Here is a 70,070-nt window from a genome sequence, read left to right on the forward strand (position 1 = left end):
TTGATCAAAAACTCATGTGGACAACAGGTGAGGGGTATACTATAGTAAAATGAAGAAAAGTTATTATAAGATGTGAAACATTTAAAAAAAATTAACATTTTAGATCCATAACGGTAATGAGAACAAAAGTAAACGGTAATGAGATGCTCTTAGCTAATTTCACAAATAACTTAAAATGCTAATATGCTAACAACCTATAACTTTGCCAGCTGTCAAAGCCTTATATTGTGATAATATTCATGAAATAATTTATTTTTATATTTTTAAAAGTAATGAGTATTAAACCATAACGGTAATGATAATACACAGTGTAACTGAGGACAGTTTTAGCAATATTAACACAGATTTCTCAAAGGGAGAGAATAGTGACCAACTGACCTTATCTCCATTTTGAAGCTTGTCTCTGAAGTGATGCATCATGGGATAGCTGATCAATTTAAAGGCACAGTGTAATTTTTTTAGGGGGGTAAAATCATGAAACGGTAATGAGAAAAAATTGTTCGGACACAGTTATTTTGTTTAAAATCAAGTACATTTTTTTTTGTTCAACACAAAAAATATTTATATTATGTATAAATGTTGATACTTTAAATGACTTTAATCTATTTTATTGATTCGATATGCTTAGTACTTTTAATATGGTTTAACTTAAAATTAGAAAGAAGGGGTACGGACACATAACGGTAATGAGAATTTCCATATATTTTTTATTTAATTTATATAAAAATAATTTTCTATGATGATGAAAACAATTGATCCATACAGTACTACCTATTTGCTTTACACACAATATCAGAGTTTTTGTGAATTAAGTACTGATTTTAAAAAATTGTCATGGACATGTTCCCTGCAGCTTCATGAGAATCACCCATAACACCGACCAAGCAGCTTATAAAGCCAGACCTTGTAACAAGTGGGAACACGTAATTAGGTCGACACATGTCAATTGGGATTGGCCTATACTGGAGTGTGAGGAAGAGCAAGAGGAAATGCTGTAGACCAACCAGTCTTGGGGATGACTTTAAGGCAATGATGTCACTTCCTCCTTTGATAGAGTTCGAATTATTAGCCGCCTGGTGGCAGAGGGGCTGTGGGAGAATTTTTCCTGTCAAAATTGGTTGGAAGGCTGCCAGAACAGGTTTTCGCTCCCACCATTAGTAAAATGTTCACACACATGTTTGTCAAGTGTTGAACATATGTAAATACATATTTGGAGGAATTACGATGTGTTGACGTATCTGGTTGATACGTCAAAAGGGAGAATTGAAGAGTAACTGTTTATTTTACCTTAAGTGTATCGACAAATATCTTTCAATTATGATTACTTATCTTAGTATCTGTATTTACATAATCATTGTGTGAAACCTTGTATTCTATATGCATAACCAATACTCACATTGTATTTGATCATTTGTATTACTCACAGTGTATTTTACACGCATTTATATAGAAGATTAACCAATACTCACAATATATATTATTTACACATATAGATAAACATTGTTTAATCAGGCATGTGACTAACACATTTATTATGACAAATTAACCCACATGATACATAAGACGTATATTAACACATAAGACCTATTATATGGCGGACTAACCACGCGCTGCTAACACAGTAACATATGACATATAGAGCCCATTGTGGGACGCATACAGCTTATGCTTGAAGCATTTTGCTCAACTGCATGTTTCTGACTAACGGCCATCAATCATCCGCTAGTACACTCTGTACGAACTGAATTGATACAAAGGAGGCTTCGGGACGAACAGTGTGGCCTTTCTCTCTGTGCGCGCAAAGTCCTTCACCTACCAAAGCGGGAGGACGCGCGCACATAGGGAGGGCGGCACTGTCTAATTTACTGAAACAATATCACACTGTCTGACTGGACCCAGTCAATTCTTGAAACAATACCACACTGTCCGGCTGGATACAGTCAAGGCCAAACACTGATGGTCCGGTCAGACACGTGAAATGGATTACTAACACGTGAAATTACGCATGCTAACATGAGATGATTTTAGCAACGCCTCATCAGCAGGTTTCACGTCATTTGGGGTATAAACATGGAGTCAGATCAGAGGGGGGTCAGAACTTATGCGGGGACGGCTGTTAGACGGTCTTTCATGTGTGGGTTCTCCTGAATATTCAGCACTTTGTAATAAATGCTTGGTTTGCTTTCAACTTCACTCCACTGTCTGACTCTCTCTATCAAACGAACACGCAGGGGAGTTGTACCCCGGTCGAGAGGTGGGTGTTGACCCACCTTTAATTTTCTTTTCTACAACACCAGTGACACACTCCGAGGAGCCTGGAGGAACTTCTATGGTGCAGAAAGGAGCTCCTGAAGATCTGGCCTCTCAAATGCAGAAACAATGCTTAGAGGATTCCTCTTTGCGACGGTCATCACGTACCCGAATGGCCCCATCTTATCTGAGAGACTTTGTTAGATAGAAGTGAGATCGCAACTACAGAGCAAGAATGCCCTCTGATGTCACTGGAAGGATGGTAGTCCACCCACCTTCCTAGCTTGTTGAAGTTTAAAATGGAAGCTATAGAAAAAAAATTGATAATGTTTTTGCTATTGGTAATGTTGTTACAGGTTAATCATTTTAAATATTTGACAGGTGGGGGAGATGTGGTATATGTAGAAAGGTTATGTAATTGTTGCTTCAACCACTAGGTGGCACTGTATATTTCAAGTTACCCTGAAGTACAACTAGGCAGGGGACAGCAGAGAAAATCCTATTGAAGACAGGATGTCTGTCATTTCTGATCTGTAAGAGAATTCTGTAAATAAACAGTCAGTACCTTCATCTGAGTTTTCATTCACTGTTATAAGAAGACGTTATAACAATAAGATACTCAGATTTTTAATTAGTTAAGTTAGCATGGTCTATCTGGATATATAAGATATTGATATATAATATATTCAGATTTTTAATTAGTTAGGTTAGCATGGTCTATCTGGATATATAAGATATTCAGATTTTTAATTAGTTAGGTTGGCATGGTCTATCTGGATATATAAGATATTGATATATTAGATATTTAATTAGTTAGTTTAGCATGGTCTATCTGGATATATAAGATATTGATATATTAGATATTTAATTAGTTAGTTTAGCATGGTCTATCTGGATATATAAGATATTCAGATTTTTAATTAGTTAGGTCAGCATGGTCTATCTGGATATATAAGATATTGATATATAAGAAATTAGATATTTAATCGGTTAGTTTAGCATGGTCTATCTGGATATATAATATATTCAGATATTAGATATTTAATCAGTTAGGTCAGCATGGTCTATCTGGATATATAAGATATTCAGATATTAGATATTTAATCAGTTAGGTCAGCATGGTCTATCTGGATATATAAGATATTGATATATAAGATATAAGATATTTAATTAGTTAGGTTAGCATGGTCTATCTGGATACATAAGATATTGATATATAAGATATTAGATATTTAATTAGTTAGGTCAGTATGGTCTATCTGGATACATAAGATATTGATATATAAGATATTAGATATTTAATTAGTTAGGTTAGCATGGTCTATCTGGATATATAATATATTCAGATATTAGATATTTAATTAGTTAGGTCAGCATGGTCTATCTGGATATATAAGATATTGATATATTAGATATTTAATTAGTTAGTTTAGCATGGTCTATCTGGATATATAAGATATTGATATATAAGATATTAGATATTTAATTAGTTAGGTCAGCATGGTCTATCTGGATATATAATATATTCAGATATTAGATATTTAATTAGTTAGGTTAGCATGGTCTATCTGTATACATAAGACATTAAGATATTCAGATTTTTAATTAGTTAGGTTAGCATGGTCTATCTGGATATATAAGATATTGATATATGATATTTAATTAGTTCGTTTTGCATGGTCTATCTGGATATATAAGATATTGATATATAAGACATTAGATATTTAATTAGTTTGGTCAGCATGGTCTGTCTGGATATATAATATATTCAGATATTAGATATTTAATTAGTTAGGTCAGCATGGTCTATCTGGATATATAATATATTCAGATATTAGATATTTAATTAGTTAGGTCAGCATGGTCTATCTGGATATATAATATATTCAGATATTAGATATTTAATTAGTTAGGTTAGCATGGTCTATCTGTATATATAAGATATTCAGACATAATAATGCCAGTAGCTATATTCGCGTTGTCTTAGCATCGATTTAGTTCCCTAAATATGTTTATTAAGAGGGGGTTAATTCACTAAAATGCTTCAATGCACATGTTAGTTTGATCGTGATGTCCAGATAATACACAGTCAGGTTTTTTTAAGCGTACTAACCTGTAAAAGTGGATCACAGATGGTGTATCCTACTCCAGCTTCACTGTGCTGATAGTATTTGCTGCTAACTTCCAGGAACTATTTACAGGCTCCACAGTTAACTCGACAGTGTCAGCAGCAGGGAGAAAGAGGAGAAAACATATATTTCTCCTTTGACGTCGCGGAAAACAAGACAACGTGTAAACCGTGTGGGGCGACTCCATCTCCAGTAAAACACCACTAATCTTTCAGCTTCTGCAGACAAGAGTCCCAAAGATCTCCATGGGGAGATCAGCATTTTAATGCTAAAGTTATTTCATGAGCTGATGGTGTTTAACTCGGCTGTGTACTAAAAGACTGTTTTGTAAAGTTAATGTTACTGATACAGAACTCTCTCATTAATACGAGAACATCTGTGGGAAACATATAACTTAGCTAGTGTTGAAGCAGGAAGAACCCAAAAGTCTGTGTAAAGTTTTTTACAGCACTTTCTCATAAGTTTCTCACTTAAACTCATGAAGTCTCTCAGTACATCCTGAGAGCATCTCTACAGGACAGTGTAAAGGGTAGAATGTGTGTTTTTGAGCTCATTTATAGACTGTAGCTACAGTAGGTGTGCTGGGTTAGTGCTGAAGATAACTAGATCCTTTAAAAGCTGTGTTTTTGCGTCTACAGCTCTGTTCAAACTATAATTTAACCATTCGAATGATTTCTAGAACAAAGTTTTAAATGTAAATTATTTAAAGTCACATACCTACAATAATAATATACATTAAATCATGTATAAATATAAATATATTTCACATTCAAACATTAACAATATTACACAACTGGTTAATAAATGTTTAATTCTTTATAAGTGTATGGTTAATAATTCAAGGGAATTGGAAAATGGAAAAGCATTTACATTTACACCCTTTACATTTTAGTCGACTAAAATTACAGTCAATTTAGTCGACTAAAATGTAAATGCTTTTCCATCAATTCCCTTGAATTATTAACCATAAACCTATAAATAATTAAACATATGTTCTTATGATATTTAGTAGACTAAAACTAAAAACATATCAGAGGACTAAATTATGACTAAAACTAAATGCTATTTTCGTCACAAGACTATGACTAAAACTAAATCAAAATTTGTTGTCAAAATTTACACTGGGTGTAGCTATTCCTATACATAAAGCAATAATACCATTCAGTGCTTCTGATATTATAATAATATTATATTATATTATATTAACCGATGGAGCTGTGAGCATCACATCAGCGTCGTAAATAGAGCTCAACCCCCCTCCGTTTCCTAACTCTTTCTCTTAAAAAAGGCTCGCCACATACTGTAAGCAATTGTACAAAAAAAGACCTAGGCCATAGACTGCTAAACAGTCACCTACTAGTCTAACAACAACGCGGTCCAAATATTTCCACCAGGTCTCTTGATTTTCACTCGCCCCCACCGGCCTTGAGCTACTAGGGTCCACCCGCTCACGCTCAGGAATCACCATATTCCAGCTATAATTACAATCTCCGCCCGCGAACAAGCGCGTGAATGATTTTCAGCCTGTTATATTTATAGACGTTGGCGAGTATGACGTCACAGAGTTATTCTGCCCATCCTATGAAAGATTGACATATGCTCCGCCCTTTACTGTGGCTCCGGGCTGCTGCGTTACCCGTCTATGACGTCATAGATTTGTACTGATCTATGGCGTCACTGAAGCAGTACATTTTCAATTGGTGTTAATCCAGCATTTCCTGCTATCAGTCCAAATCAATACTTGCTATCAGTTTAATAACATCTTTAGATGACATGCATATAATTACCATATATGTACAATAAAACACAGACACAATAGACATATGCAAGACGGAAGACAATAGTGCAATATTGATGGTGATTGAGATGGAATGACAGTATAAATAGAACCCGTATTACAGTAGTGCAAATATGGTATATAGCTTAAGGCTGGTAAAGTGAATGAGTGCCTAAAGTTCTTAAAGTTCACAGTTCTTGGGGAATTAAAGTGTGTATGACAGTGCAAGTATAGCAGTAGTGCAGGTATTGGTGTATAGTGCAGGTCCGTTTGGAGAAGTTCCAGTACTGTGTGTATTAGTCTAGTCTGTTAGCATAACAAGACATTACCCAAAAGCTGAAAAACAAATACTAGTAAATTACCAGTAGGCGGGGCTACAACTACAGACACTCCTTCAATATATTACAACCCTGAAAAATGAAAGTGAATCTGCCTCTTTTACTTCTGATTATTTTTTCAAAATTCTGTTTTATTTTTTCAAAATTCTGTTTGTTTCCTCATTTTTGGGGGAATTTTTTGTTATTTTTGTTGTAACCTGCAAAATTTGGTTTAGCCTTGTCACTATAATTACGTTATCAAATTATCACAATTATTTAAGGACATAACCTCAACATTTTTTGATGACTTCAGTACTGCCCGTTGTGTTAACTTGTGTGATAAGGGCCATTAATGTGAATAAAACTGGCATGTTAACTTTGTGTAAAAACAGTGTTTATATTTGATTTTTTTATGTATTTAGAATAGGTATGCATTTGTACATTCTAGTTTCAGTGTCTGTATTGGGTCTTTTTTGCAGGATACAAACTTAAAAATAATACATTAAACAACCTAAATACTTATTAAACACAAGCATATAAAAAAGGAAAATATAATTAATTAATATCACCATACAATCTCTTCATCCATGAAGTACAGCTTTTCTTTGCATTATTATCTTTAATTTGAGTTGCATAAACTGCACATCTAGCATATTTTTTTTTATCCTCAGGAGTTTTGAAATTGAAAATCTGATCTGTTTGAATATCCTACTCTAGACCGGTAACTGAATTCAGATGGTCTTAGTTGGTCATTGATGGTCAAGTTGGTCCCATACTGAAGACTAGCTGGTTAACAGACTCTTTTTTGAGTAAATATTTTTATTGGGTTTGCATTGACTTTGAACATTGGGGAGCACAGTAAATACAGTATATTAAGTAGCATTGTTTCACAGAATATAACACACATACAGTTCACAAAGTAAATAAGTTAATTGTAAAGAGAGAAAAAAATAATTAGTTAGACAAAGTTCATATCTTTATATAGGTGACATAATTAAGGGGGGGGGGGGGAAAAAAAATCTAAATTCCTCGAACACACAACATAAAGAGCTTAGCACACAGCATATGGTCTTGTATCATTTATTAGTGTAATTTTGGTTAAGGAGCATGTTCCAATCTTACAGGGGGAAACATTTTTTGCTGCAAGTGAAAGATTTTCCATAAAAGTGAAAAAAGGCTGCATTATCTTTTACATTTTGAAAGAGAACCATTCAGAGTGCATCGAATTCAGTGTGCTATACCAAAGGACATCCCTAATCCATTCAGAATACGAAAGTTTCCACTTTAATAAAATTAACAGTCTTGCCAACAGAGTCACAAAGGCTACAAAATCAGAGTGATGTTTTGAAATTAACAAGGCAAATGGAAGGACAACAAATACTGCTGTAACGGGGTTAGGATCCAACTGCATCTCAAGAACCTTAGATAAGGTTGAGAAGATTTCAGTCCAGAACTTGAACAATGATGGGCATAACCAGAACATGTGTATTAGAAAGGCAGGGTCCTGAAGGCAGCGATCACATACTGGGTCTGTATCTGGATAAATTTTGGATAAAGTTTGGCTTTAGTCCAATACACTTGGTAAAATAGTTTACATTGAACCATTCCATGTTTGGCACACAGGGAGGATGAATTAATTCTGTATAATATTTGTTGTAACTTGTCCTCAGTTAAGAGGTCCTGAGATACAGCTGAGGTTCTTGAGATGCAGTTGGATCCTAACCCCGTTACAGCAGTGTTTGGTGTCCTTCCATCTGCCTTGTTAATTTCAAAACATCACTCTGATTTTCTAGATCCTTCTCCCATTGCTCTTTAAGATTCATTAAGCATGTAGCTTGAACCGAACTAATTAAGTTATGAAGTTGAGAAAAAATTTTCTTGGCATATCTATATATATATATTTATATCCCTCATATATCCATTCATCTATCTATATATCTATCTATCTATCAATATATATGTCTATCTATCTATCTATCTATCTATCTATCTATCTATCTATCTATCTATCTATCTATCTATCTATATATATATATCAATATATATGTCTATCTATCTATTTATCTATCTATCTATATATCTCTCTATCATATATCTATTTATCTATCTATATATATTTCTATCAATATGTATATATATATATATATATATATATATATATATATCATATATCTATTTATCTATATATCTATTTATCTATATTTCTATATCTTTATATCTATCATATCTATATATCTATTTATTTATCTATATATCTATCTATATATATCTATCTATCCATATATCTGTATCTATGTATATATCTATATACATCTATCTATCTATCTATCTATCTATCTATCTATCTATCTATCTATCTATCTATCTATCTATCTATCTATCTATATTTTTGTGCTAGCACTGATCAGCTAAGTTAATTTGGTTGTTTATGGTCAGATCAGTAAAATTCATCAAACATCTAATCTTTACCCATATACTAATCACCCTTTATGCAGCAAGCTCTTCACAGGGGTCATCATGTAGGCACCTCCCTTCATCAGTGTTTTGCTGAAATAGGCCTACGACACCTCCAGAAGGCTCAGCAGTGAATTCTGGCGTCCCAGACTCACTCCCCTCCAAGCTCACTACACCCAACTATACCACTATCCCAACATCATGTGCATCAGGCAGTTTATGTCTACACACTGGGCCCTTCCCCAACTAACCTCATCCCTCTGAATGCACAACTACTGACTAGACCTGTCAACTATATCATGACCTCAATGCATTGCCTCTAAACCAAAATTCAATCAACACAGATGTGACCCACTTTGCCCCAAACCCCTAACAACTAAGTCCACTAGTCTAACATATGCCTGCCACCTCTCTACGTTTGTAAGTATGTATGTATGTATGTATGTATTTATCTCTCTACCTATATATGTATCTATCTGTGTATGTATGTATATATGTATGCTGAATGAATGAATGTATGTAGTGTATGTATGCTCCCAGATGTTGTATGGGCAGCCTTTTCACCCCTTCCTAGATGTCCTCCTGAAGCGACGCAGGAAGCGCTGGAGCCATCCTCTCTGCAGGAAAAGGATTGCAAGAAAACAGAATAAAATAAGACATGGTGTAATACAGGACCTTCTGCACACTGTAGATGCCTGCTCTACACTTGAAATCAGGATTTATTCCAAACTCTTACCTTTGCAGCAGGCACTGGCTCAGAATCAGGCTTTGGGTTGTTGATGTACAGCCAGTGAAGTGTGTCCGCCTCGTCGACCAGCGCCACGACCCGGTCACGTGACCTGAAACAACTAAACATGCTGCTAAAGATGTTAGTTAGGCGTTTACCAAATCTGCCGCGGGTCAGTGAGGGGAGTGCAGTGTCGTCCTGCTGGGATGTCTCTAGGTAGGTGGTGGTGGTGGTGGTGGGCAGGTGTGCAATCGGTGCTTCCTGGCACCGTTCAAGAGAAACCATACAAATATTCAATTCTAAACAAACAGTGGCAAAAAGACTAATCTGAATTCTGATACTGACATTGCAGAAGCCTTAATGTTTATTTGTATTTAATTTACAAGTCAGCCACAACCTAAAAGAAAAAAAAAATCTATAGTGCTATAATGTTGCAATGTGGACTAATCATCTATTCAAATTTAGGCTGCTCAACAATAACAGTCTGATAGAGACTCACACAAAACGGCAGGAGAGGGATGCCTTGCAGGCATCTCAACTTTACCATATTATATGTATGACTGTAATTAATACTATATACGGTACTGTAATGTTTTAGTACTTTAGGTGGTATGTGGTTTTGGATGCAGCTGTGTGGCAGTGATGCTTCACTGTAATTTAATCTTTCAGTGTGTTTTTCTCTACTCCTTAATCCACCCAGGAGATTGGCACTTCACCCAGCGACAGAACGCTGCAGTCATCTGAGCTGTCCATCGCAGAATGCACCTGCAATTGACACAAATGATAATTGTATTCCAACCATTTTTTTTTAAATGTACTCCATGACTATACTTTACTTAGTTAGTTTACTATATATTTAACAATATGTGTTATAAAATTGTCACTGTGTTCTTATATGAAAAAACAAAAACAAATTACAAGACAAAGTAAAAACTTTTTATGTCAAGTCAGTTTGAAGTATTTCTACCTGCCTGTCTATCATCAAATGTAACAACTGTAAATTCACTTTAGTTTATTTGCAATGTGAAATGTAATTTTTATGCACTGCTGGGTACCTGCTAACACTGATGTTTTGAACAGCCCAGTAGATATTTCATGAGCTTATTTGATTATGTCTGAGCACATAAACCGACCTGTATAAACCCAAGTAGGGGCAATTACACAGTCTGCTACCGTTATTAAATAAAATAAATGCTAAATAATGTGTTACATAATTGTTACTGAGATAAACAGCTATGACCCTGCAGCTGAACTATCACAACTCATCAGTATCAGTAAATCTGTCGTTCTGATATTAATTAATTAAGCTGAATTCTATAAGCGAGTCTGAAAAGGTTAAAGTGAGGTTATACTGGGTCTGATAGAGGTGTAGCAGTTTAATAGATACTTACAGAAAGAGGCGGAGTGTGAGGACGGTGAACCTCAGTAAAGCTGGCCCCTCATATCATTAGAAATTAAATAAAAATATTTCCATTGGTTAGTGCTGCGTTTGTGCTGGTTTGTGCAGCAAAAATTAAAGTTTGTGCTGTTATCATTATTGAGATATTAAACATTTAATGTATTACCTGTTATGTAACACAGCCCCTCATCTAAGGCTGAATTTCACCAAAGTGGTCTCATTGGTTAGTGCTACGTTTGTGCAGCAAAATGTTGCGTTTGTGCTGTTATCATTATTGAGTTTTTTACTCAATAAAAAAATAACTTAATGAGTGTGAAGCTGGCCCCTCATATAATCAGAAACAGAGTAAAAATATTTCCATTGGTTAGTGCTTTGTTTGTGCAAGGCATAAATACAGTGACAAGTAATAATTGGTAAAGTTCAACTAATACTCTACAATACTTTAAATGGTAGCTTAAATATATCTGACATCTGTATTAGTAGAATAATTGGCAATACAATACATACAAGGTAACTTTTACTATTAGTAGACTGTCTATTTATCAGCACACAAAGCAACGCGCAGTAGTGTAGCAAATGTGTTTAGAATGTAACAGTTACCACCTATTCTAACTTAAGAGAGACTTTCTCTTCAAGTAAAGCATTAATAATGCTACACTGGGTGAACATTGTGTATTGTATTACACCTTTAACTGTTTTATTAAAACTAAACTAAACACTGAGCTAATGCATATTCTCACACAATAACTACAAGGCAAACACCAGCGCTCCATAAACAGAGCCAAACACAAACATATTAATAAGCACTTACAGTTTCATGTCGCACGATAAAACTAATAACAACATCCGTCCAAAAGCCTCGTAGCATCCAAAGTTAGCTCTGAAAGAGACCACTTTGGTTTGGGCTTTATTGGGGGGCTGGGTGACGCCACCCATTAAATATTTTTTACCTAATAACTCATTAACTAAAATTGCACAAACATTTTTTTCTAATAGCACAAACCAGCACTAAAAAAACAAGATCACTTTATTGATATCTGGCCTTAGATGAGGGGCTGTGTTACATCAAAGTAATAAATTAAATAGTTTGATTTCTTAGTAATGATAACAGTAAATATAATGTAAAATATTTCAATAATGATAACAGCACAAACACTAATTTTTGCTGCACAAACGTAGCACTAACCAACAGTGTTGGGCACGTTACTTTGAAAAAGTAATTAGTTATAGTTACTAGTTACTTCTCCAAAAAAGTAACTGAGTTAGTAACTGAGTTACTCCACTATGAAAGTAACTAGTTACCAGTAGAAGTAACTATTGCATTACTTTTGCATACCTGTCAAGTTTTGAATTTAAAAATAAGGGACATTTTCCTCCGCCCGCTTTGAGCCATCCCACCAGCCCAACTGAGGTTCAGTATCTCTTACATTTAAGACAGGTTGACAGGAAATCTAAAATAACTACCTGTGAAACACTTACAAACTACAATTAGATGATCAGAATCTAATAGGCTTACCTTTGTTGACATTGACATGTTGTGGACATTCCTACATATGTAATTCTTATAATACAGCCTAAATGAAAACACTTTTCTGAAGGACATGGACCAGATATATTCCATCAATGAATCCATTCCTCAATAAAGTACGCAAAACAGTACACTAACAATGGATTTCATGTAGCAATGTAATAATGTAAACAATTCACTTGTTTCTGTCTAATACACTGCTGGATTTACATATTGATTGAGTTATGGTCCACAGTGGGCTAAGGGATTTTAACAGGTAAACTCAGTAAAGGATTGTTTGTTAGCTGATTAGTTGGATCCGGTGAAAAACACAATTTAGAGGCAGTGAGCAAAGTTCAAAAACTGCTTTAAACTACTAACATAAAGTACTGTACTGAATTCTGGCTATCCTCTACGTCCAGCTTCTATCAAACTAGTTAGCTAACTGAATTTTCGTCTAATTTGTTGACGTCTGGTCACCCTAATGTTACATACATATATTATTTATAATATATATCATTTTAATGTATCTATTTATGTTTTACTTAGGGACTGATGAGGAAACTGAAACCCTCATAAGGCTGAGGTCAGACAGGGCTGCCAGCTTCACTGGCCGGAGATGCGACCAAAAATGCCTGGGAGTAAGCAGGATTTTATTGGAATATCTGAATTTTTAGCTGTGTGTGATAGTAATGTTCTGAAACATGTGCTGAAAGTGAGCGTTGTGATTGGCTCAGTTCATTGGTAGTCAACATCCTATCTAAAAGGCATCAGCTGTACCAATTCCCCAATTACAGCTCCTTCCCTCCTCCTCCTCTCCTCTCCTCGATTCCTCCACCTTCTTCCGGGGTAGGAGAGGAGGAGTAGGAAAGGAGGAGTAGGACAGGAGGAGTAGCAAACGTTTCAGGACGCAGCCAAAGTGTGTGTGTGTGAACAGAAGTGACTACCCAGGGCCCGAGTAGGGAGAGGGGCCCATGAAATTCCTGATTTATTGTTTTAATTTTTTTGGTGATGTTTTTATTATTGAATTGGGCCCTCCAATTAAATATTTACTAATTAATATTTTACATATATATATTGATAACATCAACTGAGGGAATGAACTTTAGTCACAGTCCTCTCAACATATTGGACATTGTGGGGGCCCCCTCCTGGAGGCGCAAAATGGTTTAGTCCGCCCGACACAGCGACCGACAGTGAGCCCAGATTTAATGACCTGGGGGCTAAAGACATCATGCTGCCCAAAAAGCAGAAATCAGGTTATCAAAAGAAGAATGAAAGGAAGGAAAAAGAAAAAAGGCAGAATGAAGAGACGCAGCTGTCGACGGCTTTCTTTCCCAAAGGTGAACAGAGTTTACTTGTTATGCAAAGTCCAATTAAAGTTAACGTAGTCCACTCCAGACAGCTGCTGCTGATGTCTGTAGGCTCACGTGAAGCCGTTAGCTTAGCTAGTTGCCAAGTGGCGCTGCCGCAGCAGCAGTGTTCAAGTATTCAAGGGCAAGCTGCCCCCTCCGACCTCCCCCCTTACGTTGTATGTTGGTTCGCGAGGGAGAGAGAGAGAGATGCTGACTTGTAGAATTGCTGCCTAAATGCGAGTTGTTTACCTTAAGTGTAAACTAAGCTAGGCTTTTGGTTCAGTGCGTGTACTACTAGCACAGCAGAGTGAAGGCTGAAAGATAAACAGTGCTGAGACTTATATCCACCTACCAATATTTCGGCTGCATATATCAACATGTAAATAACCTACCAATATCACTATAGGGGCAAGTGGACAGTAGTAATTTATTAAGCAATAGAGCAATTTATTATTTTTGTCTGGTAAAAAGCCTGTGCAGTGCTGTGCTTAAAAGCCATCAATGCTCAATAAATGCATAATGTTTGTGATGTGATCTCAATATCAATCAAAAATATTGTGATTATAATTTTTGCCGTATATTTTTGCCAGACATGTAGCTTAAAACTTTATTAATGCTTTTTTATTTTAGATAAATACCCCTTTCCCCCCCTTTTTTTGCTCACGTTCATCGTGTACTGACTGGCATTGATAGGGTTGAGGGGGAGAGGGAGTTCATCGTGGACGTCGTTTGAGCATCAGGTAAGGACGTCTGTGCGACTCCGTGCCAGTGATTAAACAAACTGCCACAGACGTTTAAACGATGGAGCTGTGAGCATCACATCAGCGTCGTAAAAAGAGCTCAACCCCCTCCGTTTCCTAACTCTTTCTCTTAAAAAAGGATTCTAATAAGGCTTCCTATTTTATCAAAGACATTGAGATAAAACACAGTCGATCCATAGAAATACGCCATGTAAAACAAAAATGGACCAACAACTTGCACCGCTATGTCACAAAGGGCTTCTAAGCACATATTACAGATATGAATACAAATCTCCGCCTGCGATCGATCGAGTGAATGATTTTCAGCCTGTGCTCCTATATATTGAGCCTGGTGCCGATGACGTCACAGAGTTCTTCTGACCATCCTATGAAAGAGGGCAGGATGGTCAGAAGGACTTTATGACGTCATAGGTGGCTCGTGACGTCATTTACGGATTTTCTATAAATAGGAGCACAGGCTTGATCGCAGGCGGAGATTTGTACTCATATCTGGAATATGGTGATTTCTGAGCGTGAGCAGGTGGACTCTAGTAGCTCCAGGCGGGTGGACTATCTTGAAACCTTTTCAAACTATGTGGGGAATATTGTGCTTGGTATATTTATTGGCTTGGGATATTGTGTGTGTGCGTTTTTTTACGCAGCCCTTTACGGGATGGCGTGCGTTGTTAGATTCCTTAATAATCTATGAGAAAGAGTTAGGAAACGGAGGGGGTTGAGCTCTATTTACGACGCTGATGTGATGCTCACAGCTCCATCGGTTAAATGTATGTGGCAGTTTATTTACTCACTGGCACGGAGTCGCACAGACGTCCTAACCTGAAGCTCAAACGACGTCCACGTGCTGCCCAGGCGACTGCATCTCCCTCTCATCGCTCTCTCCCGCTCCCGCGGGAACTTCTGCCTTTCTCCCTCCTCCCCTCTGTCTGTCTATCCTTCTCCCCTCTGTCTGCTGACTTTCAAAAAATAAATAAATAAATAAATAAATAAACCATACATTCCAAGCAAGGTAGTTTATGGGAGGTAAATCCTGTCAAACATAAAACTGAAATGCAAATACCAAAGGCGTAGGAGTGGGATTGACATTGGGGGACACACATTTGCTAATATGAATCAAAGCCCTCCCTATAGGGAATTAGAACAAAGTTTGTGGAATTACATTTAATCAAAAATAAACAAAATATTTTTTTTTCTGTACTTCTGTTTATTATTAATTCAATCCAAATTAAGGTAACCTTACAACCTAAATATTTCACTCAAAATTACATTTACTGTTGTTAGAAATTACTTTTCGTTCAATGTCTGAATTATATACATATATGACCAAAACTGATCAGTTATCATATTTAAAATAATATAACAACATATTTGGTTATTATTATTATTATTATTATTATTATTATTATTATTATTATTATTATTATTATTATTATTAGCATTAGCATGTCAACTCTGTTGGATATTTTCATTTGCTCCACTCTTAAAAAAAAAAAAAAACAGTGGCTCAGGGGCCACATTGACATTGAAAATTAAACATAAAAAAGATATTACAGTGTTAATACTTACAGTCACTTTCAGTGGCAACAATGTTGTTGATCACCTTTTTTGCACGGTTTGACCAGGTAGGACAATTCGACACCGGTTCGTACGGTACTGATGTATATTTGAGCATACATATTTTCCACTCAGAATGGATATTCAACATTATCCAGAATATATTTTCCACACAGAATGGCCTCTGGACCACAGAGTACAGATGGCTAGAAGGTTTGGGGAGCACTTCTTTCCCCTTCCATGCATTGAGTCGGACTAACTTATGTATGTGCGCTATAGGAGTGTATGTTAAGTGTTTCCAGCTGTGAGATGTTCCAAACATAAAAGGTGGGAGTTCAGGAATTCAAGCGAGAGAGCTAAAGATCAGATCAGGGATAAGACTCTCTCACAAGCCAACCCGGGTGCTTGTTATGATGCTGTTTTTTTGTACTAATTATTCTTTTTTCTGTAATAAATTTTCTTATATACAAAGAACAGTATCAGTGAAGACTTATTTCATGCATCTACAGGACAACGCAGCTCAAGATACTACAGTACCAAAGAAACACGCTGGGTGTTCAAATACTGTTACTTTAACTCGCTGTTCCCAGCTGCGAGAAAGAAGAAAATTGTGGCTTATTTTAATACTGTAATGCCTCTAATGGCTTATTTCTGCTAATAGAGTTTGATTGACTCATATATTGCCTTAGTAGTATTTATAGTATTTATATTTATTTAGTATTTATATTACATGTACTCCAAACAGTAAGTCACAGACCTATATAAAAGCCCAGCCATGCAAAAATATATGAATAAATAAATGATAAAAATACTGTGATATACTGTGAAACCATCAGAATCTTGAAAAATACCGTAATACTCCTTTTTTGTCATACCGCCCAGCACTAGTTTAGTGTCTATTAATAACTCCACCATTTTTGTCTGCTCTGTGTTGTGCAATTTATTTTTTATCATTTTTATTGAAATCATCTCTAATATATATTTTCTGAATTTCTCTGGTATAACAGCTCAATTCTAATTCTTCAGGTTAAAGGTATAATCAGTACTAACATTACCTCCATCACCTCAAAGTCATATCATTAGAAATTAAATAAAAATATTTCCATTAGTTAGTGCTGAGTTTAACATTTAATTTCTGACCTGTTATGTAACACAGCCCCTCATCTAAGGCCAAATTTCACCAAAGTGGTCTCATTGGTTAGTGCTATGTTTGTGCTGTTATCATTATTGAGTTATTAGGTAAAAATTAATTTAATGGGTGTGAAGCTGGCTCCTCATATCATCAGAAACAGAGTAAAAATATTTCCATTGGTTAGTGCTGCGTTTGTGCAGCAGAAATTAGCGTTTGGGCTGTTATCGTTATTGAGATATTAAACATTATATTTACTGTTATTGAGATATTAAACATTTAATCTATTACCTGTTATGTAACACAGCACAGATTTCATGTTCATAAAATACAGTCTACTGCAAAATGTTAATCCTTAGTTAAATAACACATGCTGCTCATTTTCCAAGTAAAAATAAGAAAACGGGTGGGTTTCCCGAAAATGATCAATCTTAGCGAATAACGAACGAACTAACGAATGACGTGAGTAAAGAACAAGCCAGTTCTGAGTGTGTTTCCCAAAGAGCTTCCCAAAGCGAGAATTAACAAACGAGGTTAAAGAACATCCTTGTTGACTCCCCCGAAACAGCACGCTAAATCGAACCACAAGCATAGATTCCACACTGCCAAATATGCAGTATTTATTCACAATTCCAATCAGGATATGAACTTTAATCACCGTCTTTGACAGTGATGCTCCAAGACGAGAGACTGCTTAGAGAAAGTATCTGCCGGATACTCATGCCCCGCTCGTGATATGATGTGCAGTCAAGCCAATGGCAATGCTACTGTAATTGTGAACTCTGTTGTCACTGATGATGAGGTGCTACCAGCAAAGGCAGCTGCTGGGGACGAGATTCAAGACCTCTTGAACTGGATTGAAGAAGCTTATGCCAGGTTGCTGGTGCATGTTGAGTGGGCTATTCATGTGAAGCAGTGCAAGAGAGTTATCATAGTCTCCAATGACACAGACACCTTTGCATTGCTTCTCTGCTACAGCCCATACTTCCAAGAACTTTGGATGAAGGAGATCTGGCAGCAGTATGGCACTGGTGAGAGGCTGTGAATGCTTCCACTCCATCAAGCAGTCTCTCGTCTTGGAGCATCACTGTGAAAGACAGTGATTAAAGCTCATATCCTGATTGGAGATGACTGTATGAGCAAGGTGGAGACTAAACATGCTTCTACAGCTTCTGACCCAGTCCAGTACTGAGCCGACTTTGGGGGGGCAGATGTCTTGACAGAGCAAGATGCAGCTTTGGTCTGGGCTAGGGTCAGATCAACAACAACAGCTAAGATATTTGATGAAAGCAAAGACATTTGTAGAAATCTACACAAATGAAAGTACTGGAATTGAATTTATACCATTGTACTAACACTCAGTTAAAATATAAGTTCAAAGAGGATGTTCAAAATTTTTATATTTCTTCTGTTCATGACTTGTTATAATTAAAACAAATCATTGTGGAAAGAAAAACAATAAAAAATACTATAAAGAAAAAACATTTTTGTTAACATTTTAATGACAAGGTGATCCTTAATGTGAAAAAAACAATATTAGCAATGAATATTAAATATCAGATTTATTAGACTTATTGCATCTGGTTTTGATTACTTACAATGGCCAAGTTGTGGGTAAGGTCTTCAGAATGGGAAAACGACCTTGACCATGACCTTTTAATGTCAAAATCACCTAATATGGTCATAACAATATCAGAAATGAATTCCTCATACCATAATTAGTCTAAATTGAGGCATTATATGTGTATATACATTCAGAAACAAAAAAGTTCTATTTTCATCATAGACGATGGCAGCCATATTTAATTAGACCATTGCAGAATTCGTGGCACTATGGCGGACGAGCACCTCAGGGATTTTTCATGTCTAGGGACTCACTAACTCAGTTCAAGTGAGAAATTCCCCCAACACCAAATTGTGAACAGGTCTATAGGCCAGGTACAGGATTATTGGCACAAGATTGCAATTATGGGAACTCTCTGCATCAAATGCTGAGAGATCGACTTGTATGTGGAATAAATGAGGATCGCATTCAGCGTCGGTTATTAGCCGAAACAAACCTCACATTTGAGAAGGCATTTGAGATTGCATTGGCTACAGAAATGGCCAATAAGAACTTACAGGATCTCCAGACAAAACCAATAGCAGCTATATTGAGGGTCTAGCCATAATGTTTGGAATTAAGCGGTTCCACAAGTATATCTATGGTAGAAGATTCACCTTCTATACTGACCACAAACCTCTGATATCTATTTTCCTGAAAAGAAACCTGTGCCACAAATGGGGTCACCAAGAGGTGGGCCATTCTCTTGAGAGCTTACGAGTACAACATGGTGTACAAACCTGGAAAACACCATGCAAATGCAGATGCCATGAGCAGATTACCAGTGCGGGATGCTCCAGAAGAGGAGGAATCAACAGAACATTTCTTATGGTAGACTTATTGGATGAACCTCCAGTGACAACAGCTCAAGTAAAACGTTGGACAGCAAGAGATGTTGTACTTTCACAAGTCCATGAGTGGGTCCTGAAAGGATGGCCTGAAGTGGTGGATGCTCCATTCAAGCCATATCAACAGAGACAACTGGAACTAAGTGTAAAAGATGGATGTGTTTTGTGGGGCAACCGAGTGGTAATTCCTATTCAAGGTAGACAGACACTGCTAAAGCAACTTCACCAAACACACCCTGGCATATCACGAATGAAGGTTGGCCCATTCGTACATTTGGTGGCCTGGCATGGATGAGGCAATTGAGATAGAGGTAAAGAAATGTACTGAATGTCAAAGGAACCCAAGATCTCCAGCTTGTGCACCTTTGCACCCTTGGGAGTGGCCAGGATCACCCTGGACCCTAGGATTCATGTGGATTATGCAGGTCCCTTTCTGGGAAAGATGTTCTTGGTTGTCATTGACTCACACTCCAAGTGGTTAGAAATTTATGCTACCAACACTGCCACCACCCAAGTAACCATTGAAAAATTGAGAAAGTGCTTCAGTGTGCATGGATTACCTCAGATGTTAGTCTCTGACAATGACACTTGTTTTACAAGTGCAGAATTTGAGATGTTCCTGGGACAAAATGGAATTCAACATGTCACATCTGCTCCCTATCATCCATCATCCCATGGTTTGGCAGAAAGGGCGGTCCAGACATTTAAAGAGGGAATGAAAAAAATGAAAGGCAACAGTCTGGAAACCAAATTGTCCAGATTTCTTTTCAACTACAGAATTACCCCTCAAACAACAACAGGTTTATCACCTGCCGAAATGCTCATGTCCAGGTGATGTCCTGGATTTGCTCCGCCCTAATATCAAGGCAAGGATTCTACAAAAACAAACAAAGCAAAAAGAAAAGCATGATGAAAAGAGCAAATGGCGCAGCTTTGATGTCGGCATACAGACAAATGAAGTCTGCATACAGAACTACAGTTATGGACCTAAGTGGATACCAGCACCGGACCTGTGTCTTACACTGTAAGGCACATGTGTCAAACACAAGGCCCGCGGGCCAGATGTGGCCCGCCACGTCCTTTTATGTCGCCCGCGAGAGCTTGTAAGATCTTAGTGTCTATAATAAATAGGTAAGAAGCGTTCTTTGACCAAAAACTACATTTCCCACAATGCTTGTCGATTGTATTACCCGCGAAGTTACGGCTTACTGCCACTACACGGCAGTGTAGTCATTGATGTGGAAACCCTGCCGGAGGGAAGGTGTAACGTTAACTTCGCGGGTGGAATTGAGACATACAAATGTTTATCCCATAATGTCCAGAAAAAGAGAAGTTGATGCAGACGGACGGCTGTGCTTCAAGGCGAAAGACCGGTATGCATTTTGTGTTACGAAGAGTGTTACTGACCAAAATAAACGCTTTTTAGGAGAGATATAAGTTATGTGTAAATATTTATAAGACAATAGCTGACAAAATCTGTTTTAATGACGTTAATAAACATCACTGTGACAGCGCTAGTTACAGTTTCACCGCAGCAAAGGACGAGGAGGTGAATCACTTATCTAACCAGCCTTCACTGATTACTTCCCCCAATAACCCTTTTAATAACCTCCAATAGCCTTTAATAGTCTTCAGTAGCCTTCAACAGTCTAACCTTGCTGCCGTGGTGTGTTCTAAACTCCGTAGTTATAAACATCCTGAGGTTAGCAGCGCGCTAACTGACCTGTTTATAATGTAATCCCAGCAGTGACTCATGCTCTAAACGGCTGCTGTTAGCTGCTTGGGCTGAAAGATGAACTGTAGAGAGCTGTATTATCCGGGTAGTGGGGTTAAAAATATTTATTTCATACACAGAAGAACTTTAAAAATTTTAAAAACGCTCCAGACTGGCTCAGCTGAGCCCTGTAGCCCGTGGCTGGGCTGTAGCTCTGATTCAGTACAGACTGCGTGCTGCTGCAGCTCCCACTAGTGGTTGGATGAGGAACTGCTAAATCTGAGGAAATGCTAAATCTGTCACATTCTGTTAAGAATCATGTTCTTAACAGCTCACAATTTTTGATTTTATATTTATTAGCATTATTTCAGTATCAAACGTTTTGATCAAAGTTAATATAACTTGTATTTGATGTCATTTCTATTCACTTGAATAGTTTGGTTCTTGATTGATGGAGTTTTTGGATTTCATAACATGACAAATTAAAAGGATTTATGTTAATAGAGCAACAAGCAAACATTTTTTTTCCATGCAACTGTAATATTTGATTGAATAAATAATATATTGAGAGTTATTTAACATTAAGGAGTAATTACATTCATTTTATATTACATTTGGTTACATTTTATTACATTTATAAGTTACATCCGGCCCTCAGAGGACAGCCAATGTGCCAATGTGGCCCTCGGTCAAAATGAGTTTGACACCCCTGCTGTAAGGACTGGAAGCGGCCAAGCTATACGCACACATGTGGACCAGATTCGAATGCGCCAGGCTGCAGCTGTCACGACTCCTGAAACAGAAGAGAAAATTGATGGTAGCATGGCTGAAGATTCTGTAGATTTGCCAGTGAAGAGTAACTGTTTATTTTACCTTAACCCTCATGCCCTCCTCAAATTTTGCACCCTCTGGACACCTTCGTGGCAAAAATGTACACGCACCAAAAAACTGCTCTTAAATCATTATACATTAATATTTTTTTCTGCTTTTTTTTTCATAAATCACTTAATCAATTTCAGACCTACTCAAAACTACCAAACATTAAATAATTTTCAGGATTTTAACCCTTTAAATGACAGTTTAATTATTTGAATTATTGCATTTTGTTTTGCAAAAAAACACGAAAAATGTATTATTTTCCATAAAACAAACAGTGGACAGATGGGGAATTGGTGGTAATTACAGTCTTGGATATGTCAAAGATTAGCAACAAAATTGTTTTGATTGCATTATTATTTTTTATGTAGTGCCAGATTTCAAATTTTGCACCCTCTGGACACCTTCGTGGCAAAAATGTACACGCACAAAATCAGCAATAAAATCCTCATATGTCAATATTTTTTTTTGCTTTTTTTTTCATACATCACTTAATCAACTTCAGCCCTGATCAAAATGATCAAATATTCAATAATTTACAGGATTTTAACCCTTTAAATGACGGTTTAATTACATTAATTATTAATTATTCATTAAAAAAACCACAAAAATTTAATTATTTTCCATATAATAAATAGTAGATGGATGGGGCATTGGTGGAAATTAGAGTCTTGGATATGTCAAAGATTAGCAACAAAATTTATTTGATTGAATTATTACTTTTTATGTAGTGCCAAATACTCCCTCTGGACACCTTCATGGCCAAAAATGCCCCATTGACTTCCATTGAAACCACATTTTTTTATCTCACTGCAATTACAGTATAAAATCATGCATTCTGAAATGTTAGTATTTCATTTTGAAGAAAAGTAGTGATATTTGACATTTTTACTGTATTCCATTAGATTCAACAATTTTCCCATTTTAGGCTGATGAATTAAATTCTTGTAATTTTGCCAGTTATATTATGGAGCCATGTGACTAACAGTGGACCCCCTAGAGTGTGTGTGTGTGTGTGTGTGTGCAATCAGTTTAGAAAGAAAGAACACTTTTGTTGGCATTGCTGTCACAAATGTACAATGGAATTAGAATTCTGAATTTGCTCCTAAAAGTTTAGCTTAGTTCCTTTCAAGCAGACCAGCAGGCCCTGCAGCATATGACCTGGTGCTCTCTACAAATACACCTGTTACACTTGGTGCAGGTGGTAGAGGACCTCTTCTTTAGGCCTGTGCACAACCAGCACACACCTCTCTTTCTGGTGGCAGTAGTGCCAATGGCAGTATCAGTTGTTTCTGTATGAGCAGCAACAGGGGCCTGTAAATCCACCACCATGGCAGCAGCAGCTGCTGTACGTGGAGGGTGCCGTCTCCGCACAATTTCTGAGGACACCATGGATTTCCCCAGCTCCTCTAAGAACAGCCTCCGTCTGTATGTTCTTTGCTGGTTCCAGGAGGGAACCACAGCAGTGAACAGCACGAAAGCATTGAAGGCGGAGATATCGATGCAATTGAAGAAGAGGACAAGAGGCCACCGGGAGGTCCGCCTGCTACAGCTGTAGGTGCTGACCACCTACGAACAACCAAAAACAATTGTCTGCTTCAATCTGGGGGGGAAGCTCAGGCTTATTTGCTCTGATGGTCCCTACCAGAGCCACCTTCTTCCTCAGAAGCTCCTGGGCAAGTGAGTAGGAAGTGAAAAAATTGTCACAAGTAACTGTGACACCCTTGAGCCCCTCAGTCATATCCAGGATGACTCTCTTTCCCTGGCCCATTTCTAGAGCTCCACCAGCGGGTTTTCCAGTATACACCTGGCACCTCCAGGCATATGATGTGGCGACGTCTGTGGTAACCCAGATTTTCAGCCCATACTTCGCTGGCTTGCTGGGCATATACTGCCGGAATTTGCAGCGGCCTCTGAACGGTACAAGCTGCTCATCGACGCAGATGTTCTCCCCTGGATTAAAAAGGAGTGGGAGACGCTGCACCCATTTGTCCCACATATTACGGAAAGCAGAAAGCTTGTCCTCTTTGTGTCGGCAAGGACGGGTGAGTCGATCATCGAATCGGAGGCTGGCACTTATCAATTGAAATCGTTTGTGGGACATGGTGGCTCTGAAGACTGGTCTCCCATTCTGGTCATCCCACAGGCTGCGGGTAGATTCTCCTTTGGACCGGTACACACCTGCCAGAATGAGAAGTCCCATGTATGCTCTAATCTCTGTTTCATCTACATCACTCCATCCTGACACCGAACGCCTCCCATGCAGGTTTGTCATTTGTAAAATCAGCTGGATCATGTCAGGAGTGAAGAAAAGGTCAAAAGAAGATGCCACATCATGGATTCTGGTTATGGCATATCTTGTGGGCCCTGCAATCATGCCACTGGGTGCCTGAATGTAGCGCAGTGTCTTGGAATGAGATGGAGACCAAACTTGCCCATTTTTCGCTGTCCACTCACTGTTAAGATGGGCAGGATCCTCAATGTCCTCTTCACTTTCAGAGGAAGGGTCAGAGGCACTCTCAGAAATGGAGGACTCCAGTGACCATTCCGTGTTAGACTCCGCATCGAAGCTTGTGTCTTCTTCAGAGGATTCCTGCAGCTCGGTTGTAGATAAAGGCTGCATGACCATTTCTAATGCTTTCTCTGTACTAAAATGTCTCTTCATTTTTCCTGCAGGTCTTTCTCCTTCTCTGCTCTCTATGAAATGACCCCTCAGCCAAACTGCACGTTTATCTTTGGCTGTGAAAGCAGCCAGGTGCATAAACATACTAATAGTTTTTTTGTTGTTGTTTTTGATTACATCAAAGGCAAGAGGCCATGATTTTACTCAATCACCTCTTCAAAGACATCCATCAAAGGTGACCTTTTTTCACCCCAAAAATATCAGTGTGTGCTTACAGATTCACACACACACTCTCATTATCTCTCTCTTTCTCACAGGCCCACACACACACACACACACACTCTAGGGGGTCCCCTGTTAGTCACATGGCTCCATAATATAACTGGCAAAATTACAAGAATTTAATTCATCAGCCTAAAATGGGAAAATTGTTGAATCTAATGGAATACAGTAAAAATGTCAAATATCACTACTTTTCTTCAAAATGAAATACTAACATTTCAGAATGCATGATTTTATACTGTAATTGCAGTGAGATAAAAAAATGTGGTTTCAATGGAAGTCAATGGGGCATTTTTGGCCATGAAGGTGTCCAGAGGGAGTATTTGGCACTACATAAAAAGTAATAATTCAATCAAATAAATTTTGTTGCTAATCTTTGACATATCCAAGACTCTAATTTCCACCAATGCCCCATCCATCTACTATTTATTATATGGAAAATAATTAAATTTTTGTGGGTTTTTTAATGAATAATTAATAATTAATGTAATTAAACCGTCATTTAAAGGGTTAAAATCCTGTAAATTATTGAATATTTGATCATTTTGATCAGGGCTGAAGTTGATTAAGTGATGTATGAAAAAAAAAGCAAAAAAAAATATTGACATATGAGGATTTTATTGCTGATTTTGTGCGTGTACATTTTTGCCACGAAGGTGTCCAGAGGGTGCAAAATTTGAAATCTGGCACTACATAAAAAATAATAATGCAATCAAAACAATTTTGTTGCTAATCTTTGACATATCCAAGACTGTAATTACCACCAATTCCCCATCTGTCCACTGTTTGTTTTATGGAAAATAATACATTTTTCGTGTTTTTTTGCAAAACAAAATGCAATAATTCAAATAATTAAACTGTCATTTAAAGGGTTAAAATTCTGAAAATTATTTAATGTTTGGTAGTTTTGAGTAGGTCTGAAATTGATTAAGTGATTTATGAAAAAAAAAGCAAAAAAAAATATTGATGTATAATGATTTAAGAGCAGTTTTTTGGTGCGTGTACATTTTTGCCACGAAGGTGTCCAGAGGGTGCAAAATGCATCCAGAGAGTATGAATGACGTGTAAGAGTAAAAGACAATAGATTTCAAAAATTTAATGAAAAAGCAGATTTTCTGCAAAAATTCATGCCACTAGCTGCAACATAGCCAAAATGATCACCAAATGAAAAAAAAAAGTTGAAAAAAATGTACAAAAATGCCCGAGGAGGGCATAAGGGTTAAGTGTATTGACAAATATCTTTCAATTATGATTACTTATCTTAGTATCTGTATTTACATAATCATTGTGTGAAACCTTGTATTCTATATGCATAACCAATACTCACATTGTATTTGATCATTTGTATTACTCACAGTGTATTTTACACGCATTTATATAGAAGATTAACCAATACTCACAATATATATTATTTACACATATAGATAAACATTGTTTGATCAGGCATGTGACTAACACATTTATTATGGCAAATTAACCCACATGATACATAAGACGTATATTAACACATAAGACCTATTATATGGCGGACTAACCACGCGCTGCTAACACAGTAACATATGACATATAGAGCCCATTGTGGGACGCATACAGCTTATGCTTGAAGCATTTTGCTCAACTGCATGTTTCTGACTAACGGCCATCAATCATCCGCTAGTACACTCTGTACGAACTGAATTGATACAAAGGAGGCTTCGGGACGAACAGTGTGGCCTTTCTCTCTGTGCGCGCAAAGTCCTTCACCTACCAAAGCGGGAGGACGCGCGCACATAGGGAGGGCGGCACTGTCTAATTTACTGAAACAATATCACACTGTCTGACTGGACCCAGTCAATTCTTGAAACAATACCACACTGTCCGGCTGGATACAGTCAAGGCCAAACACTGATGGTCCGGTCAGACACGTGAAATGGATTACTAACACGTGAAATTACGCATGCTAACATGAGATGATTTTAGCAACGCCTCATCAGCAGGTTTCACGTCATTTGGGGTATAAACATGGAGTCCGATCAGAGGGGGGTCAGAACTTATGCGGGGACGGCTGTTAGACGGTCTTTCATGGGTGGGTTCTCCTGAATATTCAGCACTTTGTAATAAATGCTTGGTTTGCTTTCAACTTCACTCCACTGTCTGACTCTCTCTATCAAACGAACACGCAGGGGAGTTGTACCCCGGTCGAGAGGTGGGTGTTGACCCACCTTTAATATTCTTTTCTACAACAATTTGGTGACCCCGACCTCTGAACGAGTCTGACGAAGGACAGCATCCAGCACTGATCCACTCACGGCCGAACTTAACGAACCAGGTAAGCAGAGCCGGTTTAATCAAATTCTGCATATTGGCTATTTCAAATTTGAGTGGAGCGGCTGTCGGGCTGCGGTCCGGAGGGAAGCAGGAAGCATACCAATGTATTTACTCGTCTTTTGTACATATGTGAGTAGAGACAAAGGGTCTCCTCGGGAGTTGAGACAAAAGGGTCTCCTCTGGTTTTATATATAGGTGAGTTGAGACAAAAGGGTCTCCTCGGGAGTTGAGACAAAAGGGTCTCCTCTGGTTTTATATATAGGTGAGTTGAGACAAAAGGGTCTCCTCTGGTTTTATATATAGGTGAGTTGAGACAAAAGGGTCTCCTCGGGAGTTGAGACAAAAGGGTCTCCTCTGGTTTTATATATAGGTGAGTTGAGACAAAAGAGTCTCCTCGGGAGTTGAGACAAAAGGGTCTCCTCTGGTTTTATATATAGGTGAGTTGAGACAAAAGGGTCTCCTCGGGAGTTGAGACAAGGGGTCTCCTCTGATTTTAAGGATTGGGAGCTGGCGTGCCCCCCCGACTTCTGACGAGATGTTCGGATAACTGCTAGGTGTAAGCCTACCTCGAGATTGATCCGCTCGTGAATTGGTTCAGAAAATAACAAAAACAAATAAAAAACAAATAAAATAAAATATCATAAAAAGTCAATAAATTAATAAATAAAAATATATAATAATAATAATAACGCTCAGTGACGCGGTGAGTGACGCAACTTCCGGCCTGCGAACCTGCTTGCTGTTTGTTTAGCTCCTCTCTGTTTTAGATATTTGTTTACGTTTTCTACTACTTATTAACTTTTAACCGTCTTATAACCCTCCTAAACTTATAAAATCCCTCAGGTAGCCATTATTTTTGTGTTATTTATCGATTTTTGCCGTTTTTTTTGTGTGTTTTGTGCTTACTTCGAGGTAATGGCGTGTGCGGAGGATCATGCTCTCCTGACACTCAGCGAGGAGCTCGTCCGTCTGGATCAGCAGATCCACCGCCTGCTCGAGAGGCAGTCGGAGCTCCACAGGCAGAGGACGAGGCTGGAGGAATCCCGCGCCGCCGCCTTCGCGGCCGTCTCCAACCCGGTGCTGCCGGCGCGGCGGACCCCGGCGGTCGTTTGCTTCACTCCCGCTCCGGGAGGGGCCTGGGAGCGGCAGCGCGGCCGAGGAAAGCGGGTTTCCCCCCTACCTTCTCAGCCGGATTTTGCCTCCGCAAACCGGTTTGAGGTCCTCAGCTCGTCGCCGTCGCCTCCCCCAGCCCCGAGGAAAACAGATAAGGGCAGTACCCTCATTGTCGGAGATTCCATTGTTAGGCATTTAAAGGTGTCTAACGCTAAGTGTAATGCTGCAGTGTCGTGTTTTCCAGGAGCTCGGGTCCTGGACGTCGCCCGGCGGCTTCCTACGGTGCTTCGGCATCGCGGGGACCCCGGCACCGTCATCCTGCATGTGGGTACCAACGACACGTCCGCCCGGCGCAGCGAGGTCCTGAAGGAGCACTTTCGCACTCTTCTGGACACCGCTCGCAGACTGACCCGCGCCCGCCTCCTCATCTCTGGTCCGATGCCCACCTACCGCCGCGGGAGCCAGCCGTTCAGCCGCCTCTACGCTCTCCACTGCTGGCTGCGGGACTGGTGCTCTGCTAGTGGAGTTGGCTACGTGGACAACTGGGAGAGTTTTCGGGAACGTCCAGCCCTCTTCCACCGAGACGGGCTTCACCCCAGCCGCCTGGGATCCACCGTCCTCTCTGGTAACATTGAGGCGGTGCTACGCCGGGACTGACTGGCTCTAACCAGTCATACCGGCCAGGTTAGTGGTCTAAGTAATGGGCAGTTTAGTAATATACATTGTTCTAATGAGTTATCTTGCCACTTTCCTGTGCATAAGGCTGTGAGTTTTAATTAGGTGCCTTTTTCAGATACAAGTGCATTTTTACCTTGTAGGATTGAGACTGTGTCTGTCCCCCGTGTCGCTCGAAACCGAAAAACTCAGAAAATCTGTTTTAATAATCTTATTAAAATTAAAACAACAGCATCCGTCTCTCAGAGTACCAGCAGCGTCCGTATGAAACTAGGGCTATTAAATATAAGATCGCTAGCACCAAAATCAGTTATTGTTAATGATATTATTACTGATAATCACCTTAATGCACTATGTCTGTGTGAAACCTGGATTAAACCTGATGAATATATCGCTTTAAATGAATCTACCCCCCCAGGTTTTAGCTATTTCAGTTACCCACGCAGCTCTGGTCGTGGCGGTGGTGTTGCCACAATCTATGACTCAATGTTAGGTATATCTCAAAACTCACAATTGGATGCTAAGTCGTTTGAAGTTCTTAGTCTTAAAGTAGCAGGCCCGTCTCCTGCTTCCAAAACGCAGCATTCGTTCCTGCTTATAACACTGTATCGTCCTCCTGGACCATACTCAAATTTTATTAGTGAATTTGCTGACTTTCTAGCAGCAGTAATTCTTCTTTCTGATAAGATCATAATTGTCGGAGACTTTAATATCCACTTTGAAAAGGACCAGGATCCACTAAAAATTGCATTTAAATCAGTTTTAGATGCTCTAGGCTTTAAACAAAATGTAATTGGCCCCACTCACCGATGTAGTCATACATTAGACTTAGTTTTGACACTGGGTATTGAGGCTGAGAATATAGTTACTCTTTCTCAACATGACTCAATATCCGATCATTATCTAATTATGTTTGAAATAGTTTTTAATCAAAATATCCTCCTCCCGCCCCGCTATATCAGCAAGCGTAAAATAACAACCGCAATTGCTAATGAATTTGTAAATAAACTCCCCGACTTAACCATCTCCCTTCCGTCCTATGAGCATGATCTCGAGCACAAAACAGAATATCTACAAACTGTGCTCCGCTCTAAACTTGACCGCGTAGCGCCGACAAAAATAAAACAAATCAGGGATAAAAAGCTAGCACCGTGGTATAATGACCACACACGTACATTAAAACAAACCGCTCGTAACTTTGAACGTAAATGGCGACACACAAAACTAGAATTTTTCCGGCTAGCATGGCAGCATAGTCTCACAGACTACAAAAAAGCCCTAATTAAAACAAAATCCCAGTATATTTCATCGCTTATTGAGAAAAATAGAGACAACCCTAGATTCCTTTTCACTACTGTGGCTAAACTCACCGGCAGTCAAAGCTCCGTTATCCCTGTCGACATTAATAGTAATGATTTCATGAAGTTCTTTGATGAAAAAATGAATAGCATTAGACAAAAAAATCAGTATCACTCCCAAAATTTACTTATAGATATCGATGAATGCTGCTCCAGCTCTGAGACACATCTAGAGTGTTTCAGCCCGGTTACAGAAAAAGATTTATTTAGTGTAATTAACTCATCAAAATCAACATCATGTATATTAGATCCAGTACCCACACAATTATTAAAACAGGCACTGCCAAAGGTGGGAAAATCATTACTAGAAATAGTAAATTCATCCCTTAGCATGGGCTACGTACCTAATTTTCTTAAATTGGCGGTCATTAAGCCCATTATCAAAAAGCCAAATCGGGACCCCCGCGAGCTTGCTAATTATAGAACAATTTCTAATCTTTCCTTTATAGCCAAAATCCTAGAAAAAATTGTGTTTAACCAGTTGCGCTTGTATCTACAACGTAATAGTATGCATGAGGTTTTTCAATTTCAATCAAAACCATAGTACTGAAACAGCTTTACTTAGAGTAACTAATGATTTACTTTCAGCTCTTGATAGGGGCAGTAATGCCATCCTTGTACTGCTAGATCTGAGTGCTGCCTTTGACACCATAGATCACGCTATTCTACTTGATAGGTTAGAAAATCTTATAGGAATTAAAGGATCAGCCCTCACCTGGTTCAGATCTTATCTGAGAGATCGATTCCAGTGTGTTTATTTAAATAACGAATGCTCTTATCAGTCTAGAGTAAAATATGGTGTCCCTCAAGGATCAATACTAGGTCCATTACTCTTTACTCTTTATATGCTACCACTGGGTAAAATTATCCGTAGGCATGGTATTAACTTCCACTGCTATGCTGATGACACGCAACTTTACATATCTGCTAAACCCAACGAGGAGCTCTGTACAAATCAAATAACAGACTGTATTAAAGAGATTAAAAATTGGATGACACACAACTTTCTCTTACTTAATTCTGACAAAACTGAGGTCCTTCTATTAGGTCCTAATATTGATAAAAACATAAATGTTAATACTGTAGACATAGACGGTCACTTAATTATACCTGGGAAAACTGTGAGAAACCTTGGGGTCATCTTTGACCCAATTCTTTCATTTGATGCTCACATATGTAGCATAGTCAAAATTGCATTCTTCCATTTAAGAAATATAGCCAAAATCCGCAGCATACTCTCTCTGGAAGATGCTGAGAAGCTGGTACATGCATTCATAACCTCCAGGCTGGACTACTGCAACACGTTGTTGGCTGGAAGTCCACATAATTTACTCCATAAACTCTAGTTCAGAATGCAGCCGCAAGAGTGCTTACCAGAGCTAGAAAGTTCGATCACATTACACCTATTCTTTCATCCCTACATTGGCTACCTGTTAGATTTCGTATAGATTATAAAATACTTCTCCTGACGTATAAATCCCTCAATGGTCTGGCCCCGCATTATCTACAGGAACTCCTTACTCCTTACAATCCGCCACGTTCACTCCGCTCCCAAGACGCTGGCCTGTTATTAGTCCCGCGTATTAGAAAAAACTATGCAGGAGGAAGAGCGTTCTTTTATAAAGCTCCCCAACTTTGGAATAACCTCCCTATTGATATACGGGACTCAGACACACTCTCAATCTTTAAGACTAGACTCAAAACATTTCTATTTGCTCAAGCTTTTGAGTAATGTCTCATTACAATTTTCTTCCTCTTACAGCTTATCTAGCAAGTTTAAACCCTGTCCTAATCATCTGCTTTCTCTTTCTCTCCCCATGTCCTGAGCTGCTGCTGCCAAGTGCCCATCACATTCCAGCAGAGTTTTATAAAAACATTCTAACCCCTTTTTTCTTCCCTCCCCTCTCTGTTCTCTCTCTCTATCTTTCTTACATGTGCTGAGATGCCTGGCTGGCCGGTCGGCCTGGATGTGTCCGTCTGTGGTTCCAGCTTTCAGGAATCAGCCCTGTCCTACTACTCATCAGAATTATTACACAAACTTTCTAACTTCTGCTTTTTGTTTCTCGTTCTTTCCTTTCTGTTTTCTCTATCTATCTCTTTTACATGTATGGAGATGCCCTGTTCCTGATGTTCCCAGCCTGGCTCTCCACTGCCCGCTGTGTTGTACTCCAGCTCTGCAACCCTGCACTGATTAACATTAACACACTCAGTATCTGTTTCTATATTAGCCATAGCTCTATAGTTTGTGCCCATCACATTCTTATATTCATAAATTAGTACCTGTTATATTAGCCATAGTTCACATTAATTCACTGTACTGTTTTGTTCTGTTATTTGTTTGTTGTTTGTTATTTGTTTGTACTGAGCGGGTCAACCCGAGTAGGATGGGTTCCTTGGGTTCCTTCCAAGGTTTCTTCCTCTTAAAGGGAGTTTTTCCTTGCCACTGTGTCACCATAAAATTGGCATCTCTGTGGTGCTGCTCATAAGAGGCGTGGACCTGTTTTTCCTGTAAAGCGGCTTTGTGACAACCTTTGTTGTAAAAAGTGCTACATAAATAAAATTGAATTGAATTGAATTGAATGTATAAGACTAAACAACAATAAGATAAAAGATAAGTAAATAAAAGCAGCATCCGCAAACAAGATTTAGATTAACCCCGGACATACAGATAAGTCATTTGGACTTACTAAAAACATTGAAAGGCCTGATAATACAAGTAGGTTTTTAGATAAGACTTAAAAACCGTAATGGTGGGAGATGCTTTAAAAAAAAACAGGCACACTATTCCAAAGTTTGGGTGCTGCAACGGAAAAAGCTCTGTCACCTTTTGACTTTAGTTTAGAAAGTGGCGTCTCCAAGAGCAGCTGATTTGAAGATCTTAGGACTGTTCGGGTTGAATAAGAACACAGAAGGTCAGCGATATATGATGGAGAAATGACATTTAAGGCTTTAAAAACACTTAATAAGACTTTAAAGTCCGTTGTGTATCATAAAAATCCAGCTATAGTGCAAATACTGCAAAAGACAGTTTTGTGATATTGATCATATCTACATTGTTAATTTCTGTATTGTTTCAATACCAAAACACACATAATTTGTATGAGAGTTTGAGTGGGTTTTTGTGATGCTATAATGTTTTGGTCTTTCTCTTGCAGCTGCCCGGCCCACAGCACAAAGAGCTTCTGCTGCAGCAGGCCACACAGTGCCTCACACACCTCCTCAGAATAGCAGCAAACAAGAGAAGGAACTTCATCCTGGACCAGGTAATTTGTTTAGATTAGTTAATATAATTTTATATATGGTTAATATACCGGTATAGATAATGTTATTGATGTAGTTTTTAGGAAAATCCCATTTTCCTTGCTTTATCAATAGAAGTGAAATTGAAATAGTATACAAAACATTTTATCTAAAAACTTGTGTTTACTCCCCAATACTGGAAAAATTATCTATTTAAGCTAATTTGATACCCACATAGTCTAGTTTAGACCCAATAAGGTGTGTCAATCAGAATAATGTTTTGGGAAAACTAGGGTTTGGCAATATGGATAAAATTTAATATTTCAACATTTTCTAGCTGAATGGCGATTTATACATTATATATTTATTTATTTTTTTATCCCATAAGGTAATAACAAAAAGACACTGAGAAAAAACTACATGTTCCAGATTCTTTACAGGCACTTTTATTAACAATCAGCTGTAGATAAATGTGAGACATGTTCTAGAGATGAAAAGATCAATCAGCTATATATCTGTATCAGAAGAGAAAGAGAACTGTCGGTGCTAACCGGAACACAACATAGTCTATAATGACATCATCTCATCTTATATCTTGTATACAATTATTTCAAAACATTTTTTATGAACTTGATATTTTGGTCAGTCCTAGGGAAAACAAACTTACAGTGGCATACAGAAGTTTGGGTACTCCTGGTCAAATAGTTTGTACTGTGAGTAAAAGATGCTAAAACGCTGAAAGTGTTGAAGCAAAGGAAAAAAAAAAACAGATCCTGAATGGTTGATACATAACACCCCCTTAGGCTTGTGTCAAAAATGTTGGGCCCAATCGAATTAGATTTTATTTTTTCTTCAAAATTCAGTTTTATTTTTATTAGTTTTTTCCCCCTGTTGTATTCTTTTATTTGTGCTACTTCTGTCTTCTTAACCACACATTTAGATTTCTCTAAATGGGTCAGTGAAGCAGTGAAGAGAACACTGGATCTTCTTGACGTGTGCTGACGTCTGCTGTTCAACAACGTACCAGTTCTTGTAGATGTAGATCGCAGAAGAAAGGAGTCTCAGAGATTGTTATTGCAGGAAGGTTGTAGCTTTATTCGGATAGTTGTTTAAAGCATGGACACTGAGCAAAGCATGGTCCAGCCTTAGTACAGCCTTACGGCTGTCCAGCAGCTCTCCCAGCCAGTCTCTCTCCAGCTCACCTCCAACACCAACGCCCTCTCTCTCACTCTGACCCTCCAAACCCCAAGTAAATAGTCTTAGGTGGCCCATGAGCCTAACAATAGGTTATCTTATTACCTGGTCTCTGGTAAGAAATGGTCTCTGGTAAGAACTAACACAGAATCTAACAATGATTAAAAAATTATTACATTTTCAACACCCCCCATCACATTTAAGATTTTTAGGTTTTAAACAGTTCACTTAAAGTTCATTTAAAGCTGGAAGCTTGTTATTTGTACTGTCCCACACCAGCTAACCAACTACATTTCCGCACACCAAGAGGAACGTCACATATATACATGAAAAACAGAAGCATTTAGGGATTTGTAATAACTATAGATCCTGAAATGACAAATTTACGGGTTTTGGGTGGCAGTATGTGTATTGTATTTCCATGTTTGTACCTGAATTCCAACTATGTTTGCACTGTTTTTCTTTTGTTTCTGTTATTCTAAAACTGTAAAAAAAAGGCATTTACTAATCTTACATTTACATAATTTTAAAGTGTCAAAATAGCGTTTTCAGCTCATTGCATCTTCTGCAAAAGTTTTCAGTGACAGAAAGGTTATCTGTGCGATTGCCCAAACTATTATTTCAGGGCACAGTAATGTTTGAAACATTGCAGTGGCATGTACATTAATATGATTTTACAAATTAAACTGTGTAACGTAGATATGATTTCTTACGTTGTTTTTACCAGTAACTTTGAAGCATGGCTGAAGTACATCAGTCAGGAAAACGTGTGCCTGTGTGCACGTGTGCGTGCATGTGTGTGGTGGGCTAGAGATTTGCGTCTGTGATGATTTAAAGGCTAAAGCAGGATTTGCTTTTTTTTTTTTTTTTTTTTTCCATTCCGTTTAAAAATTATGCAGCAGCTTAAATTATGCAGCAAAATGTAACTGCTGCACTATTTACAGTAGCCAGCTACCGAAATATTCTACTAATGATTTATGTTTTTGTTTTTTTTAATGGACTTTAATACACTTAAACTGCATTAAACATAGATAATTACAATGCAAAAGTAATCATAAATTTTTTACAATTAAAATAGTAGTACATTTGTGTGTTTTTTGTCACTTGTCTAGGGATCCCTTGATTTCTCATACCCCTTGGAGTTTGGAGGGTCATATAGCCCTAGCACTTCACACAGCTCCTCTATCCCAACAACAATCGAGACACTGTACCCCCAATTAGTGGGGATAGGGCTCAGTGTGAGGGACATGTGATTGGTGGAATTTAATTAGTCTAAAATATGGCAGTATTTTGGACAGACCCCCAGCAGTGTGGTACTTAGTTAATACATTGAATTCATATGATCAGCTTGTTTTCTCATAACTAATTCTCACCTGTTTTCTTCATTTTTCTGTATTACAGTGAGCTTCACACTTCCAGAGCAGGGGCAGCTTCTGGAGGAGGTACTGTTTGTGGAACTCTGCCGTGAAGAGGTGCAAAAACTGCTAACAACTTACAAAGAGGAGGCCAAACGTCTCCTACCCGCACCCCCAAAACGCAAGAGGCATCAATACAGACACAACAAACTTCACATGAAGTCACGCAGCAGAGCATATGGTGAGAGAATTGGAGCCGTGTGGGAAGAGATGATTATGCTTGTCATTATGATGCTGCTGATGCAGATCCAGCCTGTTGTGTTGTTGTGAAAATTAAAACAGATTGTATCCATTTTCTTCCAGGGTGGAGCCAAAGCTCACAGTCACAGTGGGGACACCAGAAACAATATGTAAGTTTACTCACCACACACAGGACTGTGCAAAAGTTCAAGTGGCATCTGTGTAAACGAGCTCCTGATCTGCTCAGTAGAACACATTTTTTAATTTTACAATAAATCTGAATAAAAATCGTACATAAAGTACAAACATCACGGTGTTTATTTAAGGCTCTCCTCATTGAAGTAGAGTATTATTTATAGTGATCATCAGATCAGTGCCTGGTTTGGTAAATCAGTGCTGATTAATGTTAAATCAGGTGTTAAAATTTAACGCATCCACACAGATACACTATGTCCAAATGTTTGTGTACACATCGTTTAATGAGTGCATTCACCTACTTTAATTTGCACCACTTGCCAACACAGATGTGCAAATGCACACAATCAAGAATGCAATAAAATCCTCACAGCAATGCTCCAAGATCTTAGTAGAAAATCTTCCCTGGACAGAAGAGATAGTTACTCCAACAAAAGCGGGATAAACTGTTTTTTATTCCTCTGACTTCAGAAAAAAACTATACGAACCAAAAACGAACCGGTGTCCCTATATATTGGTTTAGATAGCCGCTACTTTAAAACACATTTCTTGTTACTTTTACTGTGTTTATATGGGTTGTTGTTAGTGCTGGACAATATAGTCAGAATGTACAGCACAATATATTTCTTCATTTTGTTTCATACGACACAAATTTCCATATCAACATGAACAGTATAAAAGCTACTATGGGTGGGGTGTGTAAATCACGCACTGACAGACGTGGGAGATATAGTAAAATATAATATCATGAAATTTAAGGACATTTACAGGATTTACACTCTATTTTAAAATGTACAGTTGGGTCAGTGTTATTTTAGCTCTTATATCTTGGATATCTTGAAATAAAGCATTGTGGTACTTTTACAATGAACACTAATTGCAGAGATAAATTGCTTAAGAGCTTAAAGCTTTTGACCTACTATATTCCTATGTTATTTATTTATTTATTTTTATATGCTCAGGGTTGGCACCCTTCTTTATTTGCACAGCCTTATGGCCGTAACAGTGATCCACAGCGGTACCGGGATTACTACCAGCCTTACACTGGACAGGTGAGCTGGAATTTGATTGTGTTGAATATGCAGATAAATGTATATTTTACAGAATATTAATAAAATAAAATCATTATTAGACCTAAAGCTAACTTTTTATTCCCTCATTTTCTTATCTTTCAGTGGAACACCTATGACCAAACTCATGGTTACTACAGCAATCAAGATTATTATTTTGGAAATCAAAGTTTTTGGTAAACCTTTAAAAAATGTGACGTGTACATTTTTTATTTATTCTATTAGTATCTGTTAAACGTCAATTTTTATACTGTTTTTAGAATTCTTGTTTTTATATAGTTTGTACATATATTATATAGCTCTGGAAAAAGTAGACCACTTAAAAATAATGATGGATGATCACAAGCCATCCTTTTTTTTTTTACAGGAGTGGCATAAAGTTATACAAAAGCAGTGTGTAAGACTAGTGAAGGAGAATGAGCAAACACACCACAATTGTTTTTATTACACTCTATTTTGTTTTATTTGAAATTTGACAATTCAATCTTACAATTTGGAAAGCTATGCAATAGTTTGCGGAGAACTGCATACTATATTTGTGTTATGTTGATAAAAAAAATAAAATGTGCATTTCATTTATGCACATATAAACATAAATTAATGTATCTTATTATCTACTGTTTTCTCTGTTTTTCTCACTTTGCATTGCATTTTGTGTGTATATTAAACTTCATCAGTCCTCACTAATTGGTATACACTGCTCCTTTGGCTGAAGGTTCTGACCTTCACAGTTCTGACCACAGGGAGGCGCTTTCGTCCAACTGCTGCTTCTCTTAGAATCCGCACAGTGATTTATCACATTACCACATGGTAAAAGTTTAATTATTCACATTCACTGCCTTTTTATTATTACAATAGAATATCATAGAAAATGGTACCATTTGAAAGACAACAATATTTGAATGAATCATGATCTCAATCATTTTTGATAGTCAAGATATTGTCTATTGTGTTAATTTGTATGTTTTGTTCACATATATAACAGTGAACAGTATTTTAGCCAGTGATGCAATGACCAATGCTTCAAAAACTGACTCAATACACACAACACAGTGTGGACTGCGGTAGGTGATAAAGTTTCTATTATTTATTTAATAGTTGACTTTAAAAGGGTATAATTGATTTGCTATGATATTCTACTATCATAATGTCAGTAGTTTGTTTAGAAAATACCATGTTAAAGTATATTAGATTAGAGGAAATTCATTCAGACATCATTCTTTACATTTATTTCACTAGAACCGTCAAGCTGCCTCTGCTCCTCCTTTAGCATTTTGAGCTTAGATTGATTGGTTATTTTCCAATTAAATCCACATTAATTTAGTAGAGCATTAAACTAAAAATCTGAGATGTACGTGCTCGACCCTTGCCCTGATCTCCTCCTCTATCGAAAACGGCTGCTGCTCCATCTTCTGTGTCAGCACTCTGAATACCTTCACGTGAATTACTGTGTTAATGTGTTAATAGACTACTGCGCGTATGACGTCACGCGCCTCCCAGTGACGTCACGGAACGAGACGGCGCGTGACGTCAAAGCAGTGTTCTGTGTTTGTGGACGCTGCTTCTAAACAGAGCACTCGCCTGCTATCTGTTTCTATCAATATCTTATTAGGTTAAGGTAGATATGCAAATATACCTGCTAGTCTAGCTAAGTCATAGCCGTCAAGTCTCCCGTTTGGGCCAAGAAACTACAGTATTTTACTCATCTTTCCCACCGTCCTATTAGTATATTTCCGTAAATTTCCCATATAATATAAGCCGGTTCAAGGAGAAAGTCCCGCCCTGTGTGTTATTAAAACCAGATCAAAACAAAGTTATAATGCAATGTGCAAATGTGTTTATTAATTTCTCAATAACATTCAGCCAGCCTACAAGGAAATGCACATCTTCTTAAATTTAGTCATCATTATTACTTTTATGATAGATCTAATCTATATTTTAATAATTTAAATATTTAAATAATAAAATATTCTGAAAATATATATCTTCAACAAGTTTATAATTATTATATATTTTTATTTGAAGCTGGTGGTATGTTTCTGTACAGGACACTGTGATTTGACAATATGCAGATATTCTGGACATTTTATCAGAAACAGAATAATTTTAGGAAACATATTGGAATAAATAATCAAATTGATTGATATTATATGAAATGCCCATTTACTAAATATCTTAAACATTGTATTAATAGTATTTTAGACCAGCTATTTTGATTTTATAGTGTTACATATTTAAAGCAGCTCTTATGAGCCAGACAACTGTCACACATTGCATTAATTTTGTATTATCTTTATTTCCTTTTACAGTGTACATTTGGACCTAATTCTTATAGCTGTATATTTATAAAACTATACTTCTTTACGTTATATTATTGTTGAAAATAAGAAATTAAAAAACAGTTTCACGTTGCATCATAACTTTGTTTTGATCTGGTTTTAATAACACACATCCTGCATCAGTAAAATGTTTGTTTCCTTTATTCATGACTGGAATTGACTGTATTTGTCTATATTGTTGGTAAATAAGCTCCGTGAAGAACTGCGCGCGGCAGGTGTCTCGCGGCCGGGGAACCGATGCCGTGGTCGGCTCTCCCCTGCGCGCTGTGGAGATTCCACCACCACGGCACAATCTGCACACTGTACTGTACATCTAACTGTAACACTAGTGCATTATTATCAGCAGGTTATAAATGTAGATAACTGATCATCTTCACCGCACCCCTGTAACTGGTCAAAAGAGAAAAATGATTCTTTCCCTCTGAGCTAATTAGTGCGCATAAGAAATCGTGAGCACGAATTACAGAAATCGTTCACTCGAATTACAGAAATCGTGAGCACGAATTAAATAAATCATGGGCACGAATTGCAAATCGTTCACTCGAATCAAAGAAAACGTGAGCACGAACTGCTATATCGTTCACTCGATTTAAATTTTTTTTTTTATCCACGGCCCCTCCCGGGTTCCGTAATTATGAACATATAACAATTATAAATATTTACAGATTACGTCTGTAACGTTTAATGTGTTAATGTGACATTAATCAGGGACACTACATTTACAATCTCAAACACATCACCCCTGCCAACACACTTCACACAGCTTCACTACGCCTACAGCAATCAATACCAGAAGCAGTGAATCTCTGCTACACTTGCCCACATTGTGAGCTCACCTGTCCTGTAGGAACATCATATTCAGTGATGGAGAACTGAGAGGGGCAGAGAGCCAGTATCTGTCCTAACAGAGAAACACTGAGGAGAACCTGGAGCTCCACAGAGCTCAGACACTTCAGCAGCTGTTTTTAGTGTTCTGTGTTATTCGATTTCAATTCTATTGATTTTTAAAATATATAATATTTAGTAGAATTGGCACTGTATTGTAAATATAAGAGGTGTGTGTGTTCGCTGCCACTTTTTCGCCGTATAATACACACTTGTTTGAACAGATATGAGATTTATTAATTTAGCTAGATTGATACTGTACACAGGTAACCTGTATTTATTAATCATTTATCCAGTGTTAGTGTGAAATTAGTGTTAGTTAGTGAAATTTACAGAGATGACTGTTATTAACTTAGCTAGATTAATATTGTACACAGTTAGGCTGTATTTATTAATAATTTCCCCAGCGTTAATGTTTATAGCTTTCTGAAATTAAGAGATGAGTTTTATTAACTTAGCTCATACCTGTCAAGTTTTGGAACTGGGATATTTTTTGGGGGGATTTGGGTTGTTTTTTGTGCAACTCATGTGCTGGGTCAAAATCTGGCAAAATTCATCAACCCAACATGCATCAGTTGACCCAGCAGCTGGGCTGTTTGTGCTTCGACCGTCATCACGTTAACTCCTCCTCCACCATTTCGCGCCCAGACAGGCTCCATGCTCCTTCAGCAGCTCGCACATGCTCTAGAGAGACTGATCATCTTTGAGGTAAATATTTAATTCACGGTGTCTGTGTTGTGTTACATAGCTAGTGTAAGGACCCCAATTCCCACTTTATCATTAACTATCAGCTTTATTTCACTGTAAATAAACGAATTAGGGGGAGTACTGCTAACTGGTTTGCTAGCCAGCAGGCTAATTTGCTAGCTTAGCTTAGTTAGCTTAGCTTTTTCGTGTAGGTCTTTGCAAACAACAAAATACATGCTAAACTGTAAAAAAAAAGAGCAAAGGTAACTTAAATATTCTTTCTTGTTCTCCTTTGTGTGTCTGTGTGTGTGTGCCTGTGGTAGTGTAACTAGTGTGTTCTCTTGTGTTGCTCGAAGGAGCAGAGGAAGGCTTAATTTTTTGCTTATCTTGTGTTGTATTTGCTTCAGATAAATGTTTTGTTATCAACACTTTGACTGAGTGGCAGCTGACAGAACTTGTAGAAAGATTTAAAGGTAAGAAATATATTTTTGCTATATTCAAATATATATTCGACACCCATAGCATGTCAAGTCTGCATTGCTACTCATAGTGATAAAGTTGGAGTTGACTGCATTCCTTTTTATAACAACTCTGGCTAGCCTTCTGACAATTTCAAATTAATCTTTTTAAAATTTTCAAATCAATCTATAAAAATATTTAATTTTGATAAAAATACTAAGAAAACATTTAATTTGTCACTTTAGAGTGCCTGCAGTGGAGCGAGGCCTGTGAATGTTCTATGAATTTACTAAGGTGCTAAGTGTAAGCATGTGACACTGCTTACCTTCTTTAATGCTGTCAGTCCTTCTGCCTGCTCTAAAGTGCGATATTATAGCTATTATAGCTATATATATTTCTTGATTAAAAGAAATCTAATATCAAGTTGTATATTTTTATTAAGAGGGTTAAACCAAGAACTGTTACCTTTTTTATGTAAAGTAATTTTGGTGATGGAGCTTTTTGTAGCTAATTAACAGAGCAATAAATTATGCGTATAAAAATAACATTTTAGAAAATTCTTTTTTTTTTATTTAATACCCAGCTCTATACCTACAGTGCATGGCATAGACCTGGTTTATAGACTATAATAAAAATAACCTAGACATTTTCAGTTAATGAATAATCATTTAAGTAATTGCAAATATGATTCTTAGCTTAATATACTTTATTATTATTTTTTCTCATCATTCTGTTTTGTAAAAATAAATAATAGTGTATGTATTGTTTTCTATTTTTGTTTTTCAGAGGAGGGGATTGATGAGGAGAGTTTTCTTCTTTTAGATGAGGCTACCATCAACCAGTTGATACCAAGAGCTGGACCTAGGCTGAAGTTCCTCCAAAAATTTAGAAACTTTGTACGTAGTTAATAAGCAGAGACGTGAGAGGCTCAGTTCTATTCTATTATTTCTATTTAATAGTATGGGAGCATGGCATATACTTGCTTTAAGTGCAAAAAACATATTTCAGGGGGTATCAAGAGTCTTTTTATGCATTTCCGTGCAGTACACTATCTAAACTCAGCAAATGTGGTGCCTACTGAGGTTACTGCCAACAATAATAGGTGACCTTATCCCTAAGGATAACAAGCATTGGGAACTTCTACTTCTCCTACTCTTGTGCATGGAGTTTGTGCATCTTTTCCCCTTCGCTTACTGTATCAGCGACACTGTACTTAAGCAAAATCATTGAAGAGCATCACTCCCTCTTTCTGGAGCTCTATCCTCACCTACATTTACGACCAAAGCACCACTTCATGCTCCATTCATTACCCAAGAGTCATTCAAAAACTCGGTCCATTGAGACAATTCTGGGCAATGAGATTTGAAGCTCGACATACATTTTTCAAACAGGTTAGCCACGTAACTTGCAATTTCAGAAACATTTGTAAAAACCATGGCATTTCGCTATCAGATGATGCAGTGCTACAATTTCCTGTGTGGAACGGTGCTGGCCAATATTGAGGGATTTCAAGAAATCCAAACTGGTCTAGAAGGTATTCCCCTTTTTAGAGAATTGTATATACCAGCCTGGATTACATTTAAGGGAACTGAATATAGGGCAGCCATGACTGTATTCCTGTCCTATGATCCATATGGTGAGCGTCAGCTTGGTCTGATACAATCAGTTTTACTACTGGAGCAAACATCACACATGCCAACAACAAAACTTTTTTGTAAAGAAATGGGAAACGCAGTGGTTTGACAGGCATTTATTTGCATATAGTGTGATTCCCACTCAGGTTTTGGCAGCTGTAGATGTGAGTGAGCTGCTTGATCACCATCCCCTTCATGCAGCCAAGTCATACAGAGAGGATGATGACAATTTATACATTTCCCTGCGCTATAGACTTTTTAGGTAATTAGCTAACTGTCACCATGTCTGTTTAGGTGCATGTATGACTCTTGTAAGTAGTAATTTGACAGGCGTTTTATATTAAATGCAAAGGCCTAGTTTGAAATTGTCCCCAATAATATTTTAGTTATTATCTTCACATGCTGCATAATGTGTCCATTGCTTAAAGATGATCAGTATTTGCCTACTGGGATGGGAAGAACTACTGGATCTCTGGAATGGGATGACATGATGTTTTTAAGTTACTACTGGGATGTGATGAGTTGTACTGTAAGTATATTTGGTTTAATCACTTAATATCTATATGCTCCATATACATTCTTTGTCACCTTCTCAAAGTGTGCTGCACCACTGTCCAAATGTATTGTAACAAATGGTGTCTCGACTATTCATGTCTTTTACACCATCCATACTGTATTCAACCCACTAGTCTAGTGTGGCAAAAACATGCATAGAGTAACACATTAAGCTTCAAACCTTTCAACTCTGGATCCCCTTTCATCACCTTGTTCATTATTCATCCAGGAGTTTACATTCTGATGCTCAGCAAACTATTCTAGGCAGTATTAACTGTTTATTATATTAACCTAAATTTTATGTGTAGGTTGGATCACCTGTTGTTGCGCCTGTTACCCCACCTACAAGCTCTGATGTCATATCAACTGCCACACATCCAGCCCCCATGGAAGAACAAGCAGCTGCATCTGTGGTACCAGTGAATCAGCTGATACAGACTATATACATCATTCCACAGTTTGTAAGTTCTACTTTCAAGACTTCGGTGTCACTTTTTTTAAATAACAGTAGACTGTGTAATTAATGAAAGCCCAACTTTGCAAAACTGAATATATATCTTGTGTATTTGAATACTAAAAGTAGTAGGAAAATTGACATAGTTAAGAAATAGTAATTTTCTTGTAAATTGACAATGTATTTGACTAGCCTTTTTTCGCTCTATGTTTGTTTTATAGGATACTATAGCCAATTCAAAATTTATTAACCAATTAAGCCAAGCTATATTTTGCTATATAATCTCACAACAAAATAATGATCCAGTTTAGATCATCATCCCTAAATAAATAAATCTGCAATATTTTCTTTTCTTTCAATTTTCTCAGGATGTCCGGCAGGTTCTTGCAGGCTTACCGGATGGCAAGCAAATTGTTCAGAGCCTTGAGGATGCTAATGTTACCACAACTAGCCAGAGACGTCTTCTCGTCCGAATTCTGGTGTCACACCTTATTGAGAAGTTTGGAGAGAAGTGCTTAAAACTATTTTTTATATATATATTTTATAGGGTTTCTGTTAAATATATATAATATATATAATATATATAAATATATATAATATAATTGAAATTAAAATGTACTTAATTTGCATACTGTGACATTGTCCTATATTTGCTAGGAAGAATTAATCTTTCAACTGGATGACTTTTGAAATTGCACACAAAACAGTTATTTACAAATGATACAACATGTTTCAGCAATATTTTAAAGGAGCAGTGTAGGGCTGGGCGATATGGAAAAAAATCTTATTACGATATAGTTTTTCATATCAGCCGATATCGATATGTATCACGATATAAATCAAATCACTTTCTGTTACACTTAAAGGTTTCTATTTTTACTCAGAAGTGACAGAATAAGGGAGTTATGGACAAAATCACTAGCAGGCTCAGAGCCTTGTGGACAGACACTAGGATGTTAACATCTTGCCAGGTGGGTACAGCTTTTAAATTAATTTTAAAAAGGGGACAAATATATAAACTAAAAAATATGTAAGACCCTTTACATTATATGTCTGTTTAATTTAAATTGCAATAACACTTTATTTATTTTTATAAAATTATATTTAATCAAAAGATCATTCCCCTCCCTGAATGCAGGCAACTACATAAAGCAAAATACAAGAGTATATCACAGTGTTCATTTTGACAGGTGATTTTGATACAGTCTTAGTCTTTTCACTAAAATGTATAATAGTTTTAGTTACATTTTAGTCTATCGGATATTATTAGTTTTAGTCAGATTTCAGTCTAGTTTAATTTTGGTCATATAAAAAGTATGTATTACATATGTTTTACTGTTTTTCTATTTTCTATTTGTTGTAATTTTAGATAATTTACTGCTTATGTTTTTTTTTAAATAAGAGCCTTTAGTTTTTTTTTCATTTAAATTAAGCTAACATTTAAATATTTAAAAAAAAAAGTGGCCTATAATGGAGGTGGGAGGAATAAAGTCAAGTTTCTGAAATGATCCACTTCTACTGCAGTACAGATTTATACTAACATTACTGGCTTTCAGTAGACTAGACTTACATTACTTAAGTGTATTTAAAACTCCAGTTCAGTAACAGCAATGTTTAGCTCAGTTCAAATACAGCTAGACAGATTATATAATCTTCTGTATTTAGTAAAATATCCAGCATAACAGACTCTCTATCTGTTAAAAACTATAAAACACAAAGACAGAGGAGAATGCTGCCCTCAGGGTTTTCTAACAGAAACAGTGAGAGTTAGGAAAAAAGATGGAAAGTGCTTCCTTTCTGTGTGTTTATATACTAACCCCTCACTCGTGCTGAAGTTAACCTTAATTTACACGAAACGTGGATTAACACGGCTAACGTGCGTTACCCATTAGTTTATTAGAATGTAAAAAGCAGTGAAAGCATCTTAGCTAATGATGACAGATTGCACAGATCCCTTTTACACCTAAACATCGCTAACTTTAAACTGGAGACAAGCTAATCTAACTAGCAGCAAACAGAGCAGCGTTTACCTGCCTTCAGAAATCTGAACAAGCTCACCTCTCTAAATATCTTGGAGACGCATGCCTCATATTTAAAAGGTGAGTTTTCCAGTGTAGCGCCGCTGAATAGTATAAATGAAGTTTATCCAGTAAATGGGAGAGAAGGAGCCGCTATGTGAGGAGTTCAGAGTGGAGGGGCTCGGGGGGTGGGGCGGAGGGGGATGGTGGAGAGGGGAGGGGAGGGGTTGTACTGGGCTGAGCAGCAGTTCAGCGTGCTGCCTGATCTCGTGCTGCGCCTTTTCACAACGCTACTTAAACGGGAAATAGAAAATTTAGTTTATCGAATTTCTCGCCCCGACTTATCGCGATATATAGTTTCCTCGATAACTATCGATATCGTTTTATCGCCCAGCACTAGAGCAGTGTTACATTTTATGACATAAAGATGATAGAAATGCTTACCATTAGCATTGTCAATGTTGAGATATTAATTAAAAACCCAAGTCCTGTGTTCATTGTTTTGATTATGTTTGGTTTACATTTACTCCACAAAAGTGCACATTGCATATCGACTTGCACATGATTTCTGTATTTATGTAACTTATCAGTTCAATTCCACTGTTCCTTGCCTGCAGGTGACCAAGGCACAATCTGTGCTGACGTAAGCTTTTGCAAGTACATGCACAATAATAAAAGTTGCCCAGCAAATATAAAAAATAGTTAAATGGACTTTGCTGTGTTTTTAGAAGAAATAAGTCAACAATATAACTGCAATTATTTTTTTATTATTATTATTATTATTATTATTATTATTATTATTATTATTATTATTTGTTTCAGCCAACTCAGGAACAGGAACTACTTTATGGATCATTACCAAATCAAAACTTTGAACACAAGACTCGAGTAATACATTAATCTGAACAAATCTTTAATTGTAAGTATTTGTCATAGAATTGAAACAATCCATTTAAACTAGATTTCACCATATGTGTAATGTTTTTTTATTCTGTTACAGTCCTTCATCAGAGACCAAATTGGCCCTGGCATCGGATTTGGTTCAGTCATTTCCATGTTTGAAAGACTCATCAAGCTCTGGAAGAGTGAGTGTTTTTAGTAAAAGGTCATTGAGATTTATTTGTGGTGTCAAACAGACTCCAATTCGATTTTTAAGCTCATCTGATATTTTTTTCTCCTTGTTCAAAGTTTTTATGGGTCTTTAAAAAGTGGAATTTGAGGTGCCTGTGTGCCTGTAGTGTTTTTTAGTGATGGAATGTGGAGAAGTATATATTGAACTTGAATGATGAAACTACTAACTGATGGAGTAAAGCTCAGTCTTTCTAGCAACGCTTCCATGCTTTTTGATGGCCAGTGTTACTGACTAAGCAGCATGAACAATAATTTGTCAATTCTTGAGGACAGACATAGAGTCAAACAATGACTATGATTTGTTGACAGGAAATATGGTACACTCCAGGACGATACCACCGGCTAGCCACTGCATTCCTGGAAGAAAGACTACGGAACATCAGGAAGAGGCTTAGATCGATCAGCAGGTCACGGAGCATGGCACAGGCATCACCTCAAACACCACGTGACGGTGCTTCTGCAAAAGCTCTCATACCGGGTAATTATTAAACTTAAAAAATGGTTTGATGAAGCAAAACATTTTTTAATTACTGACAATATTCTTATTTTTTTTCACAGAATGTAGCATATCAGATGAACGTGCGGCACAGCTTAAAGAATGGTTGAGGAACAACTCTCAGCCCCTTAGCCAGGTAGAGACCTCATATTTTATTGCATTGTATAATAATAATAATAACAACAAAAACAGCGTTTGTTGTTATTATTATTATTATTATTATTATTATTATTATTATTATGTGAATGTATCAGTTAAGGACAAGCTTACAGTAATGGTTTTAAGTAGATTTCTTAGTAAAATAACAATTTGCTAACATGTTTTATTGTAATATTTATTATTACAGGGGCTGTGGAGAGGGGCTAAGCTGTTTATTTTCAACAGATTTCCGTTATTTTAGAAATGGAGAGACTGCGGGCGGCTGCAGGCGGCATTCGTGCCTTAGCCAGACAACTACACAACTTTTATCAGGGAGCCATGGACGTCCTGCAGATCTTGCAGAGACTAAGTGCCATAATTTTAGCTCTGCTAAATATTTTTAATAATAATAACAGGTATGTGCAGCGATTTAGGTAGGAAGTGCTCATCAGCTTACAAGAGTTTAAACTATGATTATAATAACTGGTGAATGAACAAATGTTATTGTTAAACCACACATTCATGAGATTTTCTCTAATAGATAATATATTTATTGTTCAGGGGTCAGGGTCGCCTCCCTCAGCGAGTGCTATTGGCTGATATTGTCAGGGTTTGTGACGGACCGCCTGGGAGGCGGAGAAAGAAGAACAGTAGGAGAGTTAGCTAGCTGGCTATGCTAACATCCAAACAACCCGCTCTCCGGCCCTGTCTGACGGGGTTCTCCGGGGGAAGGGGGTCCGTTACAAACCTTGGAAACATCAGCCAATAGCATTCGCTGAGGGAGGTAACTCTGAGCCCTGGGGGGTTTCCAGAAAGCAGGTTAAGTGACAAAACCGGGTAAGTAAACTCAGAGTTAACGGAAACTCTGGGTTTTTCGTTCCAGAAACCGAGCTTAGAGAGAACCTGAGTCAGTTACTATAGCAACTTACGCTCTGAAGCTAACCTGCTCGCTGGCAGGTTAACTTAAGGCCCTGTCCCACTGCGATTGCGTCAAAGTACGTCCAAATGTCAGTGGACGCAGTTTAGTGGATATTTAGTGGATATTTAGACGCAATATGGACGTAGTTTAGTGGATATTTGGACGGCACCGTCCAAGTGGACGTAGTTTAGACGTTGCCGTCCACTTTAGAAGCAAAAGTGGTTTTGGTACCTCCCAAAAATTTCGGAATAGACGGCGACTAATATGGACGTACTTTAGTGGATATTTAGACGCAGTATGGACGTATTTTAGTGGATATTTGGATGGCACCGTCCAGGTGGATGTCGACGTCCATAAAAATATTTTTCTGGCGTCCATCGCTTTTCCACACTTTCAACACTACAAAAACTGACATTTACTATAGACGAATAAAATATATACGCAAAAAAGCAAAAATAGGTCATAGATCATAAAAATTGATACATAAAAAATAAAAAATTGTATCTTATGAAGAAAAATAAATTTGATCAATAAAATAATAAAAATATTTAAAATGAATAATAAAATAATTAATATAAAATAAAAACTTTATTTAAAAAAGTTAATAAATCTAACATTTAAAACACAATCAAAGGCTTTCTAATAGTGCGCAGAATAATATCAGTTTCAGTTTCAAATCATTGAAACAGCTCACCCAAACCTCAACCTATACTTTATATTCATTTATATTTGACAATATTTGATTAACTTTACAGGTCCTTAATCATCTTCATTTATGTAACTAAACTGAGTTTTATATTATCTGAAGCCTCGCGCTGAATTCAGCTCCGCGCTGCGGAAGAGAGAGAGAGAGAGAGAGAGAGAGCGCAGCGCGGCGCATTTCGCCTGATTTCTCTTAAATAAAAAACAGTAAATATGTTAATTTAGTACAATTTAATACCAAATATTGTAATACACTTGATAGGACCTTATTTATTCAATTAAATTATCGCAATGCCATATTTGGACGCAGTGCGTCCATATTTTGGAAGCACTGCGTCTACTCAGTGGACGCAGTGTTTTCTGATAAATTTGGACGTACTTTAGTGGATATTTAGACGCAATCGCAGTGGGACAGGGCCTTTACACCGAACTCAGGGTTACACCTTCATGCAAACGGATCCAGTTGATATTGAAGCGCAAATTATTCGCAGAGCTCTCCGTCCTGAACGAGTAATTAGACCCAGATTAGACGTGTTTTTTAGTTTCTCCTCAAACGTTACCGTTTTTCCTCGCAGTCAATGTTATACCTAAACAATATTTTAAAGTTAATGTTTGTAGGTAGCCGTGAGCGCGCTTCAGCTGAGTTTAACCTAATCAGAGTTGAGTAACCTAACTCTGATCAGCTGCTGTGGAACTGAAAACTCTAAGTGTGACGCGGTGAGGTAAGTCAACTCGGAGTTCAGGGTTAGGTTTGGAGTTTGTTGAACCCTCTTTCTGGAATACCCCCCAGATCAGTTTAGGTGAACCAGAACTACCCCCATTGAAAACTCCACACAAACTGGTAATTCGCAGGTAATTCGCTCGAGATCAACATTCTGTTCAGCGCGTACACGATTCCCTTTGTTTTTGCTTGCGAGTTCCACATTTGTGCTCACGAGAAGTTAATTAGGTTAAACACCGTAAACCCAAACCTAATCTTTTTACAGAGGCGATGGTGAAGGCGATGGAGAACGGAGAAACTAATTCCCGTAATTACAGTAAGTTGTATCAGTGCACACACTGCTTTTCAGTTTAAAAGCTAAGTAGTACTTCAAATCAAGACAAATCAGGTTATGAGGATTGAAATTTAGATCTAGCTTAGAAGTTTAAATGTAGTCCATTTCTCTTTTAGAACCCCAAATCAGAAATTGTTGGGACATTATGGAAGTAATATATACAGGATTTATTTTTAGTTTTAGGCACCAAAGCACTAATCAATTTATCTCAGAAATATGAGTGTTCTACCTAAAAAAAAAGCACCACATATGATTTGAACAGATGCAAATAAACATAATACATACAGTAAAAAGTAACAAGGAATTCTTAAGTATGTTATATCCTGTGAGCCAAGCTGAAGAACAAAGTGTAGTTCCAGATTTCTACTGTATGCCCTCAGCCAGCATGTGTATATGTTCAGTTCCATCAGCAGCTCACCTGATTTACCAAATTTAACAATTGACCAAACCAGGAGTTGATATGATGAGAACTAGAAATAACTCAGATGAGGAGAGATTAGGAGAGGTTTTAAGGATCCCCCCCAAAAAAAAGAAAGAAAAAAAAAATCTTCTTGGTCTCTGGGTCTAAACAAAGTTGCCCAAACACCACAAATTATGTTGGGTATGTTATGCTCTAAATATATCCACACATTCCTCATTTAAATCTCCTACGGACAATTAAATGTGGCCCTTTATTGTTTTCATAATTTTGGAGCAGTAAAAAGAGATCCCAGTCCTTAGCAGTCAATACTAATATACATAAACAGGGGGAGTAGGAGCGGGTTTGATATTGGGGGAGACGCATCTGCTTATATGAATCAAAGCCCACCTTATAGTCTCTTAGAACAACATTTGTGGAATTACCTTTAATCACAAATAAACCATTATTATCTGTACTTATTGTTTATTATTAGTTACATTCAAGTAAAGGTAACTTTACAACCTCCACTTTACATTTACTGTTTTTAGAAACAAATATGCATGCAATGTCAATTAAATACATATATGGAAAAACAACTGAATGTTTAAATTAATATACTAGATGTTGTTATTATTATTATTAGTAGTAGTAGTAGTAGTAGTATTATGTATTGTACTTCTTTTGATGGTGGTCTTTTACGTAAAAGAATGTAACCTTATGTTTCATAGAGATTTTTGGCAGATGTTAATATAAACGTTAGATAACCCAAAACCTCCTAGTCTGTTAGTTTCATGAGCTTTTACTAAAGGACTAGATATATTTCATTAGTAAATCTAAGGGGCTAAGGGATTTTAACAGGTAAACTCAATAAATGAGTGTTTATTAGCTGATAAGCTGGATCCGGTGAAAACACACAATTTTAGTGCAGTGATCAGGTTTAAGAAACTGCTTTAAAAACTACCAACAAAAAGTATCGTACTGAAATCTGTCTATCCACCACATCCAGCTTCTAGCTATCTAGTTAAGCTAGCTAAAGGAATTTTCCTTCATTTTAATTTACAGTAATCCTGCAATCCTGGTCTACAAGTCACAATGACTATCACAAGCTCACAGAGGGTATGATCTGTGGGTTTTGATTTGTTTATTTTTAACCATCTATAAGAAATAATCTCAACACAGTTTACATGGTTTGCTCCGTTTCCTTTCTTTTAGAAAAATCTCTGTATATCCAGATATGTTTTAACGTCAGCTCGCTGCACCCCGCTGCTGAATCTAAAAAATAAAACTTTACAAATCCTCCAAAGCGAGGGGGGGCTTCCCCACACTCCGCAAAACCAGCGAGCTGATTGGCTGTTTCCATAAGGGTCTTTCTTCCTGAACCGGCTCCGTGACTGGCGCTAAGAGATTTCCCATTTACACAGCATTCTGTCTACTCATTAAAAACACAGCTGAGCTGAGAGAAACGATTTGGTCCTGGCGATGCCCCTGTTCTGCGGTATCATTTTTTTGGGGGGGGGGACGAATCCACCTGTTTCTGATATTGGATGTCCTATCCCCCCCCTGGTTCCTACGCCTATGTACATAAATAAGTATTTCAAATATTCTTTAAGTAATTGTTTATTTTATTTGGACTCTTTTCAAGTATTAGAAACAATTGTTAAGAGGTTTTGGAATGTGGGCCGAACTCTAGGCAAATACATAAATATACATCAAGCTATTAAAAATGCACAGATTGGTGTCAGGCAGCCGTTTATTGTGTGTTGTGTTTAAACCCTGCCCATCAGGTATCAGTCTTGTATTCTGTCTTCAGATTCCTCTGTTCTGATTGAGAAAGAAGATATCAGAGTGTATGGATATGAGCTGCTGGTCTATGTAACTATAAACATATATACACACACAAACGTATTTCATTGTAATGTGTTTGTGTGCATATAGGAAGGACGGCGAGAGTACATAACTTCGATGCTGGGAACGGACGCTGCCTCTTTCACTGATCAACAAAGCGAGACTGCAGAGCTGTTTTTTCGCTTCCCTCTGTGCAGTGTTTACTTGTGTGATTGACTTGTAATAATCTAATATATTAATAAAATGGCTTTGGATCACACCTGGTCTAGGAATTTTATGATAGGTGGTGTTTTATACCCTCATTTTTATAAAGTAAGGAGCAGATTTTTATTTTGAAAAAGTGAATACACAGATGAACTGCACATTCCAAGAAAACATGTCCTACTACAGGCTACAGGGCACTAATTAAATGTCATCCATTTAAATAAAATCATTACATTTACGGATCATCCCCTTTGACTTTAGTGACAGTCACAAAGTGACTTAAATTGCAATGAGAGGATTTCATATATTCACTCTAAACTTAAAAGTGATAAAAAAAAAAAATTGTATGAACAAGTTCATTTTTTGTTGCTTCGACGTATACTAGTGCAAACCTTAATATCCAAATACTGTACTTCAATACCCAGCATATCTGTGACCTGCTAGAAATGTGTTAATTTGGGGTGGCAAAGCCACAAACAGATCATTTTTTTAACAGTGATTATTTAAAAAAATATATATACTCAACATTGACCTAGCAAGCTGTGGCCTTGTATAGCAAGAATGGAACATTTACAACCAAATATTAATTTGCGAACTTATGTTTAATGGATGATCTGTTATTTTACTAAGAAATAGACTATGGATATTAGTAACTGTAACTGATGAATGAACAAAATGTTATTGTTAAACCACATATTCATGAGATTTATACATAACACATTTATTGTTCCAAAGTAACAGCTCATGAGGTGAGAAATTAGGTTTGTAAATCAGTAATCATCATAAAAGTGCTTGTCTGTGAAAGGCTGATAATTTTATATTTTATTATTTTTTCACATTCATATTTTATTGCATTGTATAATAATAATAATAATAATAACAACAAAAACAACGTTAATATTATTATTAATATTATGTGAATGTATCAGTTAAGGACAAGCTTACAGTAATGGTTTTAAGTAGATTTCTTAATAAAATAATTTGCTAACATGTTTTATTGTAATATTTATTATTATAAGTTAACAGGGGTATATTGTTCAGTGTTCAAAGTCATGGATGTAGTTTCTAACGTCCAGGAGTTTTTGGTTTCTTTGATTGTAAATAATTTAAAAGCAATGGGAAGCCCATTCAGTGTTATAGGGTATGTCTGGTGGTTTAAGAATTAAAATATCTTCTTGGAACTGCAGAGGGTTACAAAAACTCAAAAAAGTCAAACAAATAATGACTAGGGTGAAATCCATACACTCTGATATCATACTATTTCAGGAAACTCACCTGTTGTCTGGTCAAGAGGCAAGAATTAGGAGGAGGTGGCACTTCTCAGGCAAGAGGGGTTATGATCTTAATTCATAAATCCGTACCATTTCATGTAACAAAGGTTATTAAAGATAAGTCTGGGAGGTATATTATTCTACAGGGCACACTGATTACAGAAAAAATAAACTTGGTAAATATCTATGCTCCAAACATTGATGACCCAAAGTTCTTTCAGAATCTGTTCCTTACGATTTCATCTTTGTCCGGTAGTTATATTATAGCAGGAGATTTTAACTGTACAATGAACCCAAAACTGGACAAAAGCTCAGGCATTGATAATTCTCATTCTAAAAGTAGACAAACAATTCAACACTTTATAAAGGAACTTAGTTTGGTGGATATTTGGAGGGATATGAATCCGAATGTTTTAAAATACTCCTGTTATTCATATACACATAAATCATATTCGCGAATAGATTACTTTCTAATCTCTGCCAATTTGATACATAAAATAAGGGACTGTCAATATGATAGCATCTTAATATCTGACCATGCCCCAAATTCATTAATATATGAAGACGCAAGATTGAAGAGAGACCCTCCTAGGTGGAGACTTAAAACAAAAATGGCTCCTAGATTCAGAATTTATATATCTTTCATTGATAATCAAATTAGCATATTTTTTTAAACCAATACAAACGAAACGCCACCCTCTTCAAGATGGGAAGCCTTTAAGGCTTACATAAGAGCTCAGATAATTAGCTTTACAAGCTATAAGGCAAAACAAACTTATCAAAAAACAAAATAATTAGAAACAGATTGAACTGTATGAGACGGAATATTATCAAACATTATATCCAAACACCCATCGAAACCTTTTATTATTTCGAACACAGTATAACGAATTGTCTGCCTCTAGAGCAGCTTCATATCTTTTTGCGTCTTAAGCAGGCATTCTATGATCAAGGGGAAAAGCCTGGAAAACTATTAGCCTGGTGCCTTCGACAACAGCAAAATGAAAAAAATATTACCTCAGTTGAAAACAATGAAGGACAGATTGTTACTGAGCCTTTAGAAATCAATGAAACTTTTAGGGCCTTTTTTTGAAACCTTATATAGCTCAGACATAACACATAAGGAACAAGAGCAAAATGTATTTCTAGATACTCTCCAATTAACCACTATTTCAGAATTAATGAGTGCAGATCTTGATGCAGCTATAACTAAAGAGGAAATATCTACAGCAATAGATCACCTAAAAATAAGTAAAGCTCCAGGCCCAGATGGGCTGCCAACAGAATTTTACAAAACATTCAAAGATAAACTGCTGCTCCCTTGACATGTACTCGGATTCATTCAAAAAGGGAATTCTCCCTGTGTCATTAAGAGAAGCCCTAATTACTTTATTGCCCAAACCTGGTAAACCTTGCAACAAATGAGAAAATCTAAGACCAATAAGCCTTCTTAATGTGGATCTTAAGATACTTTGCAAAATCCTGTCTCGAAGACTAGAGAAAATATCACCAGACATAGGCTGTATTCGGAATGGCATACTACATGCTACTCGCGTACTAAATCTGCCTAAAGCTAGTATGCAGTATGCGACCAAACTGCAGATCTGTAGTGCACTACAGGTACCCGGATGGTCTACTACTCCGCTCCGATTTCGCAGTGTGCATGGGGACCTATCTTCGTGGTGTACTGCATCCCAACATGCATTGCGGCTTGCTTCAGAAAAAAAACAGGATGGCGGCTGGTGCGAGCGATGAAGCGCAGAACAGGGGGAACTCCGAGTATAAATGTGAGCATATTTATTTAGATGGGGTTACGTTTTCTTCTGATTTAGGCTTATAAAGTTGAAATGAAGAGATAAACCATTTAATAATAAGCTAATAATATTAATATATGCTCTTTTAAGCTGAAATAGCCGAGGGTTAGCGGGTAGCCGACAGCTAGGCTAAAGGTAACTGAAGTTGAATTGGTAGGGATATAGCAGCAGCAGCAGCAAGCTAGCTAGCGAGAGCCGCTAAAATGTTTATATATTAACTAATGTTTTACTATTTTGTTAGAAATATTCGTTAGGTAATTGCAATGTATGTTTTAAAGGGACTGATGAGGACACGGCCGAGTTGATTGCGTGGCGTTCAGCCAACGAAGGGCTGTTTACCGGCAGGCGCAATGCTGCTCAAAAGGGATTTGAGTAAGTTTATTTTTGTAATGTTGCGCCAAAATACCATGAAGATTGCAAGCCCAAAAACTGTGCAGATTTACTTATGTTTAAATCCACATTATAAGACTATTCTCTGTAGTTTATTACTGCATGTTTTGTTTTTGTTTTTTTATTAAAATCAATATTGTCAAGGCCATAGATCATATAATGCAGTTATTGTTGTTTTGCTGTTCTGCTATTTTTCAGGGAATTCATCAGAATGCGTGGCCTGACCGGATCCATAGATCCAATGAAAATTAAAAGAAAATGGGAGAATTTAAAACAAAAGTACAAGGTGAGTTGTAAGTGGTCTAATGTGTCTCGTTACTTTATTTGATCAAAATGTCAGTTTCTTGTCAAACATAGTATCCATGCAGAGTAACAGTATGTGAGTTAAATAAATGTCTCAATTTATGTTTTAGTGGTTAGGGTGATATTCAGTTTAGGCATATTTTTTGTAGGAGTTGAAAGCCCCCAGGACTGGGGTTAGCACAGAGGGAGGAGAAGCCACTGCAGCATCCTGGAGGTGGTATGGTTTAATGGATGAGGCACTACAGCGGAGGCCTTCTATAAATCCTCCACTTGTAGTGGACTCATCCGCCCAGGATGTTGTAGTGGCTTCCTCTCCCTCGGTGCCCCTAAGACAGTCCCCAACACCTCCATCAAAAAGGAGAAGGGAGACAGAGTTGCTGTCTTTCCTGAAGGCGATGCAGGACAGGGATGAGGAGCGAGAGAGGGCTTGTCTGGAGAGAGAGGAAAGGAAAGAGAGAGAGGCACTGGAAAGGGAGGACAGAAAAGAAAGAGAGCGTCTTGAAAGAGAAGAGAGGAAGGAGAAAGAATGGCAAGAGCGAGAGGAACGGAGAGAGAGAGAGGAGGGAGTGGGAGGAAAGAAGAGAAAGGGAGAGTGCAGCAAGGGAAAATAAGCTGCTTGATGTTCTTAAACTTTTATTAGAGAAGAAATAAATTGATACTTGTTTCACATCTTGTCTTGGTCATTGAAATAGCCGATAATGAAAAAATTACCCTTACTTTGTTGCTTGCAGAGAGAGACAGATAGCACACTTAAATCACAGGGAAAGTTTAGTTTGCATTAGCCCAAGGAGCATACATGGCAAATAAATAAATATAGCAAATAAAATCTCATCATTTTACACAGGTATATATAGGCTCTACTGTATAGCTATATCTATATTTGCAAACTGTAAGTGTGGCAAAGTGTCAGTTCACTGTAAACATTGTAGCATATGTATGACAGGATGAGTGCTGTAGGCAGCGTTAAATATGGATATTAATTTATAAATATTAAGTGTTTAAAGTTAATTGGTACTTTACAATGTCCCAGCAGAGTGAAGATGAGCAAAGTGATTTGCTGTGGGTAGCAATGATCACCGTTCTTTGCTGCAGCGGGACTAAATGAGTCTGTTGCATTGTTGTCTTTCTGGAAGATTGTGGAGACGGTGTAATGTTTTGTGCGGGATAACGGTAAGTGTTGGCATTTTCCTTTTATCCAAAACATCAAAACTGTCAAGTGAGCAGCCCGAACTGAACAAGCCTTCCTAATCGGTTTGTTTAGCTTATTTACATGCAGACATTACATTTCTGTCAAATTGGATGTACAGCAAAGATGGCTCATTTCCAAAAGTTATGTTCTTAAACATCCACATGACCTTCAGAGGAAAGTAATCTAAATTCGAATCTGCCATACTTATTACTTTAAATTTTAAACATACTATAACACTTCGATGTCATTACAAAGTATAAGAAGTTCTCTGGAACAATTGACAAAGGGACAGGAAGTAAGTTAGGCACAAAACACAGATGTGTGTGTCATATTTTTACTAATGTAACATTCTCCTTTATGCAGGACATTTAAAACGCCAGTTATTTATTTACAGTTGAAACCATTTGAACCTAAATCATATGTATATAAATAGTATTAATTGAGGTAAAAGAAAAAAACAGATTGCAGTATATTGAATAGATTGATGACATATTTAACCAGTTAATCAAACAAAACAACTAATCACTGAAATAACTTATTTGAATATTCCCCTTTTAATAATCATGTTCCCGTAGGGCTGAGATGGCAGCACCTGGGGCTGACACAGCAGCGGCCAGTCTGTCCCGAAGACCGTCTCCAGGTTGTGCTGCAGAAGTGTGTTCCTCAGCCTCTGCTTCCCCAGGCTCCTCTTCTGGTTCACCCTCTGCTGACTCTACAATGTCACCATTGGAAAGGCACAGGTTGTGCAGAAATGCACAGCAGGACACCACCACTGGTGCAAACGTGAACTTCACCTGAAAATAAGGCAAGTTTTTTGTATGATTTTAGTAGTTATAGGTTATAATAGTTCCAGATAGTAATTTACTAAATGTTTTTCTCTAAACTGCTGCATTATTTGATTTACCTCAAGAGCCTTGAAAAAGATGGATCGCCATCGGGTCTTCATCATCCCGAATGACCTCTCCACCACCGATCTGGCTTTGGACAAGTGCCTGTTGTACCTGGCTTGTACTGGGTTCTGCACTGGCTCTCTAAAAGGAGTCATTAGGCAGATGGGGGACGACAGGCATGGATAACCTCCATCGCCCAGGATGCACCAGCCTGGTGGAGGGTAGAGCTGCTGCACATAGACAGAACTCAGCTTTAGCACCCGAGCATCATGGACTAGCCAGGTACGCCTGAAAACACATTCAGAAAGCGCCCACTGTGGTCACAGATGGCTTGTAGCTGTATAGAGTAAAAAAGTTTGCGATTAAAATAATCTTCCTTGAATTCCCCAGGAGGCTTAATCCGAATGTGGCTGCCATCTATGCTGCCAACCACATGATGGAAAGCTGGAGACCCTGCAAGGCGGCAGAAGCCAGCACCAATTGCTTCAAGTTCTTCAGGGGATGGAAAATGAACTACTCTTTTGAAGACGGCCATTATGCATTCTGCAGTGCGATGGACTACATCATAGACTGTAGTTTGGGGAACATCAAAGGCCTCAGAAACCACACGGTATGATGTGGCACTAGCAAGCCAGTAAAGAAAAATGCCTACTTCTAGTGCTTTTCCCCAACCATGGTCGTGCTGCCCCTCAAGTGTGTGAACAAGTGTGTTGGCGCTTTCTCTGGACAGGCGAAAGTCTTTCTTGAGCTCTCCCTCACCAAAGTACTCCTGGAGTATTGGGGTGCTCATATTCAACTGGCAATATGGTAGCCTGCAGTCAGCCTTGAAGGAAAATATAAGCACATTCATGTTAGCATATTTCTACTTTCCGGACTCCAATGCAGTCTGCACATTTTGTGTAACACATTATTTACTAAGTTCATTAAATATGTACTTTAATGTATAATTCAATATTAAACACATTCTGGTATGTACAAGTGAAAAACACAATCGTTTTGGTTTAAAAGACACTTTTAGCAAACGAGGGAGTTTAAAAACAATACTGGGGAGATTTCATTTCTTTTAAAGGAGACTCTGGTGTAAAATTGACATTTGGTCACTGCATTATATGATGCAGCAATTTTGTGCAGTGTGTCCAAACAGGCTTTAGACTGGGTGATACAGGGCACCTGTGTTTTTGCCCCGGCTGATAAACCGCTTTTTACACTGTTATGCAGGCTCAAAGTAGCTCCACACCTCAGTGGAGGCACTTTGAGCCTGGAGAATGGTGTAAAAAGTGGTTTATCTGCAGGCGTAAGGCATGCCCCTTTTCACCTAGTTTATAGCCTGTTTGGACAAACTGCACAACATTGCTGCATCATATAATGCAGTGACCAAATGTCAATTTTATACCAGAGTCTCCTTTAAAGAAATGAAATCTCCCCAGTATTGTGTTTAAACTCCCTAGGTTGCTAAAAGTGGCTTTTAAACCAAAAAGATTGTGTTTTTCACTTGTACATACCAGAATGTGTTTAATATTGGATTTTACATTAAATTACATATTTAATGGATTAATGAATTTGAATACAAAGTAAAACAATTTTCACTTATGCTGTGTGTTTCATTTCTTTTATTGCAGTGATTGTTTAAATATGAATGAGAGTTGGTAAAAATGTTCTCTTCTTGTTGGTATTTACATGGATGAAAATAATTAATTAATTAAATAAACACGAAAACATAATTAAATATAACTGGGACATACTTGGGTTGAGGGGCTGCTGCTAAATGTTTGTCTGAAAACATAATTAAATATAACTGGGACATACTGCTGCTAAATGTTTGTTATAATTATGTTAACTGCACTTACACTGAACTCCAAAATAAAAGCAGCAATTGCTGTTTTGGACAGCAGTGCAGATCTCCTTGTCGTCCTCTTCCTCCTTGCAGAGTTTTTGGCTTTAATAATGGAAAGGTAGGACATTTTTTCACGTTCTTTCTGTTTACAATTCACGTCAGCGTTCTAGGGTTGCGTACTGCATACTGGGCAGTGTGTAGCATGCAGTACATACTAGTGCAGTATGCAGTACGCAGTATAGTAGTATGCCATTCCGAATACAGCCTGAATTCTACCAACCTCTCTCCAGCAGAGCTCTCAGCCAACTGAGGAGAGACTAGCTAAACACCAAAAGACGCTGCGCCCCCCAGAGGAATGGAGAAAAATAACATACAATAAAATAAAATAATAAAAGTCCTGGAAAATAAATATATTTTTAACCAATCTCTTGTAAATAAAATATAGAAAAATGCTAGCATGTAAAATATGAAGATTTTGTGTGAAAAATAAATAAACAAAATAAAACCCGTTACACAAGCATTCACAATAAAAACTTTATTATGAACATATTCAATACAAGTTAAAACACACACCCTACTCTGAATTAACTATATTTAACCCTTTTAAGCCTGAACCATTAGCAGGAAATTCTCATTTCTGTAATTTAATTTAACTTTCTTTACAGTTATTAAAAAAAACTTTGCATGAGTATATACCACAATGGTATATACTGGTATACTTCCAATGGATGTGTGTTTGTGTAAGTTTTCTGATTTATTACTTAATTCATTTATGTTAACTTGTCCAATTTGATTGTGATTGGGTTTATTGTTTGCTCACTTGGTTTGTTTCTTTTGTTGCACTATTTGTATTGTTTTAGTGATCCTTGTATTTTGTTTATTTGTAGATAAAACCATCCATCCTGTGTATCCATCCTGTAGATACAACCATCCTGTATAATCTCTCCATTCACCCTATGTCTCCCTACATCATCTTCCTTCCTCCATCCATCCTTTCCTCAGCCATGCATTAACTGTCCATTCATACACCTGCTCTGCCTCATCGTGAAATATGCTGTGACTCTGAGAATAAACTGCATCAGTTGAAGTCTGTTCATCCTCCTGTGTTTTAATGGACACACCATCACGACAGCCACCCTTCCACCAAATGCAATCCAACTAAACTTTACACAACAGTTCATAGCTGTGCGACAGAGGCTTTACCACACAACACCAAAGTAAACATTCTGACAAAACTCATTAGACAGCAATATAATTAAGCAATATATTTAAGAATAATACACCTATTATGAAAGTTGCCAAACATTAAAATAACAGTCATAAATATTCATCCCACAATGTCCACACTTTAATGCTTTAAGCACTTCATGGTAATATGAATCATTTAATTGAACTTTTCACTGGAAGAACTTTACTTGAGCACATGTGGCATTACTACTATAAAAAACACTTCCTTCCTCTCTGGTGCCAACATGCAAAATAACATGTTTTACACATTTTAGCAATATTTATAAGTTATTAATTATTTAGGGTAATTGTGTAACACTATGAAACCCAGGATATTGTCTTTAGATACTTACACCATTGCAACTCTAATCCAAGGTCAGAGAAAAGTAAGAATGCAGTCTGGATCAGTTTGTTCACACAGAAGGTTAAAAAGGTACACTAGGTAGGATTTTCTTGATTTATAATTTTTAAAGAAGTAAAATATTTCAGCTTCAAAATCACTGTTTAACTTTAAGGGCTGGATGCAACCAACACTCACAAGAACTGTATTTCTTTTGAGAACTATGAACTGCTTTATGGTACTATAGCTCCAAGAACTACTACAAGATTTTTCAAAGCCACTGGCAAACGCGGCTTTTCTAAACCTACAGCTAATTTCACAGACTGTAATCACTAAAACTGGTTGTAAGTGAGAAGTACGCCTCTCTCTTTCTAAAACAGATCTCCACCACTTTCCTCTGGCTCTGTCGGGTCTGGTTCAAGAAAATGGCTTAACACCATTTTATTTTCTATAAAGCTATGGCGTGATGATCACAATATAGCAAAGTAACAAATCACTATAATCGTAAAAAAAAAAAGGCTGCATAAGTGACCTGCACAGTGCACACGTTGGTTTATATTTGACGAATTGCAAAAACCTCTTATGGAGGCCAGGCAAGGGTCTGCGTTTTTGTTTTACTATGAGTTCATGTTTGGCTTGTTTGTATTGAACGCTAAATTTGTAAGCACATGTGCTGGCTCGGTCCTTTCAATCAAAGAGATGCATGAGTAGATTTGTGCAGGGAGAGAAAGGGGCTTAAATGTGACTTCATGACAGTACTGTAAACTTGAATTACAGTCAGGGGAAGGCCACAAGCCAATTATTGAATAAATTCTATTCAATAAATAACTCTTTTACCCAGTGTGCCTTTAAAGTAGCGCTTAGATCAGGCCCAAATATCCAGCCCGACCCGACCCCGAACGTTTTTCTCAGTCGATTTGGTACTCAGATCAGAATTTAAATTCTCAAAACTGTTCATTCAATCTCCACATCTCCTCCCTTGGGCACATCATAATTGCATTTCTCATTGTGTTTCACATTTTGCAAATGCGTCCGTCATTCATGCAAATGGTCATGTACAATTTTCAGCTGTTTTTTTGCATTATCCATTGCTTGTGTCACGCTTATCAATGTGAATGAGGTACGTGCTTTTGCAGGCATTTCATGGAGTTTTGCTCTTTGCACTAACTGTTTTGAGAAATGCACTTGTGATGCCAATGTAAATCATGATGTGAGAAATGTACCAAATCGACAGAGAAAAACTGTAAAACACGAACAATGCAAACAATGATCCACTGGCCTGAACATTGATTAATTAGGCTACAAGAATGTCCGAACGACTTTCCTCTAATCTAATAATTTAAGATTGTTTAAGTATATAACATCCTTTCTAAACAATCATTTTTGTTTATTTTAATCATACAGCCTAAGTGCAAAAAACACAAAAACAGCAATATGGCTGTGCTGTGTGATCACTCTATCTTGCAAAACTTACAAATAAATAAATAATAATAATAAAAAAATTAAAAATTAGTTGTTACTTTGCTATACTGAGCTTGGGTTGGGCAGAGAATGTAAACTACTTTGAAGTGTCCCAAATCCGCACTTGAAAAAGTGTTTGCCCCTTCCTGATTTCCTGATTTTTTGCATGTTTTTCACACTTAAATGTTTCTGAACATCAAACCAATTTAAATACTAGTCAAAGACAACACAGGTAAACACAAAATGCTATTTTTAAATGAAGGTGTTTATTATTGAGGGAAAAAAACTCTAACCCTACATGGCCCTGTGTGAAAAAGTGATTGCCCCTTGTTAAAACATACCGTCACTGTGGTTTCTGACACATGAATACAGTTAGCGCGAAACCTGCAGACTTTTCAAACGAGTGAAATACTCTGCTACACTCACTGCTGAACTACCACTGGATGAAGAAGTTAATGGCTCCGATTCAGAGTTATCTGAACCTGCAGTCTTCTTTTTAAAAAACGTTGCATGCGAGCTTGAGCGCTTCACACTACTCTTGCAGTGCATCGCGTGGGGGAAAAAACTTTACAGTGTGTCCCAATTTAGGGGCCGCATCCTTCGGAGGCTGTATTCGAAGATAGATTGCGTCACAGCTGCGCAGTAATACACCGCCTATCTCTGTGGGTCGCATCCTCCAGAGTATGCTGCCTGTGAATTGGGACACACCCCGACCAGTGTTGGGAAGTAACGGATTACATGTAACCATAGACTGTATATAGCTGGACAGAGCATCGTCTCTCAAAAGTGAAGCCACCACAGGTCGGGCGCCCCCTGCTGTTCGGCTGCAGAAAGCTGTGTAACCCCACCCACCCCCATAGGTTTCAATGGCAAAACAGACAACTTTTAATCACGTTTTTTTCTAATATACTGTAATTCTACCTCCATTATTTAAATGCAGCAGCTAGTGTAACCTCTGCTTATATTGTCAAATTTTTATATTCTCACAGAATTCGTTTTTTAAAACGTTATTCAGCTCTATTCAAAACAGGTGTGGTTATTGTAAAAGGGCTGGTTATGGGCAGGACCAATAACAGACCGTCAGCTCCGCTCCGCCCCGCTCTGCAGTCTGTGACCGCGAGGCAGCCCTCAGGGGCGGGGTTATTTAAATGAGTAGGAGCTCTCCACAGACTTTCTCCCTCCTCTGGACTCTACTGCGCAGACTCTGGTCTCAGAATCGCCAAAATGGCGGAAGATTTTGGCTTCATTTTCATTGAATGAATGGGAACGGCGACACGGCGTCCATCTTTATATACAGTCTATGCATGTAACGGCATTACGTAATCAGATTACAAATTATAAGTAACTGTAATCCGTTACAGTTACTGCTTCAATAAATGGTAATCAGATTACAGTCACTCTGCTAAAATTAAAGGATTACATTGCGGTACTATTTATTTTTGCTCTTCCAACACTGACAAAACGCAAATAACATTTTGCGGTGAAATCGCTCTGATATGAAAGGGAACTGTCTGCCCCTCGTCCCATCTCGCTGCACACACACACAGGGAGGAGGGGCAGACAGCGGCTCCGCACACACAACGAGACGAAATTAACTGACATTTTGGTCAACGAATAAAAACAAGACGAAAATGTTTGGCAGGGACGAAATCCAATCAGAACTGATTTAGTTCTGTGAAAGGTAGGGACCAGTTAGGAAGAGATCCAATCACTGCTACTTTAGCGAAGGTGGAGAGGCGGGATAAGCGGGGTACTCATCCAATCAGTACCCGCCTCTCCTGCAGTAGCGCCGCGCACTCAGTTACAAACCCGGGAATTAAACTGTCGTTACGGAGCTCGACTGGAAGTTAACTCGGCAGTGTTCAGCAGGGAGAGAGAGGGGAGAGGCGATATATTTCTCCTTTGACGTCGCGAAAAACAAGATAACGTGTAAACCGCGTGGAGCGACTCCATCTCCGGTAAAAACACCACTAATCTTTCAGCTTCTGCAGACCAGAGTCACACAGATCTCCATGCAGAGATCCGCGTTTTAATGCTGATGTTATTTCATGAGCTGATGGGGTGTTTAACTCGGCAGTGCACTAAAACACAGAACTGATACAGAACCCTAACTCATTAAGATCAGATCATCTGTTTAGTCTCACACTGGGAAAGATATAGCTAGTGTTAAAGCAGGAACAGGTCAGAAAGGAACTCAATAATATATCCAAAATAAAACAATAAAATAAGTGAATCTATGAACCCAAAAGTCTGTATAAAGTTCCTTACAGCACTTTCTCATAAGTTTCTCACTTTAACTCATGAAGTCTCTCAGTACATCCTGAGAGCATCTCTACAGCACAGTGTGTGAAGGTGTTTTTGATCTCATTTATAGACTGTAGCTCCAGTAGATGTGCTGGGTTACTGCTGGAGATAAAACTAGATCATTTAAAAGCTGTTTTTGCATCTACAGCTCTGTTTAAACTATAATTTAACTATTCAGTTGTTTTATGACCTGATTTGTAGAGCAAAATTTTAAATGTAAAATATATATAGTCACACACCTATAGTAATAATAATATACATTAAATCATATATAAATATATTTCACATTCAAACATTAACAATATTACTCAAGTGGTTATTAAACGTTTCATTTCGTATACGTGTAGAGTTAATAATTCAAGGGAACTGATGAAAAAGCATTTACATTTACACCCTTTACATTTTAGTCGACTAAATTTACTGTAATTTTAGTAGACTATATTCTTATGACATTAAGTCGACTAAAACTAAGTTGACTAAATTACTAAATTGTGACTAAAACTAAATGCTATTTTCGTCACAAGACTATAACTAAAACTAAATCAAAATTTGTTTTCAAAATTAACACTGGTGGCAAACCTGCAAGTAGATAGCTTACAGTTGTTGTTACATTGTTTGGTTTTAAATGGTTTTATCATCAATTTATAGAAGTGTTTCATAAAATTGTTTGATGAAATGGTTTCATAAGTATTTTTATAGAGTGATTGAAAATGCTTTTTTATTTGTTTATCTATTTGTTAACTGGAAAGAAAAATAAAAGAATAATATGCAATATGTGGTTGCTACATTCATTCAGGCTTAAAAAAACGACAATATTGTAAGTAATCCAAAGTAATCAGATTACGTTACTCACTTGAAGTAATGTAACTGATTACGTTACAAATTACATTTTGAGTGATGTAATCAGTAATCTGTAAGGGATTACATTTTAAAAGTAACCTTCCCAACACTGACCCCGACACGCGCTGACTCTGGAAAGGAAATATGCACGTGATGCGCAATATTTTGAGGGCACCCCCGCACAGCAAAAACAGCAGTGTTGAATTTGAAGAGTTACCTATTTCAGAGTTGTGTAGTGTTGATTTTAGAGTTGCTCTACATGTTCTCTACACTGGCAGTGTTATAATCTGACTGAAATAGTGGTTGATGGTTAGTGTTGTAAGTAAGTAACTCTCTCTCAGGGTTAGTTTAGGCTCCTCCAATACTCCTCCACAGCCTGACAGAAGAAGCGGGAAGCCATTTTCTTGAGCGGATTCAAGGCCAATAAGGTAACTTAATAAAATCTTTAAAAACTAATTTAATAAAATATTCTGTTGTATATATTTTAGCAAGTGTACAGTAACAAGAACTAGACATAGTAAATATATATATATTTTTAAATGCTAAATACTTTTTTAAAAACTTATGTCTAATTAGCATTAGCTAGCTCAGCTTTTCTGTCAGGTGGCATTTTAAAGTATATTAAATTATAATACATTAAGCTGCCTTTTTTATGTTAACTATCAGTATTGTGGTAAACCACTCTTTTTTAAGAATTGTAACTGTGAGACTAAAATTGGTTTGTCAAATTTCCTTTTCCACCTTAAATGTAATTTGGCTAGCTGACTAGTTAAGTTAGCTAGTTAGCTTAGCTTTTCTGTCAGGTGCCATTTTAAAGTATATTCAATTATAATACACTGCTCAAAAAAATAAAGGGAACACTCAAATAACACAATATAACTCCAAGTAAATCAAACTTCTGTGAAATTAAATTGTCCACTTAGGAAGCAACACTGATTGACAATCAATTTCACCTGCTGTTGTGCAAATGGAATAGACAACAGGTGGAAATTATTGGCAATTAGCAAGACACACTCAATAAAGGAGTGGTTCTGCAGGTGGGGACCACAGACCACTTCTCAGAACCTATGCTGTCTGGCTGATGTTTTGGTCAGTTTTGAATGTTGGTGGTTCTTTCACACTCGTGGTAGCATGAGACGGACTCTACAACCCACACAAGTGGCTCAGGTAGTGCAGCTCATCCAGGATGGCACATCAATGCGAGCTGTGGCAAGAAGGTTTGCTGTGTCTGTTAGCGTAGTGTCCAGAGGCTGGAGGCGCTACCAGGAGACAGGCCAGTACACCAGGAGACGTGGAGGAGGCCGTAGGAGGGCAACAACCCAGCAGCAGGACCGCTACCTCCACCTTTGTGCAAGAAGGAACAGGAGGAGCACTGCCAGAGCCCTGCAAAATGACCTCCAGCAGGCCACAAATGTGCATGTGTCTGCACAAACGGTTAGAAACCGACTCCATGAGGATGGTATGAGGGCCCGACGTCCACAGATGGGGGTTGTGCTCACAGCCCAACACCGTGCAGGACGCTTGGCATTTGCCAGAGAACACCAGGATTGGCAAATTCGCCACTGGCGCCTTGTGCTCTTCACAGATGAAAGCAGGTTCACACTGAGCACATGACAGACGTGACAGAGTCTGGAGACGCCGTGGAGAGTGGTCTGCTGCCTGCAACATCCTTCAGCATGACCGGTTTGGCAGTGGGTCAGTAATGGTGTGGGGTGGCATTTCTTTGGAGGGCCGCACAGCCCTCCATGTGCTCACCAGAGGTAGCCTGACTGCCATTAGGTACCGAGATGAGATCCTCAGACCCCTTGTGAGACCATATGCTGGTGCGGTTGGCCCTGGGTTCCTCCTAATGCAGGACAATGCTAGACCTCATGTGGCTGGAGTGTGTCAGCAGTTCCTGCAAGATGAAGGCATTGAAGCTATGGACTGGCCCGCCCGTTCCCCAGACCTGAATCCGATTGAGCACATCTGGGACATCATGTCTCGCTCCATCCACCAACGTCACGTTGCACCACAGACTGTCCAGGAGTTGGCGGACGCTTTAGTCCAGGTCTGGGAGGAGATCCCTCAGGAGACCATCCGCCACCTCATCAGGAGCATGCCCAGGCGTTGTAGGGAGGTCATACAGGCACGTGGAGGCCACACACAATACTGAGCCTCATTTTGACTTGTTTTAAGGACATTACATTAAAGTTGGATCAGCCTGTAGTGTGTTTTTTCACTTTAATTTTGTGTGT

General features: G+C 37.7%; 4 protein-coding genes and 1 long non-coding RNA gene across 9 annotated transcripts in view; 4 read left to right on the plus strand and 1 right to left on the minus strand.

Moving 5' to 3' along the window:
• LOC125799060 (uncharacterized) overlaps positions 1 to 2,193 on the plus strand; it is a 12,339-nt gene extending 10,146 nt beyond the window's left edge. The window contains exon 2 of the long non-coding RNA XR_007437882.1: positions 1 to 2,193. This exon is cut by the window's left edge and continues 5,673 nt beyond it. This is a non-coding gene — a long non-coding RNA (uncharacterized LOC125799060).
• A 24,334-nt stretch (positions 2,194 to 26,527) lies between these two features.
• LOC111191260 (uncharacterized) lies at positions 26,528 to 38,662 on the plus strand. 5 transcript variants are annotated; one of them, XM_049474851.1, is made up of 7 exons: positions 26,528 to 27,871; positions 27,913 to 27,979; positions 28,047 to 34,018; positions 36,591 to 36,785; positions 36,908 to 36,954; positions 37,942 to 38,031; positions 38,155 to 38,662. In XM_049474851.1, exon 3 carries the CDS (start codon positions 28,525 to 28,527, stop codon positions 29,377 to 29,379), a length of 855 nt encoding a protein of 284 aa, XP_049330808.1. In that variant the 5' UTR covers positions 26,528 to 27,871; positions 27,913 to 27,979; positions 28,047 to 28,524; the 3' UTR covers positions 29,380 to 34,018; positions 36,591 to 36,785; positions 36,908 to 36,954; positions 37,942 to 38,031; positions 38,155 to 38,662. The 5 variants fall into 5 exon arrangements, with proteins under 5 accessions (XP_049330808.1, XP_049330809.1, XP_049330806.1 ...); XM_049474849.1 differs by lacking the exons at positions 26,528 to 27,871; positions 27,913 to 27,979 and having other exon boundaries at positions 29,392 to 34,018; positions 38,155 to 38,225; positions 38,417 to 38,662; XM_049474848.1 differs by lacking the exons at positions 26,528 to 27,871; positions 27,913 to 27,979 and having other exon boundaries at positions 29,392 to 33,667; positions 33,911 to 34,018.
• Positions 32,698 to 54,030, plus strand: LOC103026616 (uncharacterized). The gene is made up of 13 exons (XM_049475079.1): positions 32,698 to 32,737; positions 33,911 to 34,018; positions 36,591 to 36,785; positions 42,368 to 42,433; positions 43,206 to 43,315; positions 44,917 to 45,069; positions 45,431 to 45,573; positions 48,081 to 48,165; positions 48,521 to 48,689; positions 48,770 to 48,843; positions 49,054 to 49,261; positions 51,453 to 51,503; positions 53,857 to 54,030. Exons 1-11 carry the CDS (start codon positions 32,698 to 32,700, stop codon positions 49,105 to 49,107), a joined length of 1,197 nt encoding a protein of 398 aa, XP_049331036.1. The 3' UTR covers positions 49,108 to 49,261; positions 51,453 to 51,503; positions 53,857 to 54,030.
• Positions 54,031 to 56,832: 2,802 nt separating this feature from the next.
• Positions 56,833 to 58,415, plus strand: LOC111196947 (ensconsin-like). Its single transcript, XM_049474854.1, has 4 exons — positions 56,833 to 57,028; positions 57,334 to 57,427; positions 57,644 to 57,731; positions 57,898 to 58,415. Exons 1-4 carry the CDS (start codon positions 56,905 to 56,907, stop codon positions 58,357 to 58,359), a joined length of 768 nt encoding a protein of 255 aa, XP_049330811.1. The 5' UTR covers positions 56,833 to 56,904; the 3' UTR covers positions 58,360 to 58,415.
• Positions 58,416 to 59,263: 848 nt separating this feature from the next.
• On the minus strand, positions 59,264 to 60,617 carry LOC125799106 (uncharacterized). The gene is made up of 3 exons (XM_049475080.1): positions 60,280 to 60,617; positions 59,842 to 60,115; positions 59,264 to 59,731 (listed from the first exon to the last, which is right to left on the minus strand). The coding sequence occupies exons 1-3, from the start codon at positions 60,615 to 60,617 to the stop codon at positions 59,492 to 59,494; spliced, it is 852 nt and encodes a 283-aa protein (XP_049331037.1). The 3' UTR covers positions 59,264 to 59,491.
• Between the last annotated feature and the right edge of the window lie 9,453 nt (positions 60,618 to 70,070).

The sequence above is a fragment of the Astyanax mexicanus genome, chromosome 2 (genome assembly GCF_023375975.1).
Source record: "Astyanax mexicanus isolate ESR-SI-001 chromosome 2, AstMex3_surface, whole genome shotgun sequence".
NCBI classification, from domain to species: Eukaryota; Metazoa; Chordata; class Actinopteri; order Characiformes; family Acestrorhamphidae; genus Astyanax; species Astyanax mexicanus.

What these genes read in the sequence shown, in the direction of transcription:
- LOC111191260 (XM_049474849.1), top strand. Translation starts at nt 29,662, where the DNA reads ATGAAACTAGGGCTATTAAATATAAGATCGCTAGCACCAAAATCAGTT.
- LOC103026616 (XM_049475079.1), top strand. Translation starts at nt 32,698, where the DNA reads ATGCCTGGCTGGCCGGTCGGCCTGGATGTGTCCGTCTGTG. An exon ending in ACTTGTAGAAAGATTTAAAG is followed by an intron (nt 42,434 to 43,205) that starts GTAAGAAATATA and finishes TTTGTTTTTCAG; the next exon opens with AGGAGGGGATTGATGAGGAG. An exon ending in ACTCATCAAGCTCTGGAAGA is followed by an intron (nt 48,166 to 48,520) that starts GTGAGTGTTTTT and finishes ATTTGTTGACAG; the next exon opens with GAAATATGGTACACTCCAGG.
- LOC111196947 (XM_049474854.1), top strand. Translation starts at nt 56,905, where the DNA reads ATGGGGACCTATCTTCGTGGTGTACTGCATCCCAACATGCATTGCGGC. An exon ending in GGGGAACTCCGAGTATAAAT is followed by an intron (nt 57,029 to 57,333) that starts GTGAGCATATTT and finishes TATGTTTTAAAG; the next exon opens with GGACTGATGAGGACACGGCC. An exon ending in GCTGCTCAAAAGGGATTTGA is followed by an intron (nt 57,428 to 57,643) that starts GTAAGTTTATTT and finishes GCTATTTTTCAG; the next exon opens with GGAATTCATCAGAATGCGTG.
- LOC125799106 (XM_049475080.1), bottom strand. Translation starts at nt 60,617, where the DNA reads ATGAGCACCCCAATACTCCAGGAGTACTTTGGTGAGGGAGAGCTCAAG. An exon ending in GGCTTCTGCCGCCTTGCAGG is followed by an intron (nt 60,116 to 60,279) that starts GTCTCCAGCTTT and finishes ATGTGTTTTCAG; the next exon opens with GCGTACCTGGCTAGTCCATG. An exon ending in TCTTTTTCAAGGCTCTTGAG is followed by an intron (nt 59,732 to 59,841) that starts GTAAATCAAATA and finishes CCTTATTTTCAG; the next exon opens with GTGAAGTTCACGTTTGCACC.